This window comes from Haliotis cracherodii, unplaced genomic scaffold (genome assembly GCF_022045235.1).
Source record: "Haliotis cracherodii isolate W230 unplaced genomic scaffold, xgHalCrac1.p SCAF_14, whole genome shotgun sequence".
NCBI classification, from domain to species: Eukaryota; Metazoa; Mollusca; class Gastropoda; order Lepetellida; family Haliotidae; genus Haliotis; species Haliotis cracherodii.
Genome location: NW_027266269.1, coordinates 29,941,407 through 30,013,495, shown reverse-complemented (window position 1 = coordinate 30,013,495; position 72,089 = coordinate 29,941,407). Strand labels below are relative to the sequence as shown.

General features: G+C 42.0%; 3 protein-coding genes across 5 annotated transcripts; 2 read left to right on the top strand and 1 right to left on the bottom strand.

Annotated features, from left to right (window-relative positions):
- The first annotated feature begins 10,491 nt into the window (after positions 1-10,491).
- On the top strand, positions 10,492-20,657 carry LOC139461176 (potassium voltage-gated channel protein Shaw-like). The gene is made up of 2 exons (XM_071242758.1): positions 10,492-11,161; positions 15,268-20,657. The coding sequence occupies exons 1-2, from the start codon at positions 10,550-10,552 to the stop codon at positions 16,978-16,980; spliced, it is 2,325 nt and encodes a 774-aa protein (XP_071098859.1). The 5' UTR covers positions 10,492-10,549; the 3' UTR covers positions 16,981-20,657.
- A 2,871-nt stretch (positions 20,658-23,528) lies between these two features.
- LOC139460702 (uncharacterized) lies at positions 23,529-25,940 on the top strand. Its single transcript, XM_071242180.1, has 3 exons — positions 23,529-23,787; positions 24,665-24,856; positions 25,647-25,940. Exons 1-3 carry the CDS (start codon positions 23,529-23,531, stop codon positions 25,859-25,861), a joined length of 666 nt encoding a protein of 221 aa, XP_071098281.1. The 3' UTR covers positions 25,862-25,940.
- A 15,815-nt stretch (positions 25,941-41,755) lies between these two features.
- LOC139461175 (acidic leucine-rich nuclear phosphoprotein 32 family member B-like) lies at positions 41,756-68,433 on the bottom strand. Of its 3 annotated transcripts, XM_071242756.1 has the most exons (9): positions 68,138-68,433; positions 61,139-61,263; positions 50,741-50,893; positions 49,911-50,030; positions 49,412-49,568; positions 48,908-48,952; positions 48,359-48,444; positions 46,741-46,840; positions 41,756-43,577 (listed from the first exon to the last, which is right to left on the bottom strand). In XM_071242756.1, the coding sequence occupies exons 3-9, from the start codon at positions 50,798-50,800 to the stop codon at positions 43,492-43,494; spliced, it is 654 nt and encodes a 217-aa protein (XP_071098857.1). In that variant the 5' UTR covers positions 50,801-50,893; positions 61,139-61,263; positions 68,138-68,433; the 3' UTR covers positions 41,756-43,491. The 3 variants fall into 3 exon arrangements, with proteins under 3 accessions (XP_071098857.1, XP_071098856.1, XP_071098855.1); XM_071242755.1 differs by lacking the exons at positions 61,139-61,263; positions 68,138-68,433 and adding an exon at positions 53,770-53,918 and having other exon boundaries at positions 48,395-48,444; XM_071242754.1 differs by lacking the exons at positions 61,139-61,263; positions 68,138-68,433 and adding an exon at positions 53,770-53,917.
- Positions 68,434-72,089: the final 3,656 nt, after the last annotated feature.

Genomic DNA, 72,089 nt, shown 5'->3' with positions numbered 1-72,089 from the left:
GATGTGCTGACTCTAACAGAACCCTGGCTTACTACAACTCTTCGAATACGGAATACTTGGTTTTGCGAGGCATCAGATACATCACTCGTATCACGCATCGACAGCCTGTGTGAAATCTGATGACTATACCAGTGATGGTCAAGGCCAAGTTTTATCAGCATAGATGTTTCTTAACTATATTTGAAGGGTTGATCTAAAGTTTGATAACTAACCTAGACATCAACAAAAAGAGTATTATCATTTGAGTGAGTGTAAGTGAGTGAGTATGGTTTTACGCCGCTTTTAGCAATATTCCAGCTATATAACGGCGGGGGACAACAGAAATGGGCTTCACACATTGTACCCATGTCGGGAATCGAATCCAGGGCTTCGGCGTGACGATCGAACGCTCTAACCACTAGGCTACCCGACCGCCCCCTTATCATTGGAAGGGAACATGTACCTACAGTACTACTGGAAGATGATACGCCATTAGTACAGTAAACTACGTTTATAACGAACACGCTTATAAAGAACTGACGGATATGACGAACTTATTTTTTGTCCCGGGTATTTGTTGTATATATGCCGACATATGCTTATAACGAACTACGGTTATTACGAATTAAACTTAGTGGTCCCTTTGAGTTCGTTGTAACCGTAGTGTACTGTAAGCTGTACACAAACAGGTCTCCAGCTGTCGCTCGACGTAATTCATCAGTACGCCTGTCAATGGCGTTTATCATACAATGCACGGAAAAGCTATGGTCTGATACATACAGGCGGTCACAAAGTTGAAAAAGAGGTTACAATGAAACTTCACAGAAAAACTTCCAGTAAAAGAAACTACTAGATACGACGGCTCTCTAATGACCAGACAGAATGTGAGTGAGGGGACCACAAGAGCATTCGCTAAGGCGAGACGTACATGTACCATTGCTTCACTCAGAGATATTGGATTGAGGGCTGGGGGTCTAAATCCACTGACCTGTATTCAAATATGGCGTCGTGTTGTTCTTCCAAGCACCATCTATGTTTGTGAACCATGGAAAAAGATTTCATCAAGAGAACTCCGTGAATTAAAACTCCTGCAACGCTACTTTGACAGATCTCTGCAGAACGTTCACAAAAGATCCCCAACTCTCTGGACAATGGAAACAGTGATTGACAAGACGAAAGCTGTCGACTTATCCTAATGGCATGGGTCGTTACTTATAAAATCCACCACTGGTCAAATACGTAACATATAAAATACAGACCCGTGAAGATCCCGGGGTAGAATAGGTCTTCAGCAACTCATGCTTGCCGTAAATGGCGACTATGCTTGTCGTAAGACGCCACCAACGGGATCGGGTGGTCAGGCTCGCTGACTTGGTGGATGCATGTCATCGTATCCCAATTGCTTGGATCGATGCTCATGATGTCAATCACTGGATTGTCTGGTCCAGACTCGATTGTTTACAGACTGCAGTCATATAGCTGGAATACTGCTGAGTATGGCGTTAAACAACAAACAGACAGACAATATCTTGAAATAGAAGATTGTACAGACAACGAATTCAGAGTTGTGACACTACATGATGGCATTAGGTATTTTGTAGAGGGGATGACAGCAGACACATAGGCTCAATTCATAAACATAGCCAGCAAAGATATAGGCTCATAGTCTCACATACCCGACTATAGACATACAGTAAACTACGGTTATAACGAACTCAAAGGGACCACTAATTTTGGTTCGTTATAACCGTAGTCCGTTATAAGCATATATGCAGCATATATACAACAAATGGCCGGGACTCAAAAAATTAGTTCGTTATATCGGTCAGTTCGTTATAAGCGTGTTCGTTATACCCGTAGTTTACTGTATGTGTTCAAACGCATGCACATACTGATCAATTTATTTCCATTTTGTACTTTTCGATTCAAATGGAAGATTATTCATTCATACATACATTGCAGCACTACATACAAATAGTACATGAATATTGCAGCAGTACATACATACATTACATGAATATTGCAGCAGTACATACATACATTACATGAATATTGCAGCACTACATACATAACATGAATATTGCAGAACTACATACAAACATTACATAAATATTGCAGCACTACATACAAACATTACATGAATATTGCAGAACTACATACAAATAGTGCACGTACATTGCAGCACTACATACAAACATTACATGAATATTGCAGAACTACAAACAAACATTACATGAATATTGCTGCAATACATACAAACATTACATGAATGTTACAGGACTACATACAAACATTACATGAATATTGCAGCACTACATACAAATAGTGTACGAATATTGCAGCACTACATAAAAACATTACATGAATATTACAGCAATACATACAAACATTACATGAATATTGCAGCAATACATACAAACATTACATGAATATTACAGCACTACATACAAACATTACATGAATATTACAGCAATACATACAAACATTACATGAATGTTACAGCAATACATACAAATAGTGCACGAATATTGCAGCAATACATACAAATAGTGCACGAATATTGCAGCAATACATACAAACATTACATGAATATTACAGCAATACATACAAACATTACATGAATATTGCAGCACTACATACAAATAGTATACGAACATTGCAGCACTACATAAGAACATTACATGAATATTGCAGCACTACATACAAACATTACATGAACATTGCAGAACTACATACATACATTACATGAATATTGCAGCACTACATACAAATAGTATACGAACATTGCAGCACTACATAAGAACATTACACGAACATTGCAGCACTACATACAGACATTACATGAATATTGCAGCACTACATACAAACATTACATGAATATTGCAGCAGTACATACAAACATTACATGAATATTGCAGCACTACATACAAATAGTATACAAACATTGCAGCACTACATAAGAACATTACACGAACATTGCAGCACTACATACAAACATTACATGAATATTACAGCACTACATACAAATAGTATACGAACATTGCAGCACTACATACAAACATTACATGAACATTGCAGCACTACATACAAACATTACATGAATATTGCAGCAGTACATACAAACATAACATGAGAGCGGTCGGGTAGCCTAGTGGTTAAAGCGTTCGCTCGTCACGACGAAGACCCGGGTTCGATTCCCGACATGGGTACAATGTGTGAAGCCCATTTCTGGTGTCCCCCGCCGTGATATTGCTGGAATATTGCTAAAAGCGGCGTAAAACCATACACACTCATCCAATCACAATATACAAGTAGGAACAAGTCCGGCAAAGATGAAAACAACCCTGCAGACTAAATGAGTAGACAACCCTCGAATATTGGTGAGGAATACATCAACGGCGTAAAACCATACTCACTCACTCACTCACAAACATAACATGAATATTGCAGCACTGCATACAAATAGTATACGAACATTGCAGCACTACATACAAATAGTACACGAACATTGCAGCACTACATACAAATAGTGCACATAGAGTGCAGCACTACATACAAATAATGCACACATAGTGCAGCACTTCATACAAATAGTGCACATATAGTGAAGCACTACATACAAATAGTGCACATATAGTGAAGCACTACATACAAATAGTGCACATATAGTGAAGCACTACATACAAATAGTGCACATATAGTGAAGCACTACATACAAATAGTGCACATATAGTGAAGCACTACATACAAATAGTGCACATATAGTGAAGCACTACATACAAATAGTGCACATATAGTGCAGCACTTCTTACAAATAGTGCACATATAGTGCAGCACTACATACAAATAGTGCACATATAGTGAAGCACTACATACAAATAGTGCACATATAGTGAAGCACTACATACAAATAGTGCACATATAGTGAAGCACTACATACAAATAGTGCACATATAGTGAAGCACTACATACAAATAGTGCATATATATAGTGAAGCACTTCTTACAAATAGTACACGAACATTGCAGCACTACATACAAATAGTACACAAACATTGCAGCACTACATACAAATAGTACACGAGATTTGCGGCACTACATACAAACAACACTAACAGTACAGCACTACATACAAACATTAAACTAACACTACAGCACTACATACAAACATTATATTAACAGTGCACCACTACATACAAACATTACACTAACAGTGCACCACTACATACAAACATTACACTAACGATGCAGCACTACATACAAACATTACACTAACAGTGCAGCACTACATACAAACATTACACAAACAGTGCAGCACTACATACAAATAGTACACTAACAGTGCAGCACTACATACAAACATTACAGTGCAGCACTACATACAAACATTACATTAACAGTGCAGCACTACATACAAACATTACACTAACAGTGCAGCACTACATACAAACATTACATTAACAGTGCAGCACTACATACAAACATTACACTAACAGTGCAGCACTACATACAAACATTACACTAACAGTGCAGCAGTACATACAAACATTACACTAACAGTGCAGCACTACATACAAACATTACACTAACAGTGCAGCACTACATACAAACATTACACTATTAGTGCAGCACTACATACAAATAGTACACTAACATTGCAGCACTACATACAAACGTTACATTAACTGTGCAGCACTACATACAAACATTAAACTAACATTGCAGCACTACATACAAACATTACACTAACAGTGCAACACTACATACAAACATTACACTAACAGTGCAGCACTACATACAAACATTACATTAACAGTGCAGCACTAGATACAAACATTACACTAACAGTGCAGCACTACATACAAACATTACACTAACAGTGCAACACTACATACAAACATTACACTAACAGTGCAGCACTACATACAAACATTACACTAACAGTGCAGCACTACATACAAATAGTACACTAACAGTGCAGCACTACATACAAACGTTACATTAACAGTGCAGCACTACATACAAACATTAAACTAACATTGCAGCACTACATACAAACATTACACTAACAGTGCAACACTACTACAAACATTGCACTAACATTGCAGCACTACATACAAATAGTACACTAACAGTGCACCACTACATACAAACATTGACTAACAGTGCAGCGCTCGAACAAACATTACAGTGCAGCACTACATACAAACATTACATTAACATTACACCACTACATACAAACATTACACTAACAGTGCAGCACTACATACAAACATTACACTAACATTGCAGCACTACATACAAATAATACACTAACAGTGCAGCACTACATACAAACATTACACTAACAGTGCAGCACTACATACAAACATTACACTAACAGTGCAGCACTACATACAAACATTACACTAACAGTGCAGCACTACATACAAATAGTACAGTAACAGTGCAGCACTACATACAAACATTAAACTAACATTGCAGCTCTACATACAAACATTACACTCACATTGCAGCTCTACATACAAACATTACATTAACAGTGCAGCACTACATACAAATAGTACACTAACATTGCAGCACTACATACAAACATTACACTAACATTGCAGCTCTACATAGAAACATTACATTAACAGTGCAGCACTACATACAAATAGTACACTAACAGTGCAGCACTACATACAAATAGTACCCTAACATTGCAGCACTACATACAAACAGTACACTAACATTGCAGCACTACATACAAACATTACACTAACAGTGCAGCACTACATACAAATAGTACACTAACAGTGCAGCGCTACATACAAACATTACAGTGCAGCACTACATACAAACAGTACACTAACATTGCAGCACTACATACAAACATTACACTAACATTGCAGCGCTACATACAAACATTACACTAACATTGCAGCACTATATACAAACATTACACTAACATTGCAGCGCTACATACAAACATTACACTAACATTGCAGCGCTACATACAAACATTACACTAACATTGCAGCACTACATACAAACATTACACTAACAGTGCAGCACTACATACAAATAGTACACTAACAGTGCAGCGCTACATACAAACATTACAGTGCAGCACTACATACAAACAGTACACTAACATTGCAGCACTACATACAAACATTACACTAACATTGCAGCGCTACATACAAACGTTACACTAACAGTGCAGCACTATATACAAATAGCGCATGATGAAATTGCACTCCAAAGAAACATCACTTGGATCAAGGACGATCCCATTAGTCAAACCAACCAGCCAAACAAAATTAGACCTTGTTTTTCTGAAATTATCTTGTTTCATCTCCATCCATTGTCCTAACAACAGAAGCCAGCATTGACGGGGGGTAATAAAAATAAGTAAGAAATTGTTCATTTTTTTTTAATAGAAAACAGTCTATACATTAAGAGTGATTAAGGCCTGTTTATTTCCACGGTCTATGGTTTTATCGCTCTTAATAGCTTTAAAAGATTGAGCAGTTGGGATGCTCTGGCTCTGTAGCTGGGATTGGAAAAGTCAAAGCAAGATATTTTAAACAAGTTTAACTTAAGCTTCATGTATAACAATGATCTGATGTCGTTCGATAACCAAGGGCGGTCGGGTAGCCCAGTGGTTTAAGCGTTCGCTCGAAACGGCGAAGACCCGGGATCGATTCCCGACATGGGTACAATGTGTGAAGCCCATTTCTGGTGTCTCGCGACTTGATATTGCTAGAATATTGCTAAAAGCGGCGTAAAACCGTACTCACTAACTCACTCACTCGTTCGATAACCTGTAAATGGTCACATTTTCCCTTATGTCATGCAATATTCCTACAGTTCCAGCCCTTGGTGTCTAAATTTCATGCCTTTTGAGGTGCAGTCAAGCAGTCCCTTTCTTCGAAGATTGCAAAGAGCGTCTTACGACTCTTGCTCAGAAGTTGTCTGATCAAGGTTGCAACACTGAAGGTCTCAGTAAAGATTTTAAAAGGTTTTATGGTAGACATGTGGAGGACATTTCCAAAATTTACACATCTATGGCACAAATGATTTCCGTTGCAACTCCCTGTTTTGACATGTACCATATGTTCCCGTGATGTTTCTGGTGAACAATTGACTTGATTTTGCATGTGTTTGTGACGGGGGCCACCGATAGTGCAGGATACGCTAACCTTTTCACGAACACCATTATTGTTATTCCGTCTTTTTTTGTACCAGAGATAGCGCAGTAACCACCTCGATTGTGTTCACATTTTGTATGTGTATGAAGACAGTTAAGTACTAGTTACAACAAAAAATCCCAAGACCGTAGGCCAAATGACAAAGGTCAAATAAAAAAATACAAGGATGTTTTGAAGATGTATTGTGCCCTATTGCTAAGCAGCCGCTAGTGCGATCGCTTTCACACTTTGCATGTGTCTTCTGCTTGAGCTGCTTGACACTTTTTGTTCTTTGACCTTTGGCATTGGTCAAGTAGTTTGGCAGCCATATTGGACTAAAGGTTTCCACAGTGTATTTTGAGTACTTATGTCATTTTGGAAACAAATGCGAAGTTTTCTAAATGCCAACAAAGACCACTCGCTTTTTTCTGACTCGCATTTATTTCATGATTTACAGTACATGTCATCAAAAGCATACAACTCTGCATCCACTGCTTGAAATGCTTCCAAACTTTCTGAGAATCGTCTCCATACATAACACATCGAACGTTGATATGGGATACCAATTTTAGTTTAGGCCATATTGGATTTTGATTTCGATCATTTTTTCTAATCAATTTTACTTTAAAGACCATACTACCCATTGAAGATTAGGGTTGTAATTGGTCTTCAGCACCCCATGCTTGACATAAGAGGCGACTATGCTTGTCGTAAGAGGCGACTAACGGGATCGGGTGATCAGGCTCGCTGACTTATTCCTTTATTACCCAATTGCCGATTGCTAAAGTACCTTACTTTTGACGGCGTTGGAACAAGTAAACCCATTGAGGATTCGAACATGGTCGAAGTCGCAAATGGGTTTAGAACACCCTGGGACACCCTGGGACACCCCGGCACACGCCAATTTCGTAGCGGTGATATCCTGCAAGCGTTGCCTTACTTTTGACGACGTTGGTACAAGCAAAGCCATTGAGGATTCGAACATGGACGAGGTCGGAAAAGGGGCTTAGAACACCCTGGGACACACTAGGACATCATGGGACACCACGGCACACGCCAATTTCGCGATGTCTCGCATGCGGCGCCTAACTTTCATGCGTGTGGGTACAAGCAAATGATGATGATGATGATTGATGATGATGATGAACATGATGATGATGATGATGGATGGTGATGGATGATGATTATGGATGATGATGATGATGATGATGAAGATGATGATGGATGATGAAGATGATGATTGATGATAATGATGATGATGGATGATGATTATGGATGATGATGATCATCATCATGATGATGAAGATGATGATGATGGATGATGAAGATGATGATGATTGATGATGATGATGGTGATGAGTGATGATGATGATGATGATGATTGATGATGATGATGATGATTGATGATGAAGATGGATGATGATGATGATGACTGATGATGATGATGATGATTGATGATGATAATGGATGATGATGATGATGATGATGATGATGATGATGATGATTGATGATGATTGATGATGATGATGATGGATGATGAAGATGATGATGGATGGTGATGATGATTGATGATGATGATGATGATGATGATGATGATGATGATGATGATGATGATGATTGATGATGATGGATGATGATGATGATTATTGATGATTGATGATGATGATGATGATGATGAGGATGATAATGGATGATGATGATGATGATTGATGATCATGATGATGATGATTGATGATCATGATGATGATGATGATTGATGATGAAGATGGATGATGATGATGATGATGATGATGATGATGATGATGATGATGATGATGATGATGATGATGATGATTGATGATGAAGATGATGATGGATGGTGATGATGATTGATGATGATGATCATTGATGATGATGAAGATGATGATGGATGATGATGATGATTATTGATGATTGATGATGATGATAATGGATGATGATGATGATCATGATGATGATGATGATTGATGATGATGATTGATGATGAAGATGGATGATGATGATGATGATGATGGTGATGATGATGATGACGACGACGACGATGATGATGATGATGAGGAGGAAGATGATGATGATGATGATGATGATGATGACTCATGATGATGATGATTATGATTGATGATGATAATGGATGATGATGATGATGAAGATGATGATGGATGATGATGATGATTATTGATGATTGATGATAATGGATGATGATGATGATGATTGATGATGATGATGATGATGATGATGAAAATGATGATGATGGTGGTGGTGGTGGCACATACAATTGAAGTCTCTTCTTTATATAACTGGGGGCGGTCGGGTATCCTAGTGGTTAAGCGTTCGCTCGTCACGCCGAAGACTCGGGTTCGATTCGTGACATGGGTACAATGTGTGAAGCCCATTTCTGGTGTCCCCCTGCCGTGATATTGCTGGAATATTGCTAAAAGCGGCGTATAACCATACTCACTCACTCACTCTCAATAACTGTATGTTCTGTACATGTAATTACGTATGACAAAGACGTATATATCATATGTGCTGACATCTTTCACTACTTATTTGTATACCTGCTGCTGCGCCCCCCTGTCAAAAGAGTGAGTGAGTGAGTGAGTTTGGTTTAACGCCGCTTTTAACAGTATTCCAGTTATATCACGGTGTGTCAGCTTAAAGTGGGAGGAAAGCCCGAAGTGATGCAGGTCTCAGACGTTTACCACTTCGGTGAAACCCACGAGCACGGGTATGGTGCTGACAAACCTAGAAACATAATCGGGGTGAACCGGGATTCGAACCCACAATCATAGGTTTCTGGCGTGTCCAGGGGACGCAACTCTGCACAGCGAATCAGGCGCCTTAGACGACTGGGCCACCCGTGCCCCCCCTGTCACAAGAAAACTTACGTTACTGATATTAATCTTAAGGGATTATTGTAAGAGACAGGATATCTTTTTAGTCACTGTTTTTAAAGAAGCAAATTATTTTCTGTGAAAGGATGAGAAGCAAACAATTCATTTTTTGCGATCAAATTTATTATTTAAATTATTTAAACAAACCAAAGTCCCTTTATCCCGAACCCCAAAACCAACCGCACACCCACCCACACACCCTATCCGAAAATCGGAGAGTCAGTACAGAAGTATAATTGCTTCGTACTCGCTTAAGATGAAAACCCGTTCCTTCGAATAATTTTATACAGTGAAGGCACATTGAATGATTTACGCAATGGCATTGTATGGTAGTCTCCCGGTAGCTGTGGTTAAACTGGGCACGGGTCACCGAGCTCTTAATAACAGATAAATGCAGCCTCTCGTATTTAAGGACTAGCTGTACATTACCTCGGTATATCACGACAACACGCCTGTTTCCAGGGACGTAAAAGGCCATCCTTGTATGAGCCATAAGGGGTCGAGACTAATCAACGTACCCACGATGTTAAAAGGGAGAGAGAAGGATTCCGCTAATGTCCTTCACGGTTTATTGCCTGGAGCTAGAGTCAATGAAGCCAACAAGAAAATCACGATCCACACTGGGACCTCGAATGAGACCGTCATTTTCAATGTGGGTGGATCACGTTTTGAAACCTACAGATCCACACTTAACAGTCTCCCTTTTAGCAAGCTGGCGGACGAAACCTTCCTGGAGAAGTATTACAGGGAAGACAAGAAGGACTACTTCTTTGACCGGGAGCCTGATGGTTTCAAGGCGATATTGAACTACCTCCGCACGGGGGAGTTGCACCTCCCTGTCTGGCTTTGTGCAGCTTCGGTCAAAACTGAACTCTTATTTTGGGGCGTGGAGGAGGATGAGATTGAGGAGTGTTGCTGGGTGAACTACAGTTCGATGACGACGTCGTTGGAGTCGTTGAGGAAGTTGGAGAAGGACAGGAAGGGGACGTTGGGGCACATTGAGGAGAATCGGAATGATTCGTCTTCTAAGTGGCAGAGGATTCGTCAAAAGGGATGGCGCTTTGTGAACAACCCACGATCATCATTATGGGCTAAGGTAAAATAAATTGTTCCTCTTTCTAAAAATGAGGGCGGTCGGGTAGCCTAGTGTTTAAAGCGTTCGCTCGTCACGCCGAAGACCCGGGTTCGATTCCCGACATGGGTACAATGTGTGAAGCCCATTTCTGGTGTCCCCCGCCGTGATATAGCTGATATAAAGATTGAATATTGCTAATAACATTTTTTTTAAATCTTTCAAACCCCTAATTGTCGGATGAAAACTTGCGCCCTTGAATACTTGACAGTGATTACCTAGCGCCCATGAATAATTGTCAATGATTAACTAGCGCTCATGAATATTCACGTGGATTACCTAGCGCCCTTGAATACTTGATAGTTATTACTAGCCCCCATGAATACTTCACTATTATTAACTAGCGGCCATGAATACTTGATGATGATTACCAAGCGCCCATGAATACTTCACTGTTAGTAACTAGCGCCCATGAATACTTCACTGTTATTAACTAGCGCCCATGAATACTTCGCTGTTATTTAACTAGCGCCCATGAATACTTGATGGTTTTTAGCAAGCGCCCATGAATACTTGATGATGATTACCTAGCGCCCATGAATACTTGATAATGATTACCCAGCGCCCATGAATACTCGATGATGATTACCTAGCTCCCATGAATACTTGATGGTTTCTACCTAGCGCCCATGAATACTTGATGGTTTTTACCTAGCGCCCATGAATACTAGATGATGATTACCAAGCGCCCATGAATACTTGATGGTATTTCCCCAGCGCCCATGAATATTTGATGGTTTTTACCTAGCACCCATGATTACTTGATGAGGGTAACCTAGCGCCCATGAATACTTGATGAGGTTTACCTAGTTCCCATGAATACTGATGGTTTTTACCTAGCGCCCATGAATACTTGATGATGATTCCCTAACGCCCATGAATACTTGATGATGATTACCTAGTGCCCATGAATACTTGATGGTTTTTACCTAGCGCCCATGAATACTTGATGATGATTACCTAGCGCCCATGAATACTTGATGATGATTACCTAGCTCCCATGATTACTTGATGATGATTACCTAGCGCCCATGAATACTTGATTATGATAACCAAGCTCCCATGAATACTTGATGATTACCTAGCGCCCATGAATACTTGATGGTTTTTAGCTAGCGCCCATGAATACTTGATGATGATTACCTAGCGCCCATGAATACTTGATGATGATTACCTAGCGCCCATGAATACTTTACGGTAATTATCTTGCTCTCATGAATTTTTCAAGGAAATTACCTATACTACATCACAAAATTTGTTATCGTTAACAGTAAACGCCTACGACCCTCACCACTTTGGGGTGTCCTCCCACGGGAAACATACTGGCACAGACATTATATAATGAGAACTCACTCAAGTTGCAGAGATCAAAATGGCTAGGTAAATAACAGCATGTCGTGTCTTTGTGTATTGTATAGCTTAAAATCCATAAAGGTCTCTCAAGCAGAACCATTAATAGTTAATTCTACACCATTTGCCAAGTATCAGGTGCGCTGAAATTGCATCCATTGAAAGTAACAACAAAGACAACATGACGGCAAAAAATGTATTGCTGCACCTTAAATGACACATGTATGCTGGTAAACACGGATGTGCATTTCATTCTGCATGTAGTGATGCATATTTAAACATTGTATACACACCTATGTCCTTTCTCACCGAGAACGTCATTGTCAGTGATTTGATATTCAGACGGAAAAAGAAAAGTTTGATTTGCATTGAAACTGCAGGCACGGGATGATTTCAATGTGAGACTGGCCCACCATGCACACAACGTTGTTGTTCAACGCCGCACTCAGCAATATTACAGCTATATGACGGCGGTCTGTAAATAATCCAGGCTGAACCAGACAATCCAGTGATTAATATCATGAGCATCAAACCCGCAATTGGGATACGATCACATGCATCAACCAAGTCAGCGTGTCTGAACACCCGATCCCGTTTGTCGCCTCTTACGACAAGCATAGTCACCTTTTAAGGCAAGCATGGGTTGCTGAAGATCTATTCTACCCCGGAATCTTCACGGGTCCACACAACATTTGCTTTCGAAGTTGATAACACGGGTGGCCCACGTATCTTACTCGTTTGTTTGCTGTTTAACACCGCACTCCGAAATATTCCAGCCACATGACAATCTGTGAATAACTGAGGCTGGACCAGACAATCCAGTGATTGGTATCATGAGCATCGATCCACGCAATTGGGATACGATGACATGCATCAACCAAGTCAGTGAGCCTGACCACCCGATCCCGTTAGTCACCTTTTACGGCAAGCATGGGTTGCTGAAGACCTATTCTACCCCGGAATCTTCACGGGTCAGACAACTGGGATACGATGATATGCATCAACCAAGTCAGCGAGCCTGACCACCCGATCCTGTTAGTCGCCTCTTACGACAAGCATGGGTTGCTGATCAAAGACCATTTCCGGATGAAGGGATCTAACACATATAATCAACTGCACAGTGGCAATGCATAACATTGCATATTTATGTTTGTTAAGCAAGGTAATATTTCGGTCATAGATAAATAAATACATTCTCATAAGCATCGATCTAGGCAATTGAGATACGCTGACATTCATCAACAAGTCAGCGAACCGGAATACCCGATTCACTTCGTCGGATTTTACTTGTATGGTTTGCTGAAGACCAATTCTAACCTGGGACGACCTGTTTATCTAAGGCACAGTAATATCATGTGAAGCGTTGTGTCCGTGTCAGATCCTTGGTTTGTATACAAGATTACCCCATTTGCCGAGCTACGAGTGAGTGAGTGAGTGAGTTGGGTTTAACGCCGCTTTTAACAGTATTCCAGTTATATCACGGCGTGTCAGCTTAATGTGGGAGGAAAGCCCGAAGTGATGCAGGTCTCAGACGTTTACCACTTCGGTGAAACCCACGAGCACGGGTATGGTGCTGACAAACCTGGAAACATAATCGGGGTTAACCGGGATTCGAACCCACAATCATAGGTTTCTGGCGAGCCCAAGGGACGCAACTCTGCACAGCGAATCGCGGCGCCTTAGACGACTAGGCCACCCGTGCCCCCTGTCGAACTACGAGTACATGCTATTAGCTGTTGAATCCGCATCTTCCAAAAATAACCTGAGTGAGTGATTGAGTATGGTTTTACGCCGCTTTTAGCAATACTCCAGCAATATCACGGCAGGGCACACCAGAAATGGGCTTCAAACATTGTACCCATGTCGGGAATCGAACCCGGGTCTTCGGCGTGACGAACGAACACTTTAACCACTAGGCTACCCGACCGCCCCAAAACAACCTGAAGGGACCACGATCACAATCAGCGTTATTTCCCACAAAGATCTGTCGATAACGCCATATTATGATTGATATACATATGTATGCCACAATGAAAAGAGGCATTTATTAGTGTTAGTTTACGGGTAGCCCAGTTGTTTGAGGCGCCTTGGGAACGCCAGAAAATTGTGAGTTCGAATCCCGGTTCGCCTCGATCATGTTTCTTGGTTTGTCAGCACCATAACCGTGGGTTTCACCACCCGCATTAAGTTGACACGCCGCGATATAACATGAACACTAACAGGGTAAGGGCAATATGACCCGCATTGAAAAGTTTACCGCTTCAGCCCTGTACAAAAGAAGGTAGCAATCTAACATTTTGTAAATATTTCTTTAAGGTGACGAACCAAACACATCCATCGTGTTTGCGTCGCCAGAACACAAATAATGCTTTCCTGTGTTTTGTGAAAATTATGATCTTCTGCAAATGCAAATGCGTGTCATGCATGAACTGTATAAAGTCACTCGTCAATGGCGCCGCAATTCACTGTGTAGAGTTGCGTCCATAGGGCACACCAGAAACCAATGATTGTGGGTTCGAATTTCGCTTCGCCCCGATTATGTGTCTGGGTTTGTCAGCACCATACCTGTGCTCGAGTGTTTCACCAAAGTGGTAAACGTCTGAGACCTGTATCACATCGGGCTTTCCTCGCCTGACACGCCGTGACAAAACCAAGTACTGTACCAAGCAGCGTGACACCAAACTCACTAACTTCATTAATGTCATTATCTCTCATTTCAGGTATTTGGCGTAGTATCAATGACGTTTGTGGTCGTATCTATTTTCGCATTCTGCGCAGAGACACATGACAGTTTTCATACTTCCGTTACACAACCTGGCTCACCAATGTCCTTGAAGAACGGAAGTGACGTCAACGATTCCCGTGGTGTCTCTGACGTCTACATCCATCCATTGCTGTTTGCCATTGACGTCACATGCCTGACCTTCTTTCTTCTCGAGTTTACAACAAAGTTCATATTCTCCCCGAGCAAAGTAAAATATTTCATACTACCAATGACAATAATTGATATCATAGCACTGATCCCGGATATCGTCGAGACGTCGTATCGCCTGTCAACGTCCGACTATTACTCACGTGACACTCTCGACGTACTTCCGGTTCTGCGCGTCACAAGAGTCTTTCGTATTTTACGTCTTATTCGTCACATTTCCGGTTTGTGGATCCTGTTCTATACACTCAAGGCAAGTTTAAGAGAACTGCTCCTGATGATGATGTTCTTGTTCGTGGGGATGCTGGTGTACTCTTCTCTCATCTACTTTGCGGATGACAGGAGCACGTTTACAAGCATCCCTCACGGGTTCTGGTGGGCCCTCATCACCATGACAACCGTTGGTTATGGTGACATGTTTCCTGTGACGAACGTCGGCTACCTTGTAGGATCAGTGACTGCAGTATCAGGTCTGTTAATGATTGGGTTCACAGTTCCAGTCCTGGTAAACAACTTCCTATTGTACTACGGCCATACACAATCAGCAATGGTTAGAGAACAGAACAGGGAAAATAGGATCAAGCGCATGGAAGCACAATCAAGGAAACGCAGACCATTCTCTATTTCATCAAAAGTGCTTCCGAAAGCGTCCATCATCAAAAATGAGTCAGTGTTGGCTTCGATGGCCGAGAACGCGTCCAGACGTGCTGTCAAATTGTCAGGGGACGAGTCAAACAGGGAGGACAAAACAAAAAATGAGCCAATGTTTGCTTCGATGGCAAAAAATGCCTCAAAGACTACCGACAAGACTAAAGCGTCAACTGCAGACAGCGTGTCAAAGACTGCCGACAAGACAAAAGCGTTAACTGCAGAGAGCGTGTCAAAGACTGGTGACAAGACAAAAACGTCAACAGCAGACAGCATGTCAAAGACCACCGACAAGACAAAAACGTCCACTGCAGACAGCAAGTCAAAGACTACCAACAAGACAAAAACGCCAACTGCAGACAGCGTGTCAAAGACTACCAGCAAGACAAAAACGCCAACAGCAGACAGCGTGTCAGTGACTACCGACAAGACAAAAACGCCAACAGCAGACAGCGTGTCAGTGACTACCGACAAGACAAAAACGTCAACTGCAGACAGCGTGTCAAAGACGACCCACAAGACGAAAACGTCCAATGCAGACAGCATGTCAAAGACTACCAACAAGACAAACACGCCAACAGCAGAGAGCATGTCAAAGACTACCAACAAGACAAAAGCGTCAACTGCAGACAGCATGTCAGTGACTACCAACAAGACAAAAATGTCAACTGCAGACAGCGTGTCAAAGACGACCCACAAGACGAAAACGTCCACTGCAGACAGCATGTCAAAGACTACCAACAAGACAAAAACGCCAACAGCAGACAGCATGTCAAAGACTACCAACAAGACAAAAACGCCAACAGCAGACAGCGTGACAGTGACTACCGACAAGACAATAACGACAAGATTCTGACTGGATAGATACGTCAACATCAGTCTAAAGCATGGAAAACAATGTTGACCTCGATGGCAGTGTGTGCAAAACTGTTGGCAAGATAGAATGTTCAATACTAACTCAGATGGCAGACAAGCTGTCAAGTCAGAGATACGTCGATGTTTTCAAGAAGATTTTAAACATCGACTCCTGATCAATGTTACATTTAAGGCCATATTATGGATTTCAGAAGGTTCTATGATAGACATGCAGCGCTCGATCTATAATAATTAAGAAAGACTTGCCTTCGCATGTGGTTGTGTCCATGACAGGCAAGCTGTCCAAATGTGCTGACAAATCAAAAACGTCAAAGTTAACTTCAATGACAGTCAAGCTGTCCAAATGTGCTGACAAATCAAAAAGGTCAATGTTAACTTCAATGACAGTCAAGCTGTCCAAATATGCTGGCAAATCAAAAACGTCAATGTTAACTTCAATGACAGGCAAGCTGTCCAAATGTGCTGACAAATCAAAAACGTCAATGTTAACTTCAATGACAGGCAAGCTGTCTACATTAGCCGACAAGACGTGGTGAGATGAAATTGGGTTTAACGTCGCGTCCAAGATTATTGCACTTATATAGAGACGTGCATACATGTGTGTGTGTGGCTGCTTGTACTAGTCCGGACTGGTGCCGATTTATAGTGCCAGCACACTGAGATACCATGCCACAGTTTAACATGAATACCCCACTTAGACACAGTATACTAACTCCGAGCCGACCAGTCCTTGTTTTAGCCCCTTAATGCCGAGCGCCAGATAGGGTAACAACAAGTACCATCTTTTAACGTCTTTTGGTATGACGCGGCCGGGGATCGAACCTCGGACCGGGCGGACGCTCCACCACTTGACCACGGAGGCGGTCTTGCCGACAAGACTGATACGTCAATGTTATCTTCGATGTTAGACAAGCTGTCGTCAAGTGCCGATAAGACAGATACGTCAATGCTAGCGCCCAGGTAAATGTATTTGTAACAGAACCTTTTAAGCCCAAACATCTAGCATAAAAGCTGAGAACCTGTACGGTACAGAGGCATCGCTCTAAAGGGTCTTGAGAACAAGTCTTGTCATCTGCAAATTGTGAGAGTAAATATTCAATATCACCAATCGTATTACCTTTTTTATGCCCGGCGGTGTGGATTGCGTGTTATAGTAGCCCGATGGTATGGATTGCGTGTCATAGTAGCCCGGTGGTGTGGATTGCGTGTCATAGTAGCCCGGCGGTGTAGATTGCGTGTTATAGTAGCACGACAGTGTGGATTGTGTGTTATAGTAGCACGACAGTGTGGATTGCGTGTTATAGTAGCACGACGACGCGGATTGCGTGTTATAGTAGCCCGATGGTGGGGATTGCGTGTCATAGTAGCCCGGTGGTGTGGATTGCGTGTCATAGTAGCCCGGCGGTGTGGATTGTGTGTCATAGTAGCCCGGTGGTGTGGATTGCGTGTCAAAGTAGCCCGATGGTGTGGATTGTGTGTCATTGTAGCCTGACAGTGTGGATTGCGTGTTATAGTAGCCCGATGGTGTGGATTGTGTGTCATAGTAGCCCGGTGGTGTGGATTGCGTGTTATAGTAGCCCGATGGTGTGGATTGTGTGTCATAGTAGCCCGATTGTGTGGATTGCGTGTCAAAGTAGCCCGGTGGTGTGGATTGCGTTTTATAGTAGCCCGACAGTGTGGATTGCGTGTCATAGTAGCCCGGTGGTGTGGATTGCGTGTTATAGTAGCCCGGTGGTGTGGATTGCGTGTCATTGTAGCCTGACAGTGTGGATTGCGTATCATAGAAGCCCGGTGGTGTGGATTGCGTGTTATAGTAGCCCGGTGGTGTGGATTGCGTGTTATAGTAGCCCGGTGGTGTGGATTGCGTGTCATTGTAGCCTGACAGTGTGGATTGCGTATCATAGAAGCCCGGTGGTGTGGATTGTGTGTCATAGTAGCCCGGCGGTGTGGATTGCGTGTCAAAGTAGCCCGATGGTGTGGATTGCGTGTCAAAGTAGCCCGGTGGTGTGGATTGCGTGTTATAGTAGCCCGACAGTGTGGATTGCGTGTCATAGTAGCCCGGTGGTGTGGATTGCGTGTTATAGTAGCCCGGTGGTGTGGATTGCGTGTCATTGTAGCCTGACAGTGTGGATTGCGTATCATAGAAGCCCGGTGGTGTGGATTGCGTGTTATAGTAGCCCGATGGTGTGGATTGCGTGTTATAGTAGCCCGGTGGTGTGGATTGCGTGTCATTGTAGCCTGACAGTGTGGATTGCGTATCATAGAAGCCCGGTGGTGTGGATTGCGTGTTATAGTAGCCCGATGGTGTGGATTGTGTGTCATAGTAGCCCGGCGGTGTGGATTGCGTGTCAAAGTAGCCCGGTGGTGTGCATTGTGTGTCAAAGTAGCCCGATGGTGTGGATTGCGTGTCAAAGTAGCCCGGTGGTGTGGATTGCGTGTCAAAGTAGCCCGATGGTGTGGATTGTGTGTCATAGTAGCCCGGTGGTGTGGATTGCGTGTCATAGTAGCCCGGTGGTGTGGATTGCGTGTCAAAGTAGTACGATAGTGTGGATTGCGTGTCATAGTAGTACGACAGCGTGTATTGCGTGTCATAGTAGTACGATAGTGTGGATTGCGTGTCATAGTAGTACGACAGCGTGTATTGCGTGTCATAGTAGTACGATAGTGTGGATTGCGTGTCATAGTAGTACGACAGCGTGTATTGCGTGTCATAGTAGTACGACAGCGTGTATTGCGTGTTATAGTAGTACGATAGTGTGGATTGCGTGTCATAGTAGTACGACAGCGTGTATTGCGTGTCATAGTAGTACGACAGCGTGTATTGCGTGTCATTTAACAGTCACCTTGATTAAAAAGTTTTCAGAAAGAATTTCTTTAGACATTTGAACTTCGACCCAAACGAAAGGTCGAGGTTTGCTGGTGATGGGTACCAAAAGGTCTAGTTGTAGGCAATATGAGTATTTTTATAACAGTATATAATAGTTTTCCTTAAGTGTGGGGTGTCGCGGCGTGGCGCGGTGTGGCGTGGTATATATATAGTTTGGTTCATAATTTGCCTTTCCCTATCCGGGCAGGGGGCATGGGTGGCCAGTCGTCTAAGGCGCCGCGATTCGCTGTGCAGAGTTGCGTCCCCTGGACACGCCAGAAACCTATCATTGTGGGTTCGAATTCCGGTTCGCCACGATTATGTTTCTAGGTTTGTCAGCACCATACCCGTGCTCGTGGGTTTCACCGAAGTGGTAAACGTCTGAGACCTGCATCACTTCGGGCTTTCCTCCCACATTAAGCTGACACACCGTGATATAACCGGAATAATGTTAAAAGCGGCGTTTAACCCAACTCACTCACTCACTCAGTCTCCGGGCAGGTGCTCTCTAGGCGGCCTCGTCCTTTAACACGCTGAATTAGTTATTTGTTGCTTTCTATAACACCTATATATATCTATTATTATGTAACTACATACCAATATTCATCATTTCAAATATGTCCTCTAAAATGAAATTATATTTTATATTAAACTGCATGTACGTATTGGAGTTTACAAACGGAGGGACGAGCACGGGTGGCGAAGAGTTGCTGCCCTTCGTAGGAATCACGAACGACCCAGTGGACCAACGCGCCATTTCCATGTGCAGATTAGTGTCCCTTAGTGGGGCCAAACTCAGACGATTTTGGGTTCGAATCCCAGATTCGCTCTGATTATGTTTCAACTTTCAGCGCCATCCCCATGCTCGTGTGTTCTTAGAGCTGCAGCACTTGCAGCACTCCAACAGTGTGTGTCTGTATGTGCATGCGTGCGTGCGTGCGTGCGTGCGTGCGTGCGTGCGTGCGTGTTTGTGTGTGCGGATGCGTGTCCGGTATTGTGTCGGTTTAAATGGGCTGTCCGGCGGATGTACAATGCCGCAAATTAACACGGATATCTCACTCGGACACAGTACACTCACGAGCCGACCAGTCCTTGTTTTAATGCCAAACGCCAGGCAGGGTAACAACAAGTACCATCTTTAAACGTCTTTCGGTATAACGCGGCCAGGTGATCGAACAAACGACCTTCCCTTTCCTCTCCATAGAAAATACTTTTGTTTGTTTGTTTGTTTGTTTGTTTGTTTGTTGTTTAAGGCCCCACTTATCAGTAGTCCAGCTATATGACGGCGGTCTGAAAAATAATCGAGTCTGGACGAAACAATCCAGTGATTGACATCATGAGCATCGATCTACGCAATTGGAGATACGATGACATGCATCAACCAAGTCAGCAAGCCCGACCACCCGATCCCGTTAGTCGCCTCTTACGACAAGCGGGGCGGTCGGGTAGCCTAGTGGTTAAAGCGTCCGCTCGTCACGCAGAAGACCCGGGTTCGATTCCCGACATGGGTACAATGTGTGAAGCCCATTTCTGGTGTTCCCCGCCGTGATATTGCTGGAATATTGCTAAAAGCGGCGTAAAACCATACTCACTCACTCTTACGACAAGCATGGGTTGCTGAAGACCTATTCTACCCCGGATCTTTTCCAGGTGTTAAGCGCTGTAGCGGGGTTAATGAAAATGTACCTACAGTCAGGGGGCAATAAAAATAAGTATTTTACATATAAAGTACCAACACCAATCATTAAATATTGATGAGAAAACGTTACTTGAAAGATAACGTTACGGAAGCCAAACCGTAGTCCCCCAGTGATGAGGCTTATGTTACCTGCTAAAAGATACATGGCTACACTTCTAGCAGTGATATTTCCCCATTGTCTTCTACTTACAGAGGTATGTCGTTGTCATGACTACGCGCGGCTTGAACAGTTCCGTGTCAACCAGATTTGCATTGTTTACAATGTACAGGCTGAATATTGAGGATAGTTAGTATTTTGTGTAAAAGAATAAAATAAGAAAATATAGTTTAAATACTATCCCAACATCTTTGAATTGGCGGTGTCACAAGAGTACTTTGATGTTGTTATAATTCCATTATCTTCCCATACTGCAGAGGTACTGTTATACCCGAGAGATCCGGGGTAGAATAGGTCTTCAGCAACCCATGCTTGCCCTACAAGGCGACTATGCTTGTCGTAAGAGGCGACTAAAGGGATTGAGTGGTCCGGTTCGCTGACCTGTTTGATGCATGTCATCGTAACCCAGTTGAGTGGATCGATGCTCATGATGTCAATCACTGGTTTGTTTGGTCCAGATTATTTACAGACCGCCGTCATATAGCTGGAATTATATTACCGACTTTGGCGTTAAAAACAAACAAGTCAACAAAAAGTTAATGTTACTTGTTGTTTAACGCCGCACTCAACAATAATCCAGCTATATGATGGAAATTGACATCATGAGCATCGATTTATACATTGGGATACGATGACATGCATCAACCAAGTCAGAGAGCCTGACCACCCGATACCGTCAGTCGCCTCTTACGGCAAGCATGGGTTGCTGAAGACCTAAGGTACGGGTCCAGCACACATTGACATTGACTTGGTTGATGCATGTCATCGTATCATGTTTGCGTAGATCGATGTGAATGTCAATCACTGGATTGTCTGGTCCAAATTTGATTATTAGCTCACCGGTTCCGAAGGACAAAGGTGAGCTTATGCCATACTGTGGCGTTCGTCGTCTGCAGGTCAACAATTTATTCAAACGACTTCTTCTTCTGAACCACTAATAGGAAATTAACGAAATTTGACTGGAAGCATCCCGAGGTGGTGGGGATTCAAAATTGTACAAAGGGTGGGGCTGACCCTCTTGCACTCCCATAGGAGTTAGAACCTAGACCATAACATGCAAACCGATATTATCCCCACCCTATAATAAACACACACATTGTATACATTTGTTTGTTATGAAGAGAGTAATACATTTAATATAATTTATCCTGGATCATAACATGGAAACAGTTCAGATCGTCATGTTACATTTGCATCTAGATTTGCCATCCACCCATTTTAGATGCTGACAGAGTCAACATTACGAAATACTTGCAGTATTATATACATGTACAGTGCAAATGTATATTTTGTCATGATTGGGTAAATATCCAGGTGAGCGATACAGGCCCTACGGAGAGCACGGGTGGCCCAGTTGTCTAAGGTACCGCGATTCGCTGTGCAGAGTTGCGTCCCTTGGGCACGCCAAAAGCCTATGATTGTGGGTTCGAATCCCGGTTAACCCCGATTATGTTTCTAGGTTTGTCAGCACCATACCCGTGCTCGTGGGTTTCACCTAAGTGGTAAACGCCTGAGACCTGCATCACTTCGGGCTTTCCTCCCACATTAAGCTGACACGCCGCGATATAACTGGAATACTGTTAAAAGCGGGATTTAACCCAACTCACTCACTCACTCACTTTTGTTTACGAACCGCCGTCGTGTTGCTGGGATGTTGTTCGACGTTAAACAACAAACAACAAACGTTTGGATTAAAAAAGCATCAACTACCATGAAACACCCATCTAGTAAAATAGGTTGACATTTAAGTTGTGTCATTATATCTCACAAGGAAACGAGACGAATACTGTACATATCTATTATTTAATGTTCACTGGGGTTGCCGGTTACATTTACCGGAGAGAAATATTAGTGTTGGGATGCAGCCTTCAATCCAGCAGATGCTTGTGGCCTGTTGGCTGCTACACTGGCACCATAACCCCGTGTTTTGCACAGCGCCATGGAAGGGGACTGGTGAAATTGCATGTCAGCAAATTAAGGAACTGGCGGCTGGCTGCAGCATCAACCCCCATCTTACGCTGTGCCCCACTGATGCGAAAAAGGGGCGAACAGTCAAGAAAAGTCAGTAGGAAGATTTTTATCTTTATTATTTCTGCATGTTTGTTCGTTCGTTTGTTGTTTAACGCCGCAGTCAGCAATATTCCAGCTATATGACGGCGGTCTGTAAATAATCGAGTCTGGACCAGACAATCCAGTGATTGACATCATAAGCATCGATTGGTTGGCTTGTTGTTTAACGCCGCACTCAGCAATATTCTAGCTTTATGACGGCGGTCTGTAAATAATCGAGTCTGGACCAGACTATCCAGTGATTGATGTATTATATACTTAACAAAAAGGTTCCTGAATATGCATTTTAAGAACAAAGCAATGAGTAATGGCAGTTAATTGAAAATTTGATTTAATACATCCATTATTGCTGGGAACAACATTTAAAGTTTGAGCTTCATTGATCCAGTGGTGTCAAATGTTGGTTAGTTGGTTGGCTGGTTGGTTGGTTGGTTGGTTGGTTTAACTCAAGTTATGGATTTGGTTTCTTGTTGATTGATTTGTTGTTTAACGCCGCACTCAGTAATATTCCAGCTATATGACGGCGGTCTGTAAAACAATCAAGTCTGGACTTGACAACCCAGTGATTAATATCATGAGCATCGATCCACGCACTTGGGATACGATGACATGCATCAACCAAGTCAGCGAGACTGACCACCCGGTCCCGTTAGCCGCCTCTTACGACAAGCATAGTCACCTTTTACGGCAAGCATGGGTTGCTGAAGACCTATTCTACCCCAGAATCTTCACGGGTCTGGTGTCTAACGGAAGTATGTAACAGACGACGCGACGACAAGCAGGCTATGAAATCGGCCCACCTGCCTTTCATAGCCGCGTGGCTGTTATTAAATGCCAATATATTGTCATGTTTCCCCTTATTCCAATGACAGAGCGGTACAAGGGATACAAGACCATCAGAGCTGCCAATGAGACGATTCGCGTGAAGATATCCTGGCTTATAAAGACGTGGCATGACGCATCGAGGCGGTGTGAAGAAGATGGCGGGTTTCTTGCCGTACTGAACACCGACACGAGACGGAATTTTGTTAAACGGATCGTTGGTGCTCATGCTTTCACCCTGGGTATGAACATCTAGAATGTATATTTTGACGTATGATAAAAACAAAACAGAAAAGCTTTTACAGTTCAAAGATGCCGAGGGAAGGGGTGGTCATGACGGACCATGTAGTCAAAGGTGTCCCAGTTTGTTTTTGATAAACCGCCTCCGTGGTCTAGTGGTAGAGCGTCCGCCCGGAGAGCGGAAGGTCCGGGGTTCAATCATACAAAAGACGTTAAAAGATGGTACTTGTTGTTACCCTGTCTGGCGCTCGGCATTAAGGGGCTAAAACAAGGACTGCTCGGCTCGGAGTCATTATACTGTGTCTGAGTGGGGTATTCATGTTAAACTGCGGCATGGTATCTCAGTGAGCTAGCACTATACATCGGCATCAGTCCGGACTAGTACAAGCAGCCAAACAAACACATACACGTACATGCACGTCGCGATATAAGTGCAATAATCTTGGACGCGACGTTAAACCCCATTTAATCTCACCTTGTTTTTTGATAATATTCATGCGTGTCTGTACGCAACCATCTAACATATAATTGGATAAGGTTTGATTACGTAATACGCAGCTTATCTTGATCTCTGCCTGATTTCGCTGGAATTTTGCCGTGCTTGGCGTTTAACAAAAAAACATTGAAGAAACATTTGTCCATTGTCTGACCGAGTCTTTTAGCAGCCGTTGTTATACAGTGGAACTATTCCCGTATGCATTCATACATTCAAATAAGACGCCGTGATATAACTGGTATATTGTTCCAAGCAGCGTTAAACTCAACATTTCAATAAATTGGGTTTTTTTTCAGAAAAGGCTTGGATTGGCTTAAGAGACGTCCACGGTAACAACACGTTTGTTTGGGTGGATGGAACGCCTCTTGTCAACTGGAAGATAAGAATATTACAACCTACTATGACGAACGTTTCGATAAAGAAAACTTGTGCTGCAGTATTTATCGGGCACAGGCTGCGGTTGGGTACCAGTATGTGTGACAAGAAATTACCCTTTTTGTGTCAGATATAGCAAGAACCCCGTGAAGATCCGGGTGGAGAATAGGTCTTCAGCAAACCATGCTTGCCGTAAGACGTGACTAACAACAAACAAACAAACAAACAAACAATGTGTTGTGTAGGATTTACGAAGAGAGCGACCCGTGAAGATCCGGGGTAGAACAGGTCTTCAGCAACCCATGCTTGTCGTAAGAGGCGACTAACGGGATCGGGTGGTCGGGGTCGCTGACTTGGTTGATGCATGTCATCGAACCCCAATTGCATGGATCAGTAACTGTTGTTCGTGTGATTAGAGTAAACTACAAATGTCTCTTCAGAGTCCTAAAACTCACAACACGGGGATGTAATTGACTGATCCAACCACTCAATCTTCCATGTATTCAGGAAAATAAAAGAGCTACAAAATCATACAAATATACAGTAACTTTTAACTTGATTCATAATTGTCTTATGCATTGTATGTAGCCAAGGTGTGCGTTTGAATCCCAAATGTGACTCCACTTTACGAAGAAAACGACCTGTGAAGATCCAGGGTAAACTAGTGTCCAAAAGAAACGATACCACCTGTTTGCAACGACATAAAAGAAAAACTAAACAATGCAGAAGTTTAGGATTGGTGTTATGCTTTTGAGAAATCCTTTCACACCATCTGTACAAAAAATTCATTTCAATAAAATCTGTACAACCAATATGACAAGCCGTTAAAGATGGGTGGGGTCGAAAAATGAACATTTCGTTAGAGCACTGATCACAGAAACAACGGGAAATGTCACACCACACGTCTCAAAGTCAAGTCAGTAGCCGTGAGCATCAATACATGCTAGAACACGCCTACGGACTGATGACGTCAAACGTCTGATGACGTTGGGAGTGATGCGTTGCCATTCCTCGAGGAGACATCGTTCCAAGTCCTGGACGTTGACTGGAGGCACACGGCGACGTCGGATTTGCCGATCGAGGTGGTCCCATAAGTGCTCGTTGGGATTCATGTCCGGTGAACATGAGGGCCATGGCAAAACCTGTACGTTGGCGTTGGCAAGGAAGTTCTGTGTCAATCTTGCTGTGTGTGGCCTTGCATTGTCATGTTGGAAAAGGAGTCCACGAGGCTGTTGCTGAATAAAGGGCACCACAACAGGCCGTAGGATGTCATCAAGATAACGCTGTGCATTCAGGTTTCCACGAATTACGACAAGCATCGTTTTGACGTCACCACATATGCCACCCCAAACCATTAACCCTCCACCTCCAAACGGCCGGACCTGTTGGATACAGTTAGGCGCCAAACGTTCACCAAATCGTCGGTATACAAGCTGCCGTCCATCGTTTCTGAAGATAAGGAATCTGCTCTCATCAGAGAACATAACACGTGCCCAGTCCCGCCGTTGCCAACGTCGAACTCGCCTGGCCCAGATCATTCTGTTGTTCCGGTGTCGAGGCGTCAGGAGCGGTCCGCGGTAGGGATGACGTGGCCGGATACCATACTGCCGTAGTCTCCTGTAGACGGTCTGCCGACTGATCCTGTGTCCCAGTGCTGTAGCCGCCGTGGACGTCGCTGTTACGGTGCGGTCCCTCAGGTGTAATGCCCGGATGTAACGATCTTCACGGGGCGTGGTTACTCGTGGTCTTCCACTCCTGGGCCTGTCTGACGTCTGACCTGTCTGACGTAACCGCTGCATCAACCTGGTGATAGTGATGCGTGCGCAGCCCAACCTTCTGGCGACGTCGACGTGTGACGCTCCTTGTTGGACCATTCCAACGGCTCTCTCTCTCTCTCGATGGCTGTCAAACGTGGCATATCTTGTGTTCTTTTTGTTGCTGTGATATCAACGTGTCTGATCAGCCGTTTTATACAGTTTTTATGCACGTGCAGAACATGCTAGAGAGGGAAATGTCACTTTCACGAAATTTACGTTTTTTCCCGGAAGTGATCACGTGTTCCCGGTATTTTTTATCGACTATGCTGTGTTTGGGATGTGCAATACGAATTGGCATGTTTTCATACTAGACAATTCACTTAGTAAAAAACAATTTTGAAAATAAGTTGGTATCGTTTCTTTTGGACACTAGTTTAGAAAAGGTCGTCAGCAACCCATGTCCCAAGAGGCGACTAACGGGATCGGGTGGGCAGGCTCGCTGACTTGGTTGATGCACGTCATCGTATCCTACTTGCATGGATGGATGCTCATGATGTCAATAACTGGATTGTCGGTCCAAACTCGATTATTTACAGACCGCCGTCATGTAGCTGGAATATTGCTGAGTGCGGCGTTAAACAACAAACAAAAATACATGGTCGATCACCGTTTAGTGAGTGAGTGAGTGAGTTGGGTTTAACGCCGCTTTTAACAGTATTCCAACTATATCACGGCGTGTCAGCTTGATGTGGGAGGAAAGCCCGAAGTGATGCAGATCTCAGACGTTTACTACTTCGGTGAAACCCACGAGCAAATGGCCGTTTAGGAGGTATCAGCAAATATATAGATTATGTAAAACAAAGCATGACTTTACTTCTTTTTTTTAACGATTTAATTGTTACGTATGGACTGTCATAATTATGAAAACTGTCTGTTAAATCCTTTTAAAATTGAATTTGGTTAGAAATATCATAAATATATCAATATATATGTATTGTCCTTTTAATTGCATACTCCTATTAAATGCATACTTCTATTAAATGGACCCGTGAAGATCCGGGGTAGAATTGGTCTTCAGCAACCCATGCTTGTCGTAAAAAACTTGTCTTGCAGTACTTATCGGGCACAGGTTGCGGATGGGTACCAGTATGTGTGACAAGAAATTACCCTTTTTGTGTCAGATATAGCAAGAACCCCGTGAAGATCCGGGTAGAGAATAGGTCTTCAACAACCAATGCTTGCCGTAAGACGTGACTAACAACAAACAAACAAACAAACAATGTGTAGTGTAGGATTTACGAAGAGAGCGACCCGTGAAGATCCGGGGTAGAACAGGTCTTCAGCAACCCATGCTTGTCGTAAGAGGCGACTAACGGGATCGGGCGGTCAGGCTCACTGACTTGGTTGATGCATGTCATCGTATCCCAATTGCGTGATGCCATTTGGCCATGGTCCCTTTAGCGGTAGCCTTCCTCGTACACTTCAGTGTGAAAGACGGATTTCTAACGTTCAGGGGGCGGTCGGGTAGCCTAGTGGTTAAAGCGTTCGCTCGTCACGCCGAAGACCCGGGTTCGATTCCCGACATAGGTACAATGTGTGAAGCCCATTTCTGGTGTCCCCCGCCGTGATATTGCTGGAATATTGCTAAAAGCGGCGTAAAACCAAACTCACTCACTCACTCACTCACTCTAACGTTCAGAAAAGTTATATTTTCACAACAGTTAATAAGTATAGTGGGGAGAATTTAAATTTTGCGTTTCGTTTGGGGTGTTTTTTTTATAAAAGACTTTCAACTACAAAGGTAGTATATAATAAAGAGGCTGTTTCACGTGTTGCGTCACGAGATGGGAGGCGCATCATACACTCTTCAAAAAAAGAAACGAATAGCTGTTTTGAGAATTAGAATTTTATTTTTGTTTCCCACCAATCGTCATAAAGACAATTCTTATGTTTGATTCCCGTTAATCATGTCATGTTTGTTGTGCGTTGCGCGCAAACACATCTCAAAATGGGTTTTTTAAACGTTTATCAGCAAAAAATGCAAAGGATGCACGGAAATTGCTTTCAGAAAAGGTTTTCAGCACAATGCACGTGCAAAATGTTGGAAACAAGAGTAGAGACACTGACTATAAAAGACCGTACAAAATCAGTTCATTACGAATTTTCTGACGTGAACGGAGATCGAAAAATGCCAAGATTAACTGCAGCTGACCGAAATATCGCCATGAGACGTTTGGAAGCAGGGGAGTCCCAGTCTGCCGTTGCAAGACACTTCAACGTTTACCAAAGCACCATATGTCGACTATGGGGCCGATATACCCGCACTAATTTGACTCAAGATCATCCCAGAATTGGAAGACCAAGAGTGACCACCCCTGCTCAGGATCGGTACATCCGGTTGCATCACCTTCGGAATCGATTTGCTACAGCAACGGACACTGCAGGACAAGTGCCTGGTATGCGAAGAATTTCCGACCAAATCATCAGAAATCGTCTGAGGGAAGTGGGAATTCGAGCGAGACGACCAAAAGTTGGACCTGTCTTGCGACGTCTACACCGTCAACGACGTGTCCGGTGGTGCAACAGTACAGGTATGGGATCTCAGGAACTGGCGACGCGTTTGGTTCAGCGATGAGTCACGTTTTCTTCTTCAACGACGGGATGGAAGACAACGTGTATACCGACGTCGACATGAACGTTTTGCGCCGAACTGCGTTCGACAGGTGGACAGATTTGGTGGAGGGAGTGTCATGGTGTGGGGAGCCATATCCTACACGGGTCGATCACAGTTAGTAGTTATCCAGGGCAAACCGATACATAGGACAAATTCTGCGTCCTCACCTCCTCCCAACTTTGGACCGCCAGAGGGAGCTGTTCCATCACAGCCCCACACAGCACGTGCAACAGTTAATTTCCTTGTTAAAGAGAACATCAATGTCCTTCCATGGCCGTCCAAATCGCCTGATCCCAACATTGAACATTTGTGGGACGAACTTGATCGACGCGTCCGTCAACGTCACCAGCGTCCCCACACACTGACACAACTCGCCAACGCCTTACAGGAGGAATGGCGAAGAATTCCCCACGAAAAAATCCGACGACTTGTTCAATCTGTGCCAAGGAGGTGTCGAGCAGTGAAGGCTGCAAGAGGTGGTGTGACCAGGTACCGACCATGACGCCCCCTTGTGGCAATGTGCAATGACTGAACTGAATTAATGCTGACAATGACGACAATGCTTTTGTCGACCACTGTGTCTAAATTCATTTGATTGTGTTCACGCATATTCTGTGTAGATACTTTTACATCCGCTTCATAAATATCCTTATTTTTTAACTATGCGTTTCTTTTCTTTTTTTTGAAGAGTGTATTTCTCCGGACATATGAAATAGCCTCTATTAAACAAAATACATTGAATAGATGCATATAACATCAATCCTAATGAGCTAAGTTTGGGTCAGACCACCCTTGGGTCTTTGACCGTAGCTTTGTTGTGAACTAAAAGAAGATATCAACTTAACAAAGGTCTAAGGTTAAAATCTCACGAGACCGCCTCCGTGGTCTAATGGTAGAGCGTCCGCCCGGAGAGCGGAAGGTCCGGGGTTCGATCCCCAGCCGCGTCATACCAAAAGACGTTAAAAGATGGTACTTGTTGTTACCCTGACTGGCGTTCGGCATCAAGGGGCTAAAACAAGGACTGGTCGGCTCGGAGTCATTATACTGTGTCTGAGTGGGGTATTCATGTTAAACTGCGGCATGGTATCTCAGTGAGCTAGCACTATAAATCGGCATCAGTCCGGACTAGTACAAGCAGCCACACACACACATACACGTGCATGCACGTCGCTCTATAAGTGCAATAATCTTGGACGCGACGTTAAACCCCATTTCACCTCACCTAAAATCTCACGACTTTACGATCAGCCCCAGGGTGTGTTGTTGAACGATGCCACGGTGAAGTGAAGCGGCAGTAAAATCCTTTGCATTACAGGACCATGTCTGAGACCGATACATTTACATGTTCTGAAAAAATATGTTACGGGTTCAAGAAATTTGTTTCAGAGAAAACCTCGATGTTTTAACGCGGTGACTGATAGCATTCTTTCTAAACAAAAAAATACAGAACACGCAAGTAGGCTGGCCCCGTGTGTATTCCTTGGTAGAGTCGTCCGCCATTACCCGATGTCAGCCATACGAGCTGATTGACGAGAGCCGGTTGGTTACAATAGATTCCATGGGGCATACACATTATATGACTGGTTCATAGACACTCAGTGGTGACACCTGGTGTTTGCGGAAAGTGTAAGCATGTCCTGTTCTACCGTTAGCGCCCACCATTCACGCAACATTTTTTTTCAAAATAGCTCACCTGGATATTTAGACAACAACTTAAAATGTCAATAAAGACAGTCATTTGACAAAAGGTGCAGTCAGCGTTGATATTCGAGTATTTTCTGCATAAATACGAAGCAAAACCTAAACTTAACTCTAAAGATCTGCGCAAAACATCAAAAACAGAAACATGCAGGCTAAACAGAGATTATATGAGAGCTCCGGTGTGTTCAAATAAACGCCTTCCATTATCATAAGAAATGTCTGCTGTCAGCAGTCTATTGTTCGCTTCCAACAAAAGTGTCAATGAATCATTTTCAAATATTGATGATACCGATAGTGAGAATATCCTTGCCCACCGGTGACACCCGTCACAAACACATGCAAAGGCAAGTCAAATGTTCACCTTAAACAACACGGGAAGATAAGTAAAAATAGAGAATTGAATCGAACAATCATTTTAGTCAATGATGCGTCGGGTCCTCCGCATGTCTACCATTAAATATTTTTGAGAGCATGAGGAAGGCCCCGAATGCTGTAAGCCAAATACATCAGCAATTGAGCATGTCAAATCAAAAGCGCGGACAATGTTTCGGGGAAATATGTTTATTATCATACAAGTGTAGATTACACCGACATATCAAACAGTCTTTGGCATCAGTTTCTACATCAACACCTATCCGCTAGAGTGGCACCATCACAAAAAATAGAAGTGAACATCATGTTATTCACCAGCTATTGCGGACGAATATCATTACATCCCCATATGCTATCTTGATCTTAGTATAACCCATGGAACTTTGAGCTTAGCGTGTCTGTCTGTCTGCTTGTACTGGTCCGGACCAATGCCGTTTTTATGGTGCTAACCCACTGAGATCATGCGCCGCAGTTTAACATGAATGACCCAACCAAGTATGCGGGCCTGACCAACCGAGAAGCAAACTGAGTTTATTACTATACTTTTCTATCTCTTTAGCCACGGGTGTTTCTGTATCGTCGAAACCCGTGAACATCCGGGTTAGAATGGGTCTTCAGCAACCCATGCTTACTGTAAGAGGCGACGATGCTTGTCGAATGAGGCGACTGACGGGATCGGGTGGTCACGCTCGCTGACTGGGTAGATGCATGTCATCGATCCCAATTGCGTGGATAGATGGTCATGGTATCAATTTATATATATAATACGTCATACATCTGGAATATTGCTGAGTGCCGCGTTAAACAACAAACAAACATACAAACGATATCTTAATAAAGTATCATAACGGAGAGATCTAGCTGGCTAATATTTGGGCAAAAGTTCCTTTAGATAGACTTGGGCTGATTTACTGAAGCATTTTGTCGACGACTAACGGGATCGGGAGGTCAGACTTGGTTGATGCATGTCATCGTATCCCCATTGCGTGGATCGATACATGTCAATCACTGGATTGTCTCGTCCCGACTCCCCTTATTTACGGACCGCCGTCATATAGCTGGAATATTGCTGAGTGCGGCGTTAAACAACAAACAAACCAAAAACGAATGTGGGAGGAAAGCCGGAAGAGGTGCAGGTCTCGGGCATCTATGAAATATACTAAACAGCAAAAGAAACGTCACCATAGATAGATGTATGAGAAACCTGCTTTGTCCAAACACTGTAAACATACTTTGAGACATATTAAAAAGATGAAACTTGGCAAAACTGATCATCAAGGTTGAAATTAAAGTGTCAAATATTCATAAAGTGAAACACAACACTAGTCTCTGAGAAAATGGTATCACAAGTCAGTATCTCGTGTGTCCGCCATGTGCAATCATGAAGGCTGTAGGCACTTGAGCCCACACTCTGAGGAACGCCTGACTCAGTTCAGCTGCAGTTGTCGGCCTTGGTCTGACGTCATTCAGCCGTCTTTGAATCTCGTCCCACATGTGCTCAATGGGATTTAAATCGGGACTGAGGGCAGGCCACAGCATGGTTCTGATGCCATTCTGCTGGAGGAAGTCTCTTGTTTCTGTCGCAGTGTGGGCACGGGCGTTATAACGCTGAAATTCGTGGTTGCGCCGACGTGCCAAATGAGGTATGGCGTGTGGTCTAAAGACTTGATCAATGTACCGAGTTGCTGTGACACCATTGCCTGGACCGACGTTCTGGAAGACCACAGGGCCGACCCTCTGTGCAAGACCACTTCCACCCCACCCGAATAACGTTCCCCACGGCGTCGCCAGACTCTCTGCCATCTGTTGAAATACAGTAACGGCTCTCGTCTGAGAAGAGGACTCTTCTCCACTGCTGGTGGCGCCAATGCTGGTGTTGTGTTGCCTACTGAAGACGGTCCCGGCGATGACGTGGTGTCAGAATAGGTCATCGGTGTGGTCTGTGACAGTGGAGCTGTCTGCTCGTCAATCGTCGACGCACGGTGTCCGCACTAATGTGTCGCTGGTGTGTCCCCATGGTCTGTCGAGCAGCAACGGTACCAGACCACCAAAACTGGAGCCTGTATATGGCCCTTACGTGGACTTGAAATACATTGGCTACTTGCCAGGCGGTTTGTCCAGCCTGCAATCGTCCAAGGGCTTTGTGTCCCTGATTTCTTGTCAATCTTGGCATGCGGTAGCAATTCAATAACGAATGAATGTTATCCGAACTGGGTAGATTTTTATAGGTCAAGAAATGAGGGAACGCATGTGTATTTCAATTTGCACGGAACTCACGTGCATCGGGTTACCATGACCGTTGCCTTGATGCGTTTGAGCGATGACAACTTTTCATGCATTGTTACTTGGGGTGACGTTTCTTTTGCGGTTCAGTATAGTTATATATAATCGAATTCATTCGAGCACCAATATCAGGAATTAACATCCCACTGAGGAAATTTTACACATGAACATGTGGCTTATATAAATATATTTACTTGATAATTGTGATGCAAGGTAAGTGTCTCAAGTTTCAATGTTTATGCAAGAACACATGCAAAGATACAATAAATATCACGAAGAAAATGAAAAGTCATCTTCTCTTAGAATGTTCAAAAACGTATTAGTGCAGTTGACATTTCAAAAGAAGGGGCGTTAAGTGAAGCAGACATTTTTACTATGCATTCCACACATACTATATTTGACAATATGTCCATTATAGTTTGAACCCTCAAGATTTTGGGTCGAATAGGTGTCTTCAGCAAACGTATGTTTGCCGTAAAAGGTGACTAACGGGATCGGGTGGTCAGACTCGCTAACTTGGTTGATGCATATCATCGATCGCAATTGCGTGGATCGATGATCATGATATTAATCACTGGATTGTCTTGACCAGGCTCGATAATTTACAGACCGCCGTCATATTGCTGGAATATTGCCGAGTGTGGCGTTAAAAAACAAACACAACAACCAACCAACTTGGGCAATGTGCATTTTGCCTTTTCCAAATTCCAACCTACTCTGATCAGATAAACATATACTGTAAGGTTAATCAACCTAACAGCAATTTGAGTTTGCAGACATTGTCTTTGTATATCTTGAATAAAACTTGTCAATTGGTCACATGTAGTCTCATTAAAATCAGATCTTTCACTCATATACGATACCTATCGTCGTGAAGATATTCATTAAATCCTATCTTTTACTACGATACGATTCCTACCTGCCTAAAGATGTTCTTTAAATCAATTCTTCTACACCGATGCGATATCTCTCGTCCTAAGATCTTCTTTAAATCAGATCTTCTACACCGATGCGATATCTCTCGTCGTAAGATCTTCTTTAAATCAGATCTTCTACTCCGATGCGATACCTCTCGTCGTAAGAGCTTCTTTAAATCAGATTTTCTACTCCGATGCGATATCTCTCGTCGTAAGAGCTTCTTTAAATCAGATCTTCTACTCCGATGCGATATCTCTCGTCCTAAGAGCTTCTTTAAATCAGATATTCTACTCCGATGCGCTACCTCTCTTCGTAAGATCTTCTTTAAATCAGATCTTCTACTCTGATGCGATATCTCTCGTCCTAAGATCTTCTTTAAATCAGATCTTCTACTCCGATGCGATATCTCTCGTCGTAAGATCTTCTTTAAATCAGATCTTCTACTCCGATGCGCTACCTCTCTTCGTAAGATCTTCTTTAAATCAGATCTTCTACTCCGATGCGCTACCTCTCTTCGTAAGATCTTCTTTAAATCAGATCTTCTACTCCGATGCGCTACCTCTCTTCGTAAGATCTTCTTTAAATCAGATCTTCTACTCTGATGCGATATCTCTCGTCCTAAGATCTTCTTTAAATCAGATCTTCTACACCGATGCGATACCTCTCTTCGTAAGATCTTCTTTAAATCAGATCTTCTACTCCGATGCGATATCTCTCGTCGTAAGATCTTCTTTAAATCAGATCTTCTACTCTGATGCGATACCTCTCGTCGTAAGAGCTTCTTTAAATCAGATCTTCTACTCCGAAGCGATATCTCTCGTCGTAAGATCTTCTTTAAATCAGATCTTCTACTCTGATGCGATATCTCTCGCCGTAAGACCTTCTTTAAATCAGATCTTCTACTCCGATGCGATATCTCTCGTCCTAAGATCTTCTTTAAATCAGATCTTCTACTCCGATGCGATACCTCTCTTCGTAAGATCTTCTTTAAATCAGATCTTCTACTCTGATGCGATACCTCTCGTCGTAAGATGTTCTTTAAATCAGATCTTCTACACCGATGCAATACCTCTCTTCGTAAGATCTTCTTTAAATCAGATCTTCTACTCCGATGCGATACCTCTCTTCGTAAGAGCTTCTTTAAATCAGATCTTCTACACCGATGCGATACCTCTCGTCGTAAGATCTTCTTTAAATCAGATCTTCTACTCCGATGCGATATCTCTCGTCGTAAGATCTTCTTTAAATCAGATTTTCTACTCCGAAGCGATACCTCTCGTCGTAAGAACTTCTTTAAATCAGATCTTCTACTCCGAAGCGATACCTCTCGTCGTAAGATCTTCTTTCAATCAGATCTTCTACTCCGACACGTTTCCTATCAGCATGCAGATCTTCACGCAGGAATAGCATTGAAGTAAAAGATTTGATTTAATGAAGATCTTCAAGAAAACGGAGTTTCATAACATCATTATTTAGATGAATTATTTGTGTTTTATTTACTTTCTCGGTTTATAAATACTCTAAAACGCAAGCTATCATTTGGGTATTGTGCTAAGCAACGTAATGTTATCGGAAATTGTTTTGCCTTTCCTCATATTAAATACGAATCCCAACTTATACATTTGTAGTCCAGTGAAGATCCGGGTAAGATTTGGCCTTCAGCATCCCATGCTTGTTGTAAGATGCGACTAACGGGATCGGGTGGTCAGACTCTTTAACTTGGTTGATGCATGTTATCGTATCACAATTCCTTAAGTTGATGCTCATGATGTCAATCACTGGCATGTCTGGTCCAGAGATAGAAAATTAATTATTTATACAGTCAAGTCTCTGCAGCCGTTGTAATATGCACCTACCAGCCGATTCGTCTCGCATCAAAACACGGGCTGTGTACTCGCGGGCAGATGACCACGGAGTACGCTGATCACTATGTCGGATTAACGAGACTGATTAATGAGTGATTTCGGTAATTCGTTGCAAATTAGGTGTGTCAGAGTCGGAGTGCGAGACTGTCGGATTAACGGGTCTAAATAGCACTGATTTAATCGGTTTCCATCATTAGTGTCGGATAAAGCCGATTGTCGGATTAACGAGACTTGACTGTATTTTGACTTTGAACCTGTATATCCCTGTAAGCGAAGTAACTCCTGCAACCTTGTCATTTATTTTAATTCCTTTTTTTTTCCAGAGCATTTACACGGTTTTGCATGACAATTTATTCAATGAAGTAAAGCAGGACAGCTTAACCAAAGCTTATAAAAGTAATCTCATTTACAATTTATGACGCAAGTATACTTTGTTAACTTATAAAATTCAGTGAGCTCCTTCTGCATAAATTGAAATGTTCGTTGATATTTAATATTCTTAAAGTTGAAAATGATTCGTTTTGACAAAATAATGATAAGGTTTAAAGGATTGTTATTTTTCGATAAATAACCAAAAACAACATTTTGTTACCGGGCGTTGCGTTTTGTGCGATATACAAATTTCCTTGTCATAATGAAAGTTCTTCTTGGCCGCTCACAGTGACATGATTGACCGTTTAGGCGCTGGTCCGGTTTGACCGTACCCGATGTTTTCCCGCTCGCCTCCTGCTTGTCCGGATTTTAGTTTGCGACAAGGGCAAGTAACTCTAACTATACTTCAGTGTGACATGGAGAAGTAACTGGTTTGTGACGGAGCGAAGTGTTACATTTAGCCTATCCAAACAATGTTTTGTTTGTGAAGTTTTAATTATGATATTGAAATTCAGGACTATTTGAACCAACCATTTATAACTTAAAGAACACACTACCCACTAGTCCAGTACTGAGATATATATTTTACCGTATTCGACGTAATAAGCGCCCAGGGCGCTCTCAAAATTAGAAATAGGGGGCTCTTATTGAAATATTATTTTGGTGGAAAAAACAGAGTTGAAAGATAAATTTCGTGGTTTATGCTGACGGCCTGAACTGTTTACATACGACAGATATATTTTTCCCGAATTTAATTGCCCATAATTAAGGGTGCATATAACACACGAGTGCGTATAATACACGAATAAATAAGTCTTGTGTACATTGATCAATCAGAAGGGGTGCTAATTGGGATTGTTCACTTGCCAATATATTAGCTAATAATGCCATGGGCACTTATTAGAGTGGGGCGCTTATTACGTCGAATACGGTATTTAAAAACAATATGAATCTAGATTATGAAAATGCAAGACAAGCGAGCATTGGGAAAGAAACATATTGTGTAATAAAAGATTTCATATACCAATTGTTAGATTTCATCTTCTCGTGGTTTGAATATTGACTCAGTAACTAATACATCAAAACAACAAGTCAGGGACCTATAGGCTATTATAAACTGAATAAATTAGGTTATGGATCACAAATATTTTGGGTGATATTTTTATGAAATTGTCACCTCAGTCTTCACTTCAAACAATATTCCCATAATATTCATGTCCCTGACCCATGAAGATCCAGGGTAGAATAGGTCTTCAGCAACCAACACTTGTCGTAAAAGGCGACTGTTGTCGTAAGAGGCGACTGACGGGATCAGGTGGTCAGGTTCGCTGACTTGGTTGATGCATGTCATCGTATCCTTATTGCATGGATCGATGCTCATGATGTCAATCACTGAATTTTCTGGTCCAGACTCGATTATTTTACAGACCACCATCATATGAATACATTTAGAAAGTGGTCAAATGTAACAAATGTTATATTTGGGATAACACTTTCTTAGTAAAGTGCAGATTCTCATACTTTTTGGGGTTGAGTCCCGTCCGGGATTCGAACCCACACTTGCCAGAGTGAGGCACCTAATCGCCAGCACACAAAGTCAGCAATCTAACCCACTCAGCCACCGAGGCTTCCACAAAAATGAAAGTCTGACAACTAGTAGTCTAGATCACTTACTTTGAGTACCCCTCTGCCAAGTGTAAATTGGCACGGCTCCCATGGCCGAAAGCTATGAATACACAATGCCATTTAGAAAGTGGTCAAATGTAACAAATGTTATATTTGTGATAACACTTTCTCAGTAAAGTACAGATTCTCGTACTTTTTTAGGTTGAGTCACGTCCTGGATTTGAACCCGCACCCGAGTGAGGCACCAGCACACAAAGACAGCGATCTAACCCACTCAGCCACCAAGGCTTCCAAGGCCACCATCATATAGCTGGAATGTGGCTGAGTGCAGCATTAAACAACAAACTTTCTGAAAGGCATTGCCTGTTCATTGCATGTAGTGCCCTGCCGCTGCAATCCTCTTGTAAGAGAGTGAGTGAGTGAGTATGGTTTTACGCCGCTTTTAGCAATATTCCAGCGATATCACAGATCACACATTGTACCCATGTCGGGAATCGAACCCGGGTCTTCGGCGTGACGAGCGAACGTTTTAACCACTAGGCTACCCGGCTGCCCCTTGTAAGAGAACAAAGTTATCGTACATACAATTTAATGTGAAAGTACTCTAACATCCTCCACTCTAAACAGTATTAAAATTGATCTTTTCCTTCCAAGCAAAAAACCTCAGGCACAATAAGGTACACAGATATTGAGCTACATAATTTTTGTTGTATCTTGTCCAACCAAAGCTAAATGGTTCGCAAAAATCAAAATTTATGGATTCCAAATTGGGAATAGGTCCCCAGAAATCTGTTGGGTGTGAGAGGCACCAAATGGATTTTGGATTGTCAGGCTTGGGGACTTGGTTGACTAAAGATTAATGTGGATCGTTGCTCACAATATCGATCACTAGATTGTCTGGTCCACTCAATTAAAAAAGGCTCCATCATTAACATATGCAGCTTGGATAGCGTTAAACAACATCTCATGCTGGCAAGTCTCCTGTCATCACTAAAGGATGAATACACAAATAGGTAGTCATATAATTAAAAAATACAGTAAACTACGGTTATAACTAACTCAAAGGAACCACTAACTTTAGTTTGGTATAACAGGACAAAAATAAAGTTTGTAATAGCCACAGGTTGTTATAAGCGTGTTCATTATAAACATAGTTTACAAATATCTTTAGGTGTATAAATTGGTTTACGGATCTGTCAACTGTAAAAAATACTATTTCCCAATTAGGTGGGCTTTTATTATTATTATTATTATTATTATTATTATTATAGTCTGAAAACCCTATTCAGCAATAAAACATGTCTCCCAAACTGTTTTCATGCATGCCAAAACACAAGGTATTACACTCAACGACAGTTACGACAGCATGTTTAAATAATTGTCCAGGATCTTGGCCATGACATTGAATTATTATTGAATTATACTTAAATACACCCCAAAAAAATGTAAGTGCTTTTTTCGCCAACCACTTACTTCAAGATGGGATAGAAAATATATGTAAACCATTGAAACATAAGGCCTTACGTTTCAATGGTTTACATATATTTTCTCTAAGGCCTTATACATCAGTTTCATGCAATTCCATGCAATTCCATTTGTGCAGTGTTCCAATAGCTCCAATATACTACTCAGCATCTGCTAAGCACCAAGTCATATTTCCTAAAAGGTTTTTCCTTTTACTAATGTATCAATCATTACCATTTCGATTTAAATTTGTCAGGCATGTAACTTCACGATCATTAGTATATTATGAGCTACAAATTTAGGTGGTCCAGTAAAAGTGTAAAATTTTCCCTTAAGTGTTGAAATATTTTCCAGATATTGCACATCATCAAAGTATATTTATCACCTGTAGCAATAATTCATGTTATACTGGTAGTATTCTATCAAATTTCCAGTTCGACCATGGTTAGAAGTAAACTAAAAAACATTAATAGGTCAGGTAAAGATAAAATGCGGTTGTAATGCTTTAACAAAGCGGGGGAAATCTTTGAATTTGTATTAGCCCCAGGTTAGCTTTCTTGTGCTGAGTTCTCACCATGTTAGACCAGTAATTTAACTACAGCCTAACATGGTTGTGTCAAACTTTGATGTGTCAATTTACGCAGGGTAAGAAACTAACAGTTCTCGTCCACTAATCCTTATAATGTTAACATATAGCAAAACCCTTAAAAAGGGCAAATTTCTACTCGTCCTTATGATCATTTACCATTTGGCAGTTTGGCGAGGACTATAGGACTAGTGCAAATTTCAAACGCTGATTACGGCTGAAGTAGAAACTTGGTCCCTGCATATTCCTTTTTATTCATCAGTTTTCAGTTGTGTCGAACCTCTGCAAACTAAAGTATGTACAAAGTCCTTTCAACTTCGTCAACAGTGTTGACTGTTACTACTGGTTCCAGAGACGTCCTGATAATTTGTCGATTTCTGATGAACAACAAAATTCAGGATTTATTCTATAAAAATTTATTGCAGCAACAAAGAGTAACAATTCTGCCTCAATGTACATTCGTCAACACTCGCCCCTTTCCGTAACCTGCAAGAAGACTCGTCCCCCTATCGATGAATGTTATGTGCGAAAATACGACAAACCAATCAGAATGCGCGTATGATTTCAAGTTCTTCGTCAAATAATCCCTAAGAAATAATTTTTGATTTTACATATGTCTTGCATCTAAAAATATACCAAAGACACAGTTTAATGTATTCAATCATACTGTATAATTCTGAACGTCCCGATGTGCTTTAAATTGCATCTAAAATATAAATAATATATGGGCAAAATGCTCGAACCATTACGCAACGAGTTGACAATGTTGTTTTAGGTATGCCCGTTTGCGCTAAGACGGAACCCGGTCGCAAAAATGGCCACGAGAGGGGCACGAGTCGCTATTCGGCTTGTCCCGGAATAACACGAGTTGGTCACGAATGCCTCAATGTAGGGATATGTTCCTGTGACTTGTATTGTCTCAATACAAACAACTCATCACCATCGGAATCCCACCTCTCCCACAGCTCAGGCTACTGTTGATGTCATGAGCTGTATGTAACAAGACAACAATTACAATTTGCAAAATGAGATGTTTGCATGAAAATAAAGATTGATGAAACGTGATGAAATGATATATGATCATGTAATACCCACAGGAACATAACCAGCTTTTCGTAAGATTTCCCACGCAACTATTCGTTATAATGCCCTCCTTAGGAAAGATGCAAGCATAACTGTTAAGTAAAATTAGCCTCGTTTTAATTTCAAAGAAACGTGGGAAGATCATCTAAACTGTGAATACATGTAAATGTTTAAACTACCTGTTACACTTTTAGGAAAGGAATCGCCATAAACTAATTACAGATAAAAGGAAATGAATGTACAATTTAAACATTTACAAGTAGACATAAGCCTCCATGTGATAAGAAATTTACACTAATTACACTGCCATCTGGAACGGTTTTGATTCGTTAAACTTAAGGTCACAACCTTTTAATACAAATCTTGCAGCATTTATAAAATGCTTGCCAAAATTATTGGGTTTAGCAGTAGTACAAATGAAAATCAAGAAATAACTCAACCACTGAACATTACCATGGGTTCCACAAGGATTTGGTAGGCATGAAATGAGACTCAATCTATCAACTATTTTAACCGGCAGCAAGTATGAATGGACGATCGGTTTCATAGCCACATTAGGGCCCTTTCACACAAAACTCCTTCAATCTGCTGGCTTGTGATAGTATATGGTGATATCCGGTCTTCGGGCGTCAATGAGTTATGTCCTATATACAGTGAGGACTGTTTCACAGACTGCTGGGGTGAGGACCTGGAAGAGTTCTGAACAACTTCAGACTCAAAGCTGCTCCGAGACATTATCTTCAACTTAATTACATGTTAAAAATGCACTATCAAAATTCAGCTTTGTCCAGAACTTTTCATTTAAGTGATTTCAAAAAGCAGACTTTAATGTATAAAAATTTCTTCATTCTACTAGTGTTGAATGGAAAATGTGCAACAGTGTCGTCTTTAAGACTTCTCTGGGTAGCACTTGGTGTAAGGATTTCCGTTAGGTTCAGTATGATCTTTAGACAAAGACCAAATGTCGACCCAGCTTGTATGGTCTGCAACAGCCGCCTGCCCGGCTAAAGTTCAAAGTTCAACACACAGCCGGTCACTTCAGGTGACCACACACACACACATCTTCTACGCGTCCTCTTCCTCCTCTTCATGTTTTCGTTTCTGTCCGCGAACTTGCTGACCTTCATCTTCCTCCTCATCCTCGTCATCATCTGAAACAACCATTTCAAACATATACTCAACGATGGAGTATAAAGCAGGGTTAGAAACTAACAGTTTTGGTCCACTAGTCCTTATAACTATAACATATAGCAAAACCCTTAAAATGGACCAATTTCTTCTAGTCCTTAGGCTACCTTTACTTAAGGGCAGTTTGGTAAGGACTACATGACTAGTGCCAATTTTTAACGCTGTTAATCACTAGGACTGCATGGCATAGTTGGTATACCGCAATACACTTTTCAAATGTTTGTTTACCGCCGCACTCCGCAATATTCCAGCTTTATGACGGCAGTCTGTAAATAATAGAGTCTGGATCAGACAATCCAGTGATTGACATCGATCCACACAATTGGGATACAATGAAATGCATCAACCAAGTCAGCAAGCCTGAACACCCAATCCCGTTTGTTGCCTCTTACGACAAGCATAGTCACCATTTACGACATGCATGGGTTGCTGAAGACCTATTCTACCCTGAATCTCCACAGTCCAAAATGCAAGAAGATTATAACAAACATTGGCCAAGTCACGAAGTCCAAGCACTATTAAGTTGCTTGAGGACTTTTGAAATCCAGAATATTTTATAATGATACAAGTCTGTGTGAAAAACTTTTCAGTGTAACACATATTTGTTTCTTATCATTTTCAGTAGATCTTAGCGTTAGTAATCCTATTGGTACCAGGTAATAAACTCATTTCCTTTGACAGTTATCTCCCCTTGACTATAGATCCACAGCTTAACCCCACACTCAATATAGGTTTGTTTTTTGGATGTTTGCAAGTCAGATAAGTACAGGAATCATGTTGATCATAGCCCAGTACTCTTACTTTCATCACGCTTGCTTAAGTAATTGACTTATCTCATGACTTCAAGGTCTATCAGACGCAAATATAGTGTCATTTACATCTCCAAATAATTTTTGTAGGCGGCAAAAAGTTACTGTTTGAATCATTCAAATTATCAAAATTGTAGATTGCATGTTTTAAATAACCAACATTTCTATTTGGTGGAATTACACCCAATTCTGTGTGTCAATGGCCAATTTTCCTCAAATTCTTAGAAATTCAGGTCAGCAAGGGCTGCTGAAGACCTATTCTACCCCAGATTTTCACGGGTCAAGCCTGAAAGTCATCAAAACTGGCCAGGAAAATCAGTAGTTGAAAGCCTTAGAAACACACTAAGAATATAGGGTACAGTCACACAACATCAGCCAGTGAGTGAGCGAGTTGGGTTTAACATCACTTTGAACAGTATTCCAATTATATCACATGTCAGCTTAAACTGTGTCTCCGACATCTACCACCTTTGAGAAACCCATGAGCAAGGGTATGGTGCTGACAAACCTAGAAATATAATCGTGACGAACCAGGATACGAGCCCCACAATAATGCTTTGGCAAACCCAAGGGAATCAGACAGTAAACACACACACACACACTGGTGATTTATCACCAAATAATCAATGTTGCAGTCTGTTCCAAAACAATTAACACTACTAGGCTCAACATGGCCCTTGAATCATTTTCAGTAGATCTGAGCATTATTATAAGGACTATATGCTGAGCCAAATAGACCAAATAGACTTATACTAGACTCTGGCTTAAGACTGGTGTCAACTCTTTAAACAAACATGTAGCACTGGAAACTTTTTCCTTTGAATTCCTTTGACAGCCTTCCCCCCCCTCCGACTTTACACACAGCCTAACCCTAAACTTAATTGAGACTTCTAGACAATGGCAAGTCAGATAAGTACAGGAATCATGTTTATCATAGCCCAGTACTCTTACTTTCATCATGCTTGCTATAAGGCTTTTTTAAGTTTGCATATTAGCATACGTCTTATTCCATAGTTTGCATACGTCTTATTCCATAGTCGGCACACGTCTTATTCCATAGTCGGCACACGTCTTATTCCATAGTTAGCATACGTCTTATTCCATAGTTACAAGATTCCAGCCTGACGAGTATGGCCATGAAACTTAACACGATTGTTTGTTGTTTATGGCTGCAATCAGCAAAATTCAGGCTACATGATGGTGGTCTGTAAATAAAGTCGGGGCCCGACAATCCAGTGATTGACATGAGCATCGATCTAGGCAATTGGGATTTGATGACATGCATCAACCAAATCAGCAAAAGAAAAAAGAAAAAGAAAAAGAAAAAAAAATCAAGAAAAAAAATTGGTCAGTGCACACACCGGAATTACCAAATATCAGTGTCACAGTCTGTGGCAAAGACATCTACCAGCACTAACAATGCTCTTAGCATCATTTTCAAGAGATCTCGTTATTTTATGGACTATTATTGGCAGAGATAACTAGAACGGACTTTTACTAGACTTGAGTTTCAACTGGTAGCTAAGTCGCAGAATTGAGTCAACTCTTCCAACAAACATGTAGCACTGAGGATTTCCCTTCCCTAGTATTCCTAATAGGTCTTGTTGACGAGTCTGTTGCTTTTGACAGTTACCCACCCTTGACTATACCAACAACTTAACCCTTAACTTAATTTAGACTTCCTGGATGATGGCAAGTCAGGGTTCATCATGTTTGCCAGCAGTAGAAACGAAAAGTTTTAGTCCACTAGTCCTTCCTTATAACATAGCAAAACCCTTAAAAAGGCAAATTTCTACTAGTCCTTATGACACCTTAACTATTGGGCAGTTCGGCAAGGACAACAGGAACCTATTTCAAACGCTTTTTGCCTTACAGGACTTTCTTCACATAGGGTCACAAATTACATTTCACATTCACTAGCCTGCAAAACAATCTGCAACAACTTGAAGAGTTGGAACTAGCTTTTCCTGTGATAAATTGGGGGACTGTCAAAAATCTTAAGATGTTATCACAGTGTTAAGAAAAACAGGATCTGTGGCAATGACATAATAGAGGTTCTGTATTCACAGGAATGTAGTGCATACTGAAGGTTTTACGAGGGCATATGTAAATATTTGCTCCGAATGTCCCAGAAAATGGTATTTGAATATTTGTTTGAATTAACATATCAAAAGATTCACCTAAACCATCTGATCTTTCCAAGGGTCATTTGAACAAGCTCTTTACAAAGGGCATGAGGAACTGAAATCACTACTGAATCATTTTATGGGTGCAACGAAATTATTAATGTGTGACACACATTCATCCCACTGCTTACCATCATCGTCATCCTCATCTTCTACTTCTACCCCTTCCTCAACAACTTCATCATCATCATCACCCTCAGCATCGAATTCATCATCTTCATCGTCATCTTCCTGTAACAAAAAATATTGACACAATTTAAGAGCAGATCAAATAATTGAGGTCAAATTGAAATGGGTTGCAAAATAATTACTTCATTACTCAGGATGTGGGGAAAAAAAAGACAAGCTGATTATATTCCCCGTTATTACTCATAACTTTTCAAGCAAGCTTGCAACTTGTTAAACAATAGCACAGAATACAGGGTTTGAAATGAGGGGTTGTCAAAAGGTCCTCGCCATATCCCCGATGCTTAAAGGTAAATATTTGTAGTGTCCCTAGATACACAGTATGTTTCACATCACTTTAAGGAATATTCTAGCAACATCATGGCAGGAGACACCAGAAATGGGCTTCACACATTGTACCCATGTTGGGAATCAAACCCAGGTCTTCGACATGATGAGCGACCGCTTAACCACTACACCAGCCCACCACCCTCCAGGGGTAGGAACTGACCAAGAAAGACCCCTAGCCTGAATAAAAACACATATCATCCCCAATCAGCAGACTAACATTCATCTCGGTTTTCCTTTATTTCCGTTTGCAAGTTATCTCCCCTTGACTGTAGATCCACAGCTTTACCCCACACTAATACAGGTTTGTTTTTTAGATGTTTGCAAGTCAGATAAGTACAGGAATCATGTTGATCATAGCCCAGTACTCTTACTTTCATCACGCTTGCCTTACTGCCGTACTATAGGACCTTCCTGACATCAGGTCAGAAATAATATATATTTTGAATAAAGATGTACTACAGATTCCATCGACCAAATGGTAAAATTGAGTCCACAAGAAAATGTCAGTCATGCTTCGCGAAATGTTCTCGTCTCAGGACAAGCAGATTTGCTATGTTTCAAACCCTGTACATTCTGTTTCACAAAAATCAAAGTCATAAGAAAATCATATTGAATTATGCATTGTCATACAAAAAGCAATGTCTACGATGCCTCTAAGCTATTAGCAAGCTACTTGCTGGGCTGCATCCAAATCATCCCGACTCCACCGACGCCCCTTCATGCAATGGAGCTTTTTCATCATTACAATTGCAAAAGAGGGAAGAAAATTTAAATATCCATCAAATGAAATATCAATATTAATATTCTAGGGAAGTTTGTAATTGCAACCTTCCAGATAAATTAAAATGATCCTCCCAAAGCAGTGGTGATGTTTGCTGTCAAAAACTGTGCTTGTGCATACGGCACTTTTTTTCAGAAAGAACACATATACAGAGGGCGCACAATCAGTTTTGATTTTTTATACTGACGTTTGTGAAGTTAGTACTTGTATTACACTATCTGGTAATAAAACAGTTACATTTTAGATCTGCGAGTTTTGCAAATTGTCAATTTTAAAAGAAGGTAACGTACAAAATGAGCAGTATATCTAGAGTTTGTATTAAGGGCAAAGTTGATGTCCAAAATAGGCAGTAAGGAAGTTAACCACTGTTCTGGGAGGACCAGCTATGAATGCAGCCCAGCAAACTATGTTAGGTGATACTAGATATGGTCTAGGAGATTGATCACACTAACGTCAAGATTCTCCTTGGTCAAGTAATCTAGACCAACCTCGTCCACACCATCCTCATCCTCTCCCTCTTCGTCATCATCATCATCATCTGCAACAAGGCATAATATCGTCAGGAAAAACATTTCTTCACTCACAAAAAGCTACGAAATCCAGCGATGGAGTCCTACTGACTAGCAGCATTTGATGGCTTTAATTCTGAACAAATTTTCAATGCTTCATTTGTGCAACAAATTGACATAAAGAAAATGCCAACTTCGAAAACATTTTTGTCTTATTCTAGCAGGACTATGTAAAAACTGAGGACCGGTGAAATATGATTTACACGACCCTTGGATAAGTCTTAAAAAGTACCAATTTCTAAAGCTAAGTCAAAATATCTAGACTCGGAAATTCGTACAAGTAGCTAAAGTACTTGGCTATGTTCAGACTACTACATTTTCTTAAATAAAATTAAAGTCAATATTTAAATCACCATGTCACACGTGAATATTTACACCAATAAAATATAAGAATGGGTTTTACAAACTGTCACCGTGGTCACCACATCTTACCATCATCGTCGTCATCATCTTCTCCCTCCCCATCAATATCTTCAACTGGAACGACAAAACGAAGGCTCAGTTTCAAAATGACGATACACATACAAGAACTAGCATTTATCACTACATGTATCTTGGGATGGATTTTCTTTGTTTTCTATGTCATTATCTTATCAAGCATTCAGCAATTACAGTGAGTGCACTGACACTTTTGGGCACAATCTTTTCGAAAGCATTTCTAACTTTCAACCACTTATCATGCATCTAAGATTTGCGTAAAATATATTTCAATCAGCTAGTATCAGATAACAAGGGTCAGCTAGTTATTTTAAATTTTTTTAAATGATCTACCAAGTTGCAAAAGGAAATGTATGTATTTTCTCCTGACTAGCAGACTATAGCAGTTAATGTTCAGAATAAGACTTTCAACAAATTGTGATGGAGAATGTTGATGATACAAAGAAACCAACAACATTTAGTAATTTTCGGCCCTCGCGCTGACGCCCGCCCACTCACCATCATCATCTTCCTCTTCAGCTTCATTGTCTTCCCGGTCAAACCCGTCAAGGTAGGTGATTTGTTCCAGAATTTCAAACACTTTCACTCTGTATTCTTCATGATTTGTTACCTCACAGTTGAAAAGATCCAAACTTTTCAAATTTTTTAAACTTTTCTGCAACAGAAAATGGACAACATACAAAATACCTTCTAAAATTGAACATCAGAAAAATTCACAAGCACATTGTGACAATGACAAATTAAAATCGTGCAGCTTCTTCGGTTGCATGATATCAACCAATAAAAAACATGAACACTGGAATCGATATCTTTTGTGAGTGGGTATCCAGTATTTAAATGTTCAGCAATGAGTGACTAATATTTAATAAGGCCAAGTCACGGTTATCACCTTCAAGTTAGTCTTGCCAAGAAAAAAAGACAATCTTCAAAAACAAGTCATTAACTCTAAATCCTTCAGACTTGTGCATCAATCATCAGTCCTAGCTGTCATACTCACCAAGGCTTCCAAATCGGAAAAATCTTTGATTTTGTTTCCGCTTAAACTGAGCTGTGACAGTTTTGTGCAACCTTTAAGTTTTTCTAACCCTCCTGATATTCTGTTGTCGCTCAGTTCAAGCTGCAACACAACGATGACAATATTAGCAAAAGAATCCAATTCACAAACTTCACTTTGAAACATTTTCCCATACGCAGAGACTCGAGACAAGAGAATTTTTAACCATCCTGTAGCATTATATTATATATATTGGTATGCAAAACTCATAAAAGAAGTGTTACATGATGTAGCTGGCCGATATATTCTTGGAAAACTAATATGATCACCACAAAACAGTTGATTCATTTGACAAACTAACACGTAATTGACAAGTCAACCCAGCAGTGCAAACATCTTGAAAAAATATCAAAACAATTTTCAACTTCAAACACAGCTTGTTGCCTCTATGAAACACCAGGAAAGGACTTTTTTCTGCACTTATATGACTTGAGAGTAAAAATAGTCTTGATAACATAGTAAGCAATTTATCCATTGTGGTAGCATGTTTTGTTTGTTGTTAAACACCACACTCAGCTATATGACGGCGGTCTGCAAATAACTGAGCCTTGGCCAGACAATACAGTGACTAACAACATGGGCATCGATCCACGCAATTGGGATCAATGACGTGCATTAACAAAGTCAGTAAGCCCGACCACCCAATCTAGTTTGTCGCCTCTTGTGGCAAGCATGGGTTGCTGAAGATCTGTTCTACCCCAGATTCAACAAGTGCTAATGACCAATACTACCCCTAAATTCTCATAGGGTGTGACCCTAGTTTTGAGACTTACTTTTCTTAGGCTAGGCAACTCAGGGAATTGTTCTAGTGAACTTATGTTAGAGTTGATCATGCTGAGTGATTCTAAGACTGTGAAGTTGGATGTCAGCACCTCCAGCTCTTCGTCAGAATTTATTCTGCAGTTGTCGAGATTCAGTTCCACCACCTGAAACGATATTGATATCCCATTAATATTGAAGCATAATCTGAAACTACAGGAAATCCACTGTATCCTCTGGCGACTGGAGACCAAATATATGTATGAAACATTCAACCATTTACGAAGCAGTATAGACCAAAACAATTAGAAGCAACTGGCCCTAACATGTTTTTGTTTGCTTGTTGTTTAACGCTGCACTCAATAATAACCCAGCTATATGACAGCTGTAAATTATCAAGTCTGGACCACACAATCCAGTGATTGACATGAGCATCGATCTATGCAATTGAGATACAATGACATGCATCAATCAAATTTGCGAGACTGACCACCTGATCCTATTTGTCGCCTCTTATGACAAGCAAGCTCAGGTTGCTGAAAACCTTTTCTACCCCAGATATTCATTAGTCAACATGTCTTGTGGCTTCGCCTTTAGTTGATCTTGGAATGGCTATCAAACGTTGAGAAAAATGATAAAACGATCTATTGGAATTTTGTCTCTTGCAATATCATTAGCTCAGCTTACTAGACTAATCAAAATTTTACTTTATACAAACTTCAGACTGCTTATTATTCAAAACAAGTTGGTTGGTTTGTTGTTTAACTCCATACTCAGCAATATTCCAGCTATATGACGGTGGTCTGTAAATAATGATGCATTGACATCATGAGCATCGATCCACGGAATTGGGATCGATGACACGCATCAACCAAGTCGGCCAGCCTGACCACCCAATTCCGTTAGCCACCTTTTACAGCAAGCATGGGTTGCTCAAGACCTATTCTACCCTGGGTCTTCACAGGTCTCATCACAAGTAACAGAAATAAATTCAAATAAAAGTTTAGGACAAAAAGAAATTCTTAAAATATATTCAATGCCATCAAAATCACATCATGGAAACACAGGAACCACTCTGTGACCTATTTCACAATCTGAATCCAGAGGTACCAATAATGTGTGGTCCTCAGATTAGGATGAATGTTTTCATAAAAAATAACCCCCAAATTAAAAATTGATTTCAGGGATAGAAATTAACACACACCTTATCACTTGAGTACAAATAATGGTATTGTTTTTCTTCAAGACCCAATTGCTGAATATCAGCCACAAGTGTTAATCTGCCCAAACCAATTTCTAAAATATTCAGACTTTTGTGGGAGTATATTCAAGCAGTAAGAATGTTGGTATTCTTAACATAAGCAACCAAACATGACCTGATAAAACAGTAAATAAACCTAACAAGATATAACACATGCCTTGGGGGGGCACTAAAACAATGACTACCTAATAACTAATAATTATAACATTACTTCAACGGGTTACACCGCTGACATAAATTATGCAGGCACTGGGCGTTCATCACGTGATTGCGAAGTCACGTGACAGGGCTTGCCATGTTGCAAAGCAGAAATCGCATAAAACGGGAGTTTCTGTTGAAAATAATTATTAAGTGTCACATCATTTTTATTAAAGAACTAGTAAAACAATCATGATATGAACGTACGGGTGGCAGAATGCCACTAGGTAAGTAAATAGAAGTTTGCAAACGAAACTTTCATTCAAGCGCCAGATCGACAGAAGTTTGAAGCACCTCACGAACGGCGACCGAAGAGCTCGATGTTCCAAACAATGGAAGAGCTGCTTTAATGATGACATAACGAAGGGAAAAGACCGTGGAAATAAGTCTGATGCCTGACAAATTCCTACCATCATGACAATATCGAATTGAGGACTGAATGGCACAAGCCGCCTTCGACAAGCCTGCGCGTGGCTAGTTCCATTATCTAGGTCATCGAACGCACTGCGCTATTAACTAACGGGACAGGATCTAGTGTCTCATCAGATATGAAAGCAACCATACAGTAACAAATCTGCCCTAAACAGTGAAATCTTTTGGTTTGGGTGCGCATATTTAGCTAATAACGCCCGTTTTCATTTGTACAATTCAACATGGCGGCATCACGCCTTTTCCGCCAAGCACACAGCGAGGGAATGACGAATACGAACAAGACTGCTCTCCCTTGCAATGAGCCCAGCACGGCGCTCTGTTGGGCCGATGGAGTCTCAATGTTGATCGAATACATACGGGGTGGCAGAAAACAAACATGAATGCACTAGAAATGTTTTTAATGGATAATAGTTTCATCTCGCCTTCAAAATGGCAGCAAGTCAAAGTCATGACGCCGGCAAAGCTGGAGTTGATAACCAGACAATATTAACATGTAACTAACCTTTTCAAAACAACATGCATATGTTTTGTTTACAATTTTAAAATCGGCCGTATAACCATAACGTACAAAATTCTTGATTTAAAATAACCCCTTGGACATTTTTTCAGTTGAATGGAACGGAGACTTGTTTCTTTGGCTTGCTGCAAAAGCTGACAACAAAACTTCGTCTACACTGATCCACGTAGGTTAGCCTCCTAGTGTCAACAATATCAAAACACAAACACTCGTCACAAAAGTATCAACATATTCTTGAAAACCCTTTCGCTGCTCCATGTGGTTTGTTCTACTCGGACAACCCGACTGGCTTCCTACGAGCTACAACACTGAATTCACATTGAGAAATGGCGCCATATTTGAGCTTTCATCAGTGACAACGAAATCTTCAAGCAACACTACATTACGAATAGCGAGGTCCTTGGATCGCCCAACAAGGTTTGGGACATCGGATTTCACACTAAATAGCATTTGAAACATGCCCTTATCCTGGGTTTTCAATAAATCTAAGTTGATCTACTGCACTGGGAAATCTAGCACGCAAGAAGAAATGGAGACCACATGCTCTCTGTTCGAGAAAGACACCGGCGATAGCACAGCCAGGCTTTTGCCACACGAGACGGTTGAGGGTGAAGTAGAATAAATGTCAGTACTACCTGATCGGGCTTCTTTCCCCGCATCTCCAACTCGAGCCTCTTGTCAATTTTCATGTTTGTGTGTAGATTCTCAGTAATGGTGGAAACAACGATATGCTGCCTCCTTGCTGAAGAGACTGTAGACAAATGGCTTCAATGCGCGCGATCAGCTCAATGGTAGACAGGGGCCTTTTTATTGGCTGCCGGCAAAGCCTCGTACACGTGAAAGAATATGAATATTCATTAACCGGCCTTCAAAATGGCCAATCACTGCACAGTGTGGCTCTGACGTCATGAATTTGCCGAACTGTGAGACCACTGGAGTAGAAAATTTACGTTAAACGCCCGATACCTTTTTGATAGTATTTCCAGAGTAAAAACTTTTAGAAATTTTATCAACGTTGATTAAATCATGATTGATAAAAACGTTCATGGAGGACCATAATATTTACTACAGCGAATGACGAGTGTCAGCGAGGGCACTATGCAATATTTGTACAATGTATTTTATGCTGAAGATAGTTAAAATTTGATGCTTAACCGACGCCTCAATTCATTCGATGAAAACTTTGAATAGTCAAACGAACGCCAATGTGGCAAGCGACATCCGATATGGAACAAGGATAATACAGGTTTGTTGGGCGGGTGAAAAGATAAATGTATCAGCCCTTTATTATTATAATAACTATTATTAGTAATAACTAATAATAACTAATAACTAATAATTCGGAAAATCGTTTTCATCGTCTAGTCCGCCATGCCTCCCCTGTAACAACGTCTAGTAATATACACAGTTTGGGAACGATGACAGACGATTAAGTATGCTACAGAAGACAAGTTATGAAACTAGAATTAATTTTACCAAAACTTGAAAAAATAGCGTGAAATTGATGGATATTAATTAAGGAGAGTGAAATTGGGTTTTACCTCGCGTTCAAGATTATTGAGCTTATATAGCGAGGTGCATGCACGTGTAGGTCTGTGTGTACTAGACCGGATTAATACCGGTTTTATCGCGCTAACCCGTTCAGATGCCATACCGCAGTTAAACATTGATGCCTCACTCAGACACCGTGTACGGACACCGAGCCGACCAGTCCTGGTTTCACTTCCTAATGCTAAGCGCGAGGCAGGGAAAATATAAGTGTAACAGTTTGACGTCGTTTGGGGTGACGCGACCGGGGATCGAGCCATCGACCTTCCTTTCCCTGGACAGACGCACTATCCACTAGACCACGGAGGCGGTCAGGGGATCGAACCATCGACCTTCCTCCCTGGACAGACGCTCTATCTACTAGACAACGGAGGCGGTCAGGGGATCGAACCACCGACCTTCCTCTCCCTGGGCAGACGCTCTATCCACTAGACAACGGAGGCGATCAGGGGATCGAACCACCGACCTTCCTCTCCCTGGGCAGACGCTCTATCCACTAGACCACGGAGGCGGTCAGCGGATCGAACCACCGACCTTCCTGTCCGGGCTGACGCTCTATCCACTGGACCACTGATTGATAGAACATAAAGCGGTTGGCGAAGTTTAAACTCGCAGCCACTACGTCACCTATATCACGACCGCCTGTAAATACCCCAGTCTACATGGGCCAAGACCCGCGAAGACCCGGTTAGAGAATAGATCTTCAGCAACCCACCCTCCTGACAAACATTGGGTATATAGGTGACATAGTCTGCCCCGAATTCCCCACCCTCCTGACAAACATTGAGTATATAGTGGACATAGTCTGCCCCGAATTCCCCACCCTCCTGACAAACATTGAGTATATAGTGGACCTAGTCTTTCTCAAATTTCCCACCCTCCTGACAAACATTGGGTATATAGGTGACATAGTCTGCCCCGAATTCCCCACCCTCCTGACAAACATTGAGTATATAGTGGACTTAGTCTTTCTCAAATTTCCCACCCTCCTGACAAACATTCAGTATATAGTTGACCTAGTGTTCCCCGAATTTCCCACCCTCCTGACAAACATTCAGTATATAGGGGACCTAGACTGCCCCGAATTTCCCACCCTCCTGCCAAATATTATAGGGGACCTAGTCTGCCCCGAATTCCCCACCCTCCTGACAAACATTGAGTATATAGTTGACCTAGTGTGCCCCGAATTCCCCACCCTCCTGACAAACATTGAGTATATAGGGGACCTAGTCTGCCCCCAAATTCCCACCCTCCTGACAAACATTGAGTATATAGGTGAGCTAGTCTTCCCTGAATTCCCCACCCTCCAGACAAACATTGGGTATATAGGGGACCTAGTCTGCCCCCAAATTCCCACCCTCCTGACAAACATTGGGTATATAGGTGAGCTAGTTTTCCCTGAATTCCCCACCCTCCAGACAAACATTGGGTATATAGGTGAGCTAGTCTTCCCTGAATTCCCCACCATCCAGACAAACATTGGGTGTATTGGGCACCTTGTCAGCCCCACACCCCAAGCCCCTCACAAATAATAACATGATTAGGGTAATTCTGTTGTAATCTGAATCGGGGCTGTGTAAATTGTCCATCCAATCACCATATAACTGAATAAACTGTCCATTCAATCACTACATGTCTGTATAAACTGTCCATCCAATCACCATATGACTGTATAAACTGTCCATCCAATCACCATATGACTGAATAAACTGTCCATTCAAACACTACATGTCTGTATAAACTGTCCATCCAATCACCATATGACTGTACAAATTGTCCATCCAATCACCACATGACTGTATAAACTGTCCATCCAATCACCATATGGCTGAATAAACTGTCCATCCAATCACCATATGGCTGAATAAACTGTCCATCCAATCACCATATGACTGTATAAATTGTCCATCCAATCACCATATGGCTGTATAAACTGTCCATCCAATCACCATATGACTGTATAAAGTGTCCATCCAATCACCATATGGCTGTATAAACTGTCCATCCAATCACCATATGACTGTATAAACTGTCCATCCAATCACCATATGGCTGTATAAACTGTCCATCCAATCACCATATGACTGTATAAACTGTCCATCCAATCACCATATGGCTGTATCAACCGACCATCCAATCACCACATGGCTGTATCAACCGACCATCCAATCACCAGATGGCTGTATCAACTGACTATGGCTATATCAACTGACCATGGCTATATCAACTGACCTTGGCTATATCAACTGACCATGGCTATATCAACTGACTATGGCTATATCAACTGGCCATGGCTATATCAACTGACTATGGCTATATCAACTGACCATGGCTATATCAACTGGCCATGGCTATATCAACTGACTATGGCTATATCAACTGACCTTGGCTATATCAGCTGACCATGGCTATATCAACTGACCTTGGCTATATCAACTGACCTTGGCTATATCAACTGACCATGGCTATATCAACTGACCATGGCTGTATCAACTGACTTTGGCTATACTAGTATTAACTGACCATCCAATCACCACATGGCTGTATCAACCGACCATCCAATGACACACCCAATGTTAATATGTACCACTCTTCACAAACTGAATACATTCACTGACCCAAACTTTAGGCTATCTAAAATTGGAAGGACCGACAAACTAGTATTCATCAACATTAAGTAATCTTTTATTTTATTTTCAATATCACCAAAAGTAGAGCTCGCGCTTGAAAACATCAACACTACTCCGTTTGCAAACAGGTTGTTGTAGTCGAAATAAAAAGGAAAACAATGTAGATGCCCTGTAGGGAAACTTTGACACAAGCATACAATTATACGAATCAACAAACGTGTACCACTACCACTGATATAGAATCGCAAGCCACGGGATGACGCGTCAACGATGGCTTCGATTTACATACGGGGATCCAACAGTTCGGCAAATACTCAAAGCGAGACGGATAGCGCTAAACTCTTCCAAATCAAGTACACGTTTCTGAACGCTGCTTATGAAAGAATGCATTGAACAATATAAATGGGATACAGATAAATGCTAGGGTGGTTACTATTAATTTCCCACATATTCATACACACCAGAGGACTGCTAATAATGGATATTGAAGAAATAATATTTCTTATAAGAAAGAAATGTAACACCAATTTTTTTCTTGTAAAAGATGTGAAAGTTGTTTGTTTTCGCCGTGGTTAGCAATTATCCGGATATATCCGTCTCGGGGAGACGAACAAAATTGTACTGATAAACAAATGTCTTCAAATACCATAGTAAATCTCACAGTATATGTACCTCGAGTTCCCCAACTTTCAACATATGATAGTGAGTGAGTGAGTGAGTGGGGTTTTACTCCTCTTCTGGCAAATCCCCGCGATATTACGGCAAGAGACATCAGAAAAAGGGTTCACGCTTAGGACCCATGTGGGGGAATCGAACCCGGGTTTTGAGTGAACACGTTAACCAGTGGCCTATCCCACAGCCCCTGACACACATTATCAAAATACCTCTACATAACCGTCTTGATAGATTGGTTAGTTGGTTGATTTGTTGTTTAACGCCGCACTCAGCAATATTACAGCTATATGACGGTGGTCTGTAAATAATCGAGTCTGGAGCAGACAATCCAGTGATTGACATCATGAGCATCGATCCACGCAATTGGGATCGATGACCTGCATCAACAAAGTCAGCGAGCCTGACCACCCAATCCCGTTAGTCGCCTCTTACGACAAGCACAGTCACCTTTTACGGCAAGTATGGGTTGCTGAAGACCTATTCTAACCCGGAATCTTCACGGGTCCGTCTTGATAGAGAAAACACACAACGTGGTCAGTATTTCAGTTGTTAAAATACAGTACACTTCCTCAATATCGATCTCCACAATCTCGAATGTCATGTCTATCTCGAACTAAACGCCTCCTTGTATGAGTATCATTAAATTTGTACACACATCTCGAGCTTCGAGATTCAGTCACGTGATATGTCGAACACAGATTGGGTCACTAAAATATTATATAATATGCATATTTATCCCGAAAATCAAAATATTAACAACGATACACGTATACACACATTTCTCCCCCTACCGAGACACTGTACAAACAATACTAACTAAAAGAACTATTGAAATGGGGATAAAACACTTTTGATTTAGTTTTGACGATACACACACAATTAGGTAGCAAAGGCTGGTATATATATAAGTTTGACATTTCGGTAAATAACATTTAGTTCCGGATATCGCCATGCTCGATTATCCAGGGTACAATATCTCCATTCTATAAGCGCTGACTGGATATTGCAGACATTTATCTGCCTATAATAAAGTTTACTATGTGTATACCACAGCTATAGTGGATCTCCGCGCGGCATGACAGTGGAGAAGGGACATACCAAATAGAGCTTGACAACAAGAGTGGGTGAGTGAGTGAGTGAGGTTTGTCTAAGCCACTTTGAACAGTATTGTTGTCACACCAGTGTTGTATCACGTCGTGTCAGCTTAATGTGGTAGGAAAGCCCAAAGTGATTCAGGTCTCGGACGTTTACCACAGTGATCAACCCAAGAGTATGCCTGTACTGACATTCGCATAACAACCATAGGATCCTGGCACGCCCAAGGGAAGCAACTCTTCAATGCGAAATACGGCTTCTTCGAAGGCAGAGCAACCCGTGCCGCCTTACAGTGGTAATTCAGTACGTTGCTAAATATAAAATAGACTGGTCGTATATCTTAAAAGATTCATGACGACACAGTAATGGCATATTTAATAATGATATTCACATATATGGTAAGTTAAACAGGTTTTGTCACGCAAATATCCCCATATATAATACACAAATGTGCAGGTAACGAAAATAACGAAATGAAGGTTAACTAACAAACAGAGGGGAGGGTGCACGGGGATGGTGCACGGGAAGAGAAGCACCCCATCCTCCCTCAGCAGTCACTTGTCTCATCCCCTCAATGCCGAACGCCAAACAGGTAATATGCGTGTTTTGGTATGAAACGGTCGGGAATCGAACCAGACCTTCCAAGCTGACCAGGTGCTGGTGTATATACATTTATCATATAATGGGTACGTTTCTCGGAAGGATAAAGCCAACGGATAAAAACGATATCCGTTGGGGTCATAAGCGGATAGAGATGCAAATATCAAAGGTCAAGTAGGACTACTTTCACTGTTTATAAACAAACATGGCGTAGCCCTCGTCATTCGGCGATCGAGTCAGAATTAACCATCGGGAATCTGGATAAACTACTGGGATAACTGCTACCATTATCAAAAGAACTAATATACTGAAAATCAGTGTCTAACTGTGACGTAGCTAAGGCATGTTATAAGTTTGGGCAACTTTGGAGATACACATTTCGAAACAATTTTGCGAGGGCACGAGGCCAAGCCAAGCGGGATCAGTAGCCATATCTGTGCTTGTAGACCTCTGCGGTTTGAAACCTTCTCCACAAATAAAAATAGTTGGATTTGGCCGAAATATGTTTGAATTGTTACCTTGTTTCGTTTTGTCGCTGTGTGTACATCTGACAACACTTCTTCACTTCATATGACAGGACAGACCGACTGTCAACAACGTCTGACCGTGGCCCTGACGGCTCATAGACTAGGTTTAGAGTAGCTTCCCTTTGACAAAGGGCAGGTACTCTAGCGGACAGACCGATGGATTGCCGCGAAAGGCAATTAAAAACAACTGTTGTTTTGCGTATGTGACGCTTCGTCACTGTATAAGAAACAGATTTCAGTTGGAACTATATGGGCTACTGTCACTGTCCGACTGACACATCACTTACCCTGTGACGTAATAAATATTAATGCGCGCATTCCAGGAAAACTCGCAATGTTTCGGTAATGTTTGTGAGAGAGGGAAAGCGATTTTAAAGCACATAATTAAAGAATGACATTATATGATAAAGAGGTTATCACGCTTGTGTGTTCGGGGATGGTAAATATTCTGTATTAGGAATAAACACTATGTATTTAGTTCGCCAAGGCTCGCTAAAAACAATGTTTATTCCTAATGCAGGATATTTACCATCCCCAAACACACGCGCGTGATAACCTCTATATATCTATTCCGCAAAATACCGAATTCCTTATATAACCGTTATACAATATTTCTCTATTCCTGCTATGGATTTTCCTAGTGACTAATATTCTGTGTAAATATTTTGTCTATTGGAAGGACGAAACAGAACCACTACCTATGAATTATTAATTATATTAAATTATTCCACAATTCTACGTCCAGAGAAAGGTCATACAAGAAAAGAAAACATTTTTGGGATTTTTCCTCCAAAATAGACTGTTAGTATATATATTTGTTAAGAAAAAACATTCTTAAAAGAATCCTTTTATACACATTGTCTCGATATGACAAATGTGAGAAGCATCGTATCTTTATATTGGATTCGCACAGGGTGCTAAGTAAATACCTGTTTTCGCCTAAGTTCCTATGACAGTGAACATTCGGAACTTCCTTAGCTGCTCTTGCTGCCATGTATACACGAAGACATCTGAGTGGATGTAGTTGGCGATACGGGGCATCGCGGTGTCGGAACTGCAACACGAGAGGCAGGATGTAAACATTAACATGATATGGATAGAATGCCTTGACATGTGCATATCTTTATAGGCGACTAAATGTATCGGTTGTCACGCTCGTTGACCTGTATTACTGGGTGGAGCCAAGTTCCTGATATCCGTCACTGGATTGACTGGTTCAGACTCGATTATTTACAGATCACCACATTGCTGAGTGCGCGTTCAACGAGAAACAAACACGGCCATTCAGTGAGTGAGTGAGTGAGTGAGTGAGTGAGTATTACTTAACGCCGCACTCTTCGACGGCAGGCGCTGGGCACTGGGATGTACAACCATGGGGTTAAAACCTGAATTATATGACACAATTGACCTGAATTATATGACACAATTGACCTGAATTATAGGACATAATTGACCTGAATTATGACACAATTGACCTGAATTATAGGACACAAATGACCTGAATTATAGGATATAATTGACCTGAATAATAAGACACAATTGACCTGAATTATATGACACAATTGACCTGAATTATAGGACGCAATTGACCTGAATTATAGGACACAATTGACCTGAATTATGACACAATTGACCTGAATTATGACACAATTGACCAGAATTATAGGACACAATTGACCTGAATTATAGGACACAATTGACCTTATGCCCTGGCCACGTGGCAGTGTACGGTTATTCAAACTGTAAAATAGTGTTTTATGTTTCAAAAATATAGTGAGGAAAGGTGGGAGTGGGGTGGTTAAAGCGTTCGCTCGTCACGCCGAAGGCCCGGGTTCGATTCCCGGTACGTGTGGGGACCATTTCTGGAGTCACTACCGTGATATTGCTGGAATATTGGAAAAAGCGGCGCAAAACCATACTCACTCGAGCTGACTGTATAAAATAATGTTCTAAGCGGCATTAAACTAAAATCACTCACGTACTCCTTTACCATTTAGACGACCATATAAGGGATGGGGAGAACATGATCGCTTATGTCAATACAGCCATAGTATCCGAACCACCCTGTGGTCGAGTGGATAGTGCGTCCGCTCTGAGAGGGGAAGATCGGTGGTTCGATCCTTTCTTTTCCAGCATAAAAAACAATACTTGTTTTCACCCAGTCTGGCACTCGAGTAGTGGGGTGAAACAAGAATTGGTCGGCTCGGAGTCAGTATACTGTGTCTGAGTGGGGTATCCATGTTAAACTGAGGCATGGTATCTCAGTGAGATGGCACTATAAAACCGGCATTAGTCCGGCCTGGTACCGCCACGCACGCACGCACGCACGCACACACACACACCTATGCATCGCAATACGACATAAATATTCTTGAACACTGCGATCAACCCCATTTCACCCCCAAAATCAGGGCACCTGTCGGTAGACTAACCAGTGACTGGGGAAATGTGGTTTTAGGCTCTTGGTAATGAAGCTGAATCGTCAGGACGGAGACAGAGGGAATGAGTTTAGACATAAAACTCGTAGGAATAGAGAATCGAACCGTTATTTAAGCCACCACAAAGTATGTTACTCATTTGCTAAACTAGGAGTGAGTGTGGCTTTAAGCCGCTTTTAGCAATATTCCAACAATATCACGACGGGGGACACAAGAATTGGGCTTCACACATAGTACCCATGTCGGGAATCGAACCCGGGTCTTCGGCGTGACGAGCGAACGCCTGAGCCACTAGGCTACACGACCGCCCCTGCTAAACTAGGCTGACGGCCGTTTCAGTAGGTGTATCATCGTACACGAATGTTGTCCACTGGCTTTAACGCTTTAACTACTAGGCTACAATACTTCCAGTTATATCACGGCGTGTCAGCTTATTGGGTAGGAAAGCCCAAAGTGATGCAGGTCTCAGACGTTTACCACTTCAGTGAAACCCACGAGCACAGGTATGGTGCTGACAAACCTAGAAACATAATCGGGGCGAACCGGCATTCGAACCCCGATCAAAGGTTTCTGGTCTGACCATGGGAGGCAAAATTTCATTAAGATTCGAAAACATAAGTAACTTTCATCTTTGTTATTTTTAGCAATATAATTAGTGTTAATAATTTCATTCTTAAACTATAATTTAATCCTCATTGCCTTCTTTTAACTCTTTTATATTAAAAAAAAAAAAATTAAATAATTTCCCATTAAAATTTTTTTATAAAAAAAAAGTAAAATATTTCTTGAGTTAAAAGAATGTCGTGTTTCTGATTAACAATACATTCATGTATAACTGAACAGGTCAAAGCATATTGCAACGTCCAGCAACGTCGCGTTACCCAGTCTCAACCATAGAGATGAATACGCTCTCATGTACGCGGACGTTTAACCAGAGAACGTTCCATACACGAGACTGCCTCGAACCGGCTTGGGCTCAGCAAATGCCGAACTCTTGTCATGGGCGGAGCTACAGTTGGATGTGTGTCATGTGACTGCTAAATATAGAAACCGCGTGGTTTCATGTTTACAAATTGAGAGAAACGTGGTCTTCTTCTTCCGAACATGTTGTCTGCCTACAACAGTGCTTACCGACTCTTACCACACAGCACAAGCACGACCCTGCTCTGCGGTTTCCACGCATATGCAGATTAACTGGGGCAAACCCAAGGGGTTGAGTTCTGACCCGTTGATTTCGTATACTCGTCAGATACTTTTAGAGGTGTTTTAGTAAATTGACACAGCTCTATAATTAATGCAAGAGTGACCTAATTCCATGATTTATCACAAGTCAAATGGCATCAGTGTTTATGACATCTTTTTGGACGTAGCCTCGACTGAAGCGCCGAGAATGTAAAGGTTTTAATGATAAGAAACTAGTAGCTTCGAAAATAAATGTTTCATAACCCTTCTCGACATTTTGACTAATTATTTCACATATTTCAACAACAATAAATTTATAAAACAAGAAATATGTTATTCTACATGCATTTTTTATCTGTGACGAACGAGTTGACAAAGTAGATTTATCTATCAAGGATACATGTTTGTTCGGGGTCTTAAAACATTAAAAGCCTTTCTCAGACATTTGTACACTAGTTGGTGGAAGTTGAGGCACGCTTACAATTTTTAAACGGTGTCATCACCACGACAAAAAAAAACCTCTCTCATTCAGCCGGCTGCCGTGAAGCGTTTTAATCACGGTTTTTCATAACACGTTTGGAGATTCTATATTTAACAGTGAATCATATGCTTTTAACCCATCCCCGCCCCACCTCCAACCTCGCCGGTCCTAAATGGAAGGGTACTGGCACATAAGGGGTGAACTTAAGAGCGTTTTTGAAATAGGTATATTTTTACTTGGAATAAGTTGTAATATATCCCAGTAAGTTTTTTACTTTTTCCTCAAACACCACGTGGGCAGCCCGTCTGTTAATGGACCCATCCTTGCACGTGCGTGAAATGTTTGGAGCGCAACTGTTAGATTTTGTCAGCTGCACATTTTCTTAATAAATGAATAAGACAGTAACGTCTCCAAACTGCAGTTTTCAATAATTTCTTATCAATGTTTGGGAATATGGATATCAGTCTGAGCCTATGGAACTATAGAGTGAGTGAATTCGGTTTTACGCCGGTTTAATCAATATACCAGCAATATCAGGGCGGGGGCACCAGAAATGGGTTTCAAACATTTCCGTGTGGGGCATCGAACCCTGGCATTCGGCATGACGAGAGAACGCTTTAACGACACGCCCGAGTAATAATTTTACTAGAGTGAGTGAGTGAGTTGGGTTTAACGCCGATTTTAACAGTATTACAGTTATATCATGGCGTGTCAGCTTAATGTGGGAGGAAAGCCCGAAGTGATGCAGGTCTCAGACGTTTACCCCTTCGGTTAAACCCACGAGCACGGGTATGGTGCTGACAAACCTAAAAAAAAAATCGGGGCGAACCGGGATTCGAACCCACAGTCATAGGTTTCTTGCGTGCCCAAGCGACGCAACTATGCACAGCGAAATTTTACTAGAGAAATACTTTTACTCAGTCGTTGTGCTGGGCAATAGGACTTACGCCGCTTAATTTGTAAAAGTTTATTAACGTAGTGATTTTAACTCATATTTATGAAAAATTAGTCTCTCAGAAGAGTCATGATATACTAATAAAAGAAGTTAAAGGGGACTCGATTTTTCATATTACTTTAGCTAATGTGGGTGTGGGTGTGCCAGTGTGTGGATGTGTTACAATACAGGAATCGAACTCGGAAAACACTTTACCTACTAGGCTACCCCCTAAATAAATAAGCTTTTTACGCAATGCACTTTTTTTCCTTTGTGTATCCTATATATCTGTCTCTCATATATATATATTGCATACATAAGGAAGTGATTGAGTGAAAGGAACCTTCGTTGTATCTATATCTATATATATAATGCACACATAAGAAAGTGATTGTTTGTTTGTTTGTTGTTTAACGCCGCACTCAGCAATATTCCAGCTATATGAGGGCGGTCTGTAAATAATCCCGTCTGGTCCAGACAATCCAGTGTTTGACATCATGAGCATCGATCCACGCAATTGGGATCGATGACATGCATCAACCAAGTCAGGAGCCTGGCCACCCGATCCCGTTAGTCGCCTTTTACGACAAGCACAGTCACCTTTTACGGCAAGCATGGGTTGCTGAAGACCTATTCTGCTCCGGAATCTTCACGGGTCAGAAAGTGATTGAGTGAAAAGAAGCTTCGTTTCAAAATTGTATTTCAAAGGGTGAAAATACACGCAAAATGTGTACACGATCTCTGGGCGTGTTCAATTGAAGTGGGTGAGGTGTGTTTCCTTGTGTTTCGGATTTTTCCGATACTGGACATGGCACAGGTGCAAGTAATATATGAAATATCCAGTAATGTTAAGTGCTTCAGTTAAAAACTGAAATTATGACAAGCAGAATTTCTATTGTTAAATGGTTTATGGATTTATTTTGTCTTTTCTTTGAATTTTTTAACGGCCCAGCGGGGATGGGGCGGCACGTGAAGTGAGTGCGCCACGCCCTAATGTTTTGGTTTGGTTTGGTTTGGTTTACGCCGCACTCAGCAATATTCCAGCTATATGGCGGCGGTCTGTAAATAATCGAGTCTGGGCCAGACAATCCAGTGAGTGATGTCATGAGCATCGTTCCACGCAATTGGGACCGATGACATGCTTCAACCAAGTCAGCGAGCCACGCCCTAATGTTAACCTATGCCTACGCGTCGGGATTACTGGTATGAATACAGGACCAGAGCAACCTATGCTTGTATGTTAATTGCGTGGATCGAATGTCAGTCACTGGATTGTCTGGCCCGAGCTCGACTATTCACAGACCGCCTTGATATAGCTGAAATATGCGGCGTTAAATAAACACGACTACTCAGTGGGTGATTATTCATCACGCCGCAATAAACAATTTAAGTGATGTCATATTTGTGCACCCTTCCCGCCCATTTTAAAAACCTTCCTACAATCCATAACAACCCCACCTACACACCAGGCTCAGAGACAGCTTATACCCTACATAGTAGACCCTCGTTATTCCGGAAACCCAGCTTTCAAGACGATCTACATATACCTAATAGAATATTCTCCGTACCCATGTAGCTCATACCCTATATAGTGGACCCTCGTTTGTCCACAAACCCTGCTTTCAAGACGATCGTTAAGTACCCAATAGAATATTTCTCCTTACCCATGAATCGTTAATCAGGACACTTGTTAAACCGGACGATTTCACTAGGTTGGGGCCGTCCGGATGAATGTATTTCATGCCAATGTAAGAAATGATGATTGATTGGTTGGTTGGTTTGTTGTTTTACGCCGCACTCAGCAATATTCCAGCTATGTGACGGCGGTCTGTAAATAATCGAGTCTGGACCAGACAATCCAGTGATTTACATCATGAGCATCGATCCACGCAATTGGGATCGATGACACGCACCAACCAAGTCAGTAGCCTGACCACCCGATCCTGTTAGTCGCCTTTTACGACAAGCATAGTCGCCTTTTACGGCAAGCATGGGTTGCTGAAGACCTATTCTACCCCGGATCTTGACGGGTCTAAATGATGATTGATGATTGAGAAATAGTACACCTACAATATCACCTATTCATTGCATTCTTATATCGACCAAGGAACCCATATCCCAATAGGTGTCTCTCTGTATGATATAGGGGGTGGGGGGAGAGGGAGAGAGAGCCAGGTGTGTTGGAGAGAGAGAGCGAAGGGAGAGAGGGGGGGGGGGGGGGGGGAGAGAGAGGAGGAAGAAAGTAGTTCGTGTTTGGGGGTAACTGGGTAATGTGTGAGTGTTTTGTGTTTTTCTCCCCGTGCACCAACCCCTGTTAGTTACCGATCCCGTGGAGTTAACGTTCAATTCGTAATTTTGAACTTAAATATACCTGGCATACTTGTGTATTAGATATAGGGATATTTGCATGACAAAAAATATTTTACTTACCATATGAGAGTATTTTATTATTAAATATGTCATTATTGTGTCCAATCTGACACATGTCTCGCCACGTGTCATTGTTGATTAAAATATCTGAACAGTGTAACTACACCTTCTGGGTTCTGAAGGCGTTTGCAGTCTCCGAGGAATAGACTAGTGGTTAAGTTATATTTCTTTAAAAAACTAATCCATGAAATAATGTCATCGGCAACAAAAAAATTAAAATAACATTTATGTTACAACCACCAAAACAGATGGCGTGCTTCGGCAATAGCAATGGCCCTGTTTAATATCCTCGATAGCAGGTTGAGTGGTTAAATTTGGCGCGAAATGTCACGTGACACTAATCCGTGACGTAGGCAGGAGGACAACAGTGGCGAAACAGCCTTTTCTAAATACGGGTAAATGGAGACATAGCGAGACAACTGGACAGAAAACTGAACAAAATTGGATAGGAAAGAGTTCTTACCTCTTGACGCCGCCACGCAAGGTTAAGGCTCGGTCCAAATAATAGCCATAAAGCAAGAAGAGACCTTAGAAAGACTACATTGTCATTTTTGTCAAGTAATTGCAAAATCTAATCTCATGTTTTCAATAATTCCATAAACCAAACAATTAATCCCTAGAATTAAAACATCTGGTATAGCGCACATAACAATCCCCAGCATTTCAAACTTGATCTGCTTCTCCGTAAGACGAACGAAGTCTGACATCAAAGCCACACTCGTCTACAACCCCTTTCAATATGGCCGCCGAGATCGACATTCCTTCCAGAATGCAGTTCATAGCTAGATTACTGCCACCCCCCTCTACGGCTCATTGCTGTGACGCTAGCTATCCTAGTCGATAGAGAGCGCAGGCTTTCGATATGGAAAGCTGTGCAGAGTAAAGCGATTTCAATAGCAGGCTACGAAGCCGAGAGAGAAGTTCGCTTCTTCAAGTAGGTCATTCGTCGGGCGCAGACGACACTCTACACACGAGGCTGGTCGGCTGCCATGTTGATTTTCTTTGTGGCTGTGGCGAAGGGGCAAGACTGATGTAGGCTTTCTACAAATATATAGCCACGATACATGGAAACAGTTTGATCGGAAGAACATCCGAAATGTGTCAGTTATGATAACAATTATAAATACACCTATTGTAAGAATAGATCGATAATGTACATGTGTGATTAAAATGTGTTTGTGGACATGGTACTTTTCGAAATTGAGTGGAGATGACATTAATGTTGAGTGACGCGCCAGATTACTGGAACATTGTCTTTGGTACACTACACACCACCAGCACGAAATTCGCCATTTTAACGCTGTGAGCGAACGTGCGGGCTGGGTGTGGCGAATTGACCACATTTTCAGCTCCACGGCAAACAAGGGCGCGTTATGTTCTCGTTTTCGCCGCTTGCAATGAAATTACCTAGGGTACAGTATCTATCGTACATTGTTCGTCGGGTTCTGTAGGTAAACACTGCTTTGACCCCGTAGTTAGTGCAGGCGCCATACTGGATAGAGAATGTGTGTGTGTGTGTGTTGCACGTGGTCTAAGTAATTGGGACAGGGGGTAACCTATTTTCATCTGCCACCCCAAGCGCATTAGCAATTCAGGTGCTACTTACACCTGTTCTGTCACTAAACAAAGACCTGCGTCGTCGAGTTCAAGTGAGCAGACGACATGTTAGCTGAGCAGACGACATGTTGCTGACTTCCCGCCATTGTGGAAAGCGCTTGCGGAGATGTGTGAATGGACAAGGACGGCATATGAGGAATCGGAGAGAATTACAGATCAATTAATGATGAAGAAATCTGCTGATGGCATTATGGGTGGTTGTGTTCGGAAGCCGGACTGAGGTCATGGTGACCTCGCCTTCCCCAGCGTGAAATAACAATGACCATTGTGGTTGCACGGGTGCGATACGTCATTGTGTTCGGTGGCGGGCGCGCGCCTTGGCTGTACCGGACTTGTTGTAAAGACACCCAGGGTATGTGCATGGCGACTCCGTCATGTCACAGTTATGATATGGGCAGTGGTTGTTTTTTACAACTTAGAGCAAGTGTCGCTTTATCAAATGTATGTCACTCGTGATCTGGGGAAGTGATGAAACGCGCGCGCGCGCGATGGTTATTTCCAGAGATGTATACCCGTATTGGGCTATACACACAGTGCAACATATTAAAGTTATCGTACAGCTATATGTTACTTGCGTCGCCAAATCTGGTTCAAATTTCCTCCCATTACAACACGTAGTTTTTTTTTCTTCTTCTTCATCATCATCTATAAAAAGGGGCGGTCGGGTAGCCTAGTGGTTAAAGCGTTCGCTCGTCACGCCGAAGACCCGGGTTCGATTCCCGAACTGGGTACAATGTGTGAAGCCCAGTAATTTCTGGTGTCCCCCGCCGTGATATTGCTGGAATATTGCTAAAAGCGGCGTAAAACCATATACTCACTCACTCATATATAAAATACCAGAAGATGTCGGGTGGGTGGTCAGGCTCGCTGACTTTGATGCATGTCATCGAATCCCGATATCGTAGTTCGATCCTCATAATTTCAATCACTGTCTTGTCTGGTCCAGACTCGATTACTTAAAGACCGTCGTCATATAACTGAGTGCGGCGTTTAACAACAAACAAACAAAACAAAGTCGATTGTACAGGCAGACACATTCTTTTAATGACACCACACCATCCACCACAACTATCCCCGCTGGGAGTTCGCAATTTATGCCTTTGTTTACATCGTACAAGGCGACTTAATGAATTGCATGGGCGGTCAGACTCTGGGACTTGGATGTTTCGTGTTATCGTACCCCGATGGCATGGGACGTTGTTCGGAGTATCAATCACTGGATTGTCTGGGCGAGGCCCGTGAAGATCCGGGGTAGATATCCATCCCCCCTCCCTCCTCCTCTCTCTCTCACACACACACACACACCTGGCTCTGTCTCCCTCGCTCTCCCCCTACCCCCACCCCCTATATCATACAGACAGACACCTATTTGGATAATGGTTCCTTGGTCGATATAAGAATGCAATGAATAGGTGATATTGTAGGTGCGTACTATTTCTTACATATTCAATCATCATCAATCATCATTTAGACCCGTGAAGATCCAGGGTAGAATAGGTCTTCAGCAACCGATGCTTGCCGTAAAAGGCGACTATGCTTGTCGTAAGAGGCGTCTAACGGGATCGGGTGGTCAGGCTCACGGACTTGGTTGATGCATGTTATCGCATCCCAATTGCGTGAATCGGTGCTCATGTTGTCAGTCACTGGATTATCTGGTCCAGACTCGATTATTTACAAACCGCCGTCATATTGCTGGAATATTACAGTGTTAATATACTTAACAATAAAAGTTCCTGTGACACTGACCAAGATTAAATGCAAAGTTATGTTTTTATCAAATCTGAAACAATTTCGGTTTGCAGCAGATAAAAGACTCCTGTAAGTGTTCAAATGATTTAATTTGCCATACTGACTTCAGAACATGCGTGATAAAAAACATGAACATGCCAAAATGTCAATTTACAAATCAATAGCGTGTGTGTCCACTTCTGGTTGCGATGCAAGCAACACATCTTCGTCTCATGGAATGGACCAGGCGTCGCACAAAGTCCTGTGGGATATCTGTCCATATCTGCTGGAGCATGTTTCGAAGTTCCTGGAGTGTCTGTGGAACACGTGGTTGAAGTCGAAGCCGCCGATCCATCTCATCCCACATGTGCTCGATTGGTGAGAGATCAGGGGAGCGAGCCGGCCAGGGGATGACATTCACGTTGGTTTGTTGAAGAGAATCCTGAACAAATCCAGCAATATGAGGCCGGGCGTTGTCATGTTGAAAGGTAATGCCTGGGCCATGACGACGCAAAAACGGTAGAACAACAGGGCCGATGATCTCGTCGCGGTAGCGCTGTCCATTGAGATTTCCCTCTACCACTATAAAACGGGTCATCTGTCTTGCTGTAATCCCACCCCATACCATAACGCTGCCGCCCCCAAACCGATCTTCTTCCGTGACCGCTGTCTGCACCACTGTAGAAGTGCTTGACGGTGGTTTCTTGCCAAAATGGGACGTTTGGCGGGTCTTCTGGCGACAATCCCGGCACATCTGAGGCGACGACGTACGGTTTGGGAAGATATTCGTCGAAGGCCAGGGATGATGCTTCTTGCAGTCACTGTTGCTGGCTGGAATCGATTTCGTAGGTGTGTTGTTCGAATCCAGCTGTCTTTTCGATTATTGGTTACGCGTGGCCTGCCACTCCGAGGATGGTCTCTAACTGCATTCGTCTAATGCCAACGTTGCCATAAACACCAAATGGTGTTTCTGTGGACGTTAAATTGTTAAATTGTCCTGCTTCAAGCATACCAATGGCTCGCAGACGCTCATTTTCGGACAGGCAGGACATTTTGTAATGTTGAATAAT

Excerpts from the sequence above, each read along its gene's own strand:
- LOC139461176 (XM_071242758.1), top strand. The coding sequence starts at position 10,550 with ATGAGCCATAAGGGGTCGAGACTAATCAACGTACCCACGATGTTAAAA. Across the intron at positions 11,162-15,267 it reads GATCATCATTATGGGCTAAG|GTATTTGGCGTAGTATCAAT; the intron begins GTAAAATAAATT and ends CTCTCATTTCAG.
- LOC139461175 (XM_071242754.1), bottom strand. The coding sequence starts at position 53,823 with ATGAAAATTGACAAGAGGCTCGAGTTGGAGATGCGGGGAAAGAAGCCC. Across the intron at positions 50,031-50,740 it reads AGTTGCCTAGCCTAAGAAAA|CTTGAACTGAGCGACAACAG; the intron begins GTAAGTCTCAAA and ends GTTGTGTTGCAG. Across the intron at positions 46,841-48,358 it reads TGACCAAGGAGAATCTTGAC|GAAGATGACGATGAAGATGA; the intron begins GTTAGTGTGATC and ends TTTTTGTTACAG.
- LOC139460702 (XM_071242180.1), top strand. The coding sequence starts at position 23,529 with ATGTTCACTGGGGTTGCCGGTTACATTTACCGGAGAGAAATATTAGTG. Across the intron at positions 23,788-24,664 it reads CGAACAGTCAAGAAAAGTCA|AGCGGTACAAGGGATACAAG; the intron begins GTAGGAAGATTT and ends TTCCAATGACAG. Across the intron at positions 24,857-25,646 it reads TGCTCATGCTTTCACCCTGG|AAAAGGCTTGGATTGGCTTA; the intron begins GTATGAACATCT and ends GTTTTTTTTCAG.